The 72,089-nt window shown below is 37.2% G+C and overlaps 1 protein-coding gene and 1 non-coding gene across 8 annotated transcripts; both read right to left on the bottom strand.

Moving 5' to 3' along the window:
- Positions 1–447: 447 nt before the first annotated feature.
- Positions 448–16,831, bottom strand: FRG1 (FSHD region gene 1). Of its 7 annotated transcripts, XM_072950423.1 has the most exons (10): positions 16,514–16,831; positions 16,351–16,421; positions 14,735–14,894; positions 9,508–9,633; positions 8,654–8,711; positions 8,212–8,326; positions 5,825–5,929; positions 2,220–2,311; positions 1,578–1,692; positions 448–554 (listed from the first exon to the last, which is right to left on the bottom strand). In XM_072950423.1, the coding sequence occupies exons 3-10, from the start codon at positions 14,823–14,825 to the stop codon at positions 534–536; spliced, it is 723 nt and encodes a 240-aa protein (XP_072806524.1). In that variant the 5' UTR covers positions 14,826–14,894; positions 16,351–16,421; positions 16,514–16,831; the 3' UTR covers positions 448–533. The 7 variants fall into 7 exon arrangements, with proteins under 7 accessions (XP_072806524.1, XP_072806522.1, XP_072806527.1 ...); XM_072950421.1 differs by having other exon boundaries at positions 448–1,692; XM_072950426.1 differs by having other exon boundaries at positions 448–1,692; positions 14,735–14,798; positions 16,514–16,829.
- Positions 16,832–42,146: 25,315 nt separating this feature from the next.
- LOC140689619 (U6 spliceosomal RNA) lies at positions 42,147–42,253 on the bottom strand. The gene has a single exon (XR_012064660.1). It is a non-coding gene; the product is annotated as a U6 spliceosomal RNA (small nuclear RNA).
- Between the last annotated feature and the right edge of the window lie 29,836 nt (positions 42,254–72,089).

Here is a 72,089-nt window from a genome sequence, read left to right on the forward strand (position 1 = left end):
CGGAATGCCAAGTTAGGGCCAGATTAGAGCGGGAGCTCCTTTTTAAGGTCAATGCTGGTAGCTTAGCTACCTTGCTGTAGACGGGCCACGTAACTCTAGAGTTGGTGACAGATGGAATATAAACGCTGAGAACTAGACAGGGTGTGGCATCACCTGTTTCTTAGAGTAGCATCTCATGCTTTATGACAGGAAGTCCAGAAAAAAATTCTGTGGCACTTTAAGTTGTGCTTCATTTCCATGTGAAATACTGCAATTAACTAAAAAAGTACATCCATGGAATATGTTAGGTTTGTGGTCTTGGAAGCTCTGGAATTTCTTTCTGTTAAAAAAAAAAACCTTTCTTGAAAAACATCTCAAATTTCGATTATACATGTTTACCGATGAACTCAATTAAACTTGATTAAATCTAGCTACTGGTTCAGCAGTAATTCCATAACAGTACAATAATTCTGTAAAAACACTTCCACTGATTTTTTTTTTATTCAGAAGAAAAAGAAGACAGAAACAAAAGTTGCGGTCATTTGCAGTATCTATCAGCTTTCAATTTGGCTCTCCTGTTTAAACAAAACAAATAATAAAAGTTAATCTACATGAAATATGTCATATAGTCAACTGCTGCTAAACATAAACTCATGCTTAGAAATTGTGTTTTCAATTTTGGTTATTATATTACCACACTGCTTATAGTAAAATATTTTAATTAAAATTTTACTTTTCAATTTTATGTTTCATACTAAATGGATTTTACTCTTACAAAAATCTTTTCCTAATCTTTAATACATGTTGCCTAAGAGCTTTTTTAATCCATCATAAGCAATTTTAATTGCCTCTGAATTTAAGCATGCCCTAAACGTTTATTTAGTAAGGTGGCAATGCTGTATTTTCATAAGTGATAAAAGTTATAGGACATAGACTGTATTCTTCTTTTGAGTCTACATCCTGACTATTTTTTATATTTCATTCTTGATTTCTTAAAAATAGGCACATGCTAATTTTTCTCAGCTGGAAAAAATTACTGCATTATTTCTGACTTTAGGTAACCCACTTGATCAGCTGGCTGATAGCAAATATAAGATAAAGCATTGTCTTTTATTAAGTAGTGTAAAAACACATCTTAAGGCTAATTTTGCAACATATGACTTGAATGAGTGGCAGGAGATTACCAAATTCTCTTTTGATCTGGCACTTACTTGATTTATACTTGTAAGCTCATAGCTAAACCTCTCTAACCCTATTTTTGTTGTAAATCTAGGACATTACTTACCTAAACAGGAACAGTAATAAGTAATAGTAATAATGTACTAAGACAAATATCCTGCACACTTCTGAATGCAGCTTAATAAAAGTGCTTCAATTTTATTTCAGTTGAATCTGAATTTCTCACAACAAAAATAAGAACTTGGCATCCGGCTATTTTCAGGTACTCTTTCTTCGTGATCTTTTCCCCGACTTATAATGTCCTTTTTAGGTAATATTACAACATTCAAAAATTTAAAATTACAGTAATTAAGAAAAGAACATGGGTTTATATACACCACTTCTATTGGCTACTGAAAACAGTACGAATAAAAATATACCTCCCTGTCCAGAAATGTTTCATGCAAAAATCCATCTTTCCGGGCCTTTTTAAGAATTTTACTGTCTTCTTTACTTATTTTAAGTTTGTGGTCTTGGAAGCTCTGGAATTTCTTTCTGTTAGGAAGAAAATATCTTTCCTGAAAAGCATCTCAAACTTTGGCTATACCATACTCACTGATGGGCTTACAGATATTTTACAGGTTTTTCATTTATTTAAAAAAAAAAAACGAATTGTATTTCTTAAATAACATATAGCTTTCCAACTACAAAAATGACCTTCATACCACACCATCAATAGGGCAGTTGTTTGGGAAGCCCTACAGACGCAACATTCGGGAATGTTGACTGGAGTCTCTTGTATCCCAGCTGTGGGAAAGCATTTGGTTAGCATCATGTACTGATAATTAGAGCCACTCCATTGAGTAGGGAGAACAGACCAACCCAGGTGACTTGAGCTTTGAAAGCTAACAGGATAACTAGGAAAACTGAAGCCTTAAGAGAAGGCTTCTTCTGCTTAGTGCTCTGTCCTAGAATCTACATTATGCTGCCTCGTTTTGTCCTTCAGGTATTTTATTTTAGTTGCATTGAGAAGCACTTCTCACTGCCAAATCTATAGTTTCAAAAAGAAAAAAAATACATACACATAATTGATTTCACACTGCTTAACATTTCCTTTGTCTTCTTCTGGAATATCATCTTTTTTCTTAGTCTCTCTTTCAGCACAGGATCTAATCTGGATTTTGGAGATGAGACCCCAACAGGTTATACATTTATCGTCCCCCTTCTCCACTTTACTTACTACACAATAGCATTCTAGGTGATTCCTTACATGAAAGAAGGAAACAATTAACTGAACAATTAGATTCAGAAAAAGACAGGTTCTAGATAAGTGTTTTTATTTATAACTGTAATTTATCTAAATAATTGTTATTACATATTTCTCTAAAGAGCCCTTACATCAGAAACACTAAAGAAAAAATTTGAAAAGCATTTTACAGGTCAGATCCCACTAAGTAAATTAGGCAAAGTTTAACGTTATTTGGCCTCAAAAGAAATACAATAGGATCAAATTATCCTGCTATTTAGTGTTCATTTTATAACACTGAATGTTTAAGAATAATAGCTGTTTTACTTTGCATAGGATGTACCAAATACATTAAAACTTTTAACATAATACAATGTTTTTACCTAATTGGAACCCACCCCTTTTAAATCCTCCTTATATCCTCAAAAGTTTTGACAGATATTTACTATCATATGGCATAAATTAACTGACACAGACACAGCAACTCGGACCAACTGAGTGTGGCAAGAAGGGGATAGGAATAGAATTCAGGGCTGTGGAACTGGCAGTTTGCAACCCAAAGGACCCACATCTCCAAAGTGATCTCTGTGGCTCAGAGCATAAGAAAGATTGCTTAGATTGCTTAGAAAGTGGTGACCAATAAAGCATATGCCAGTAATATGTGTGGTTAGAGGGGTCCTAAAAGACCTGGGGAAATTCCTGACTAGGTCTGTGACACAATACTGCTTTTAGCAGGAGGGAATGTATTCTGGTAGATAAAGCCATGCCATAAAGGTGGATGTTGACACAGACTAGCAGAGCCTGCAGTGCAAAAGGCAAGGTAGAAAGACTTCAGGATTATCAGAGCTCCCAGGTACCTGACTAACAAAACAGACCCAGGGAAATCTGACAGGTACTTCATATGAAAATGGTTATAATTAATGATAAATTAGCATAGTGTTTTTTTCCTATAGATGTGCAAAGTACAGCACATATCTGCACTGTTTGTCTTCAGTAATCATGCTTTTATAATGTAATCCAGATAAAAAATAATTTAAACATGATAAAATAAAATTAAATAAATAAAATTAAAAATAGATGAGTCAGAAATCCATCAGCATTTTTCTTACGACCTGCTTCCTGAGAAGCGGTGTGATGTGGAATGTAATTTCTATAGTCAGTTGGGCCTGGGTACACACTGTCTCTGCCTTATCGAGCTATGTGACTTTCATGAAGTGACTGATCCAAACAGTGAGGATGTAAGGAGGGTAAAAGGCTGTTTCCTGTTCTGTAAAGTTAATAATAACCACCTCACCAGAATATTATGAAGATTAAAGACAACAATGCATATGCTACATTCAGCAGAGTACCTGCAGCTACTTGCTTTAGTTTTGTTCATGTAATTGAAAAATATTATGACTGACACTTCAAATTACAACAAAAGAATATCTAGGTTTTATACTTAAATTATTTGAGACTTTGGCAGTGAAAATGATTTCTGAGAAAACTATGAAAATATACAGAAATTTCTAATTCCTAAGCTGTCTAGAATGGCATTTCTTTCTCCATTAATCAACTACAAATGATAAATAAAGTTACTGGTATTAGCATTCTTGTTTAGAAAGATTAGCAATATTTTTCAAAGTAAAAAGAATCCTGTAAGAGTAAAAATAAGTATTTTGAAAATCGAGAACATTTTAAAAATAAAATCAAATACATGACACGGAATTTAACATAAAGCATATTCAGATACTTGATGCTTTTAAATTATGCTGATAGTAGAGAAAATGTAATGTGAATTTTTATGCTTTATTTGTAAAAATTAAGCCCCCCCCCCATTTATTTGAGCCTTCCACTCTGGCCCTCACTGATGTATTACACACAGTGAATTTGGATCAGACTAGCTGTAATGACTTGCCAACAGAGACAAATTAGGCAAAGTTCAGAATGCTCAGTACTGGGATGGAATGCCAAGAAAAAGGAAAACAATGCATCAACAAGGGTAGTTATTCTTTAGACTCATCTTGCTGTTCTGTTTTTCATTAAAGATTTGGTGATTTTAGTAAGGCTAAATAATTAAGCCTTAAAGGCCTTCATCAAAGTCCAGTTACTATAACTACCTGATTATCTACTTTACAGTTTTATTTAATAGGACTTTCACCTTGATATGAAGATGCCTGTACAACTCTTACAATGAAATAAAGAAAAGGATTAGGGAAGTTAAGTCTGGGAGAAAGAAATTTCTAGTTTATTGTAGATACTGACAGACATATGCAGAACAGATAAACAAGATTATACTGTATAGCACAGGGAAAGATATACAAGATCTTGTGGTAGCTCACAGAGAAAAAAAAATGTGACAATGAACATATGGTATGTTCATGTATAATTGAAAAATTGTGCTCTACACTGGAATTTGACACAACATTGTAAATGACTATAACACAATAAAAAATGTTAAAAAAAATTAAAACACACACACACGTTTTAGGTGCTTTGTGTTTCTGTTCATGTAAGGAAGACTTACTTATTCATTAAGAGATCCAGAATTTGAGGGCTAAGGCTCTGAAAGTTCTGCTATGACGTTTATATATTTTATATAGTGACTAGCAACATGGATGCTCAAGTATTAAACTCATAACCTTCTCATACATGCCAGTGGGAGTTTAAATTAGTATAACTCCTAGGGAGGACAATTTGGCAGTATCTAACAATTACAAATGCATGTACCCTTGACCCTGTAATCCTGCCTCTGGAAGTTTATCCTCACATATACTTGCACACCTACAAAATGAGGTGTATTCAAAGTTAAGTCCTGCAGCACTGTTTATAAGGATAAGAGACTGAAATCATCTAAATTTCGATTTATAAGGAACTGATTAAATTATGGAGCACACCTAAAATGGAGTCTTATATAGCTATTAAAAAGAGAGAAAACTTTCTAAATAATGATAACAAAAAATCTCTAGCATACAATGTAAAGGAAAAAATATCAAGGTCTAAAAGAGTATGTACAGCAGGCTAACTTCAGGAGAGTAGAAAATTACAAAAACTCATTTTTTATATAGGAACTCAAGAAGGCTACAGAAAGATGGGAGACATGCTTTACATGCTTGTATTTAAACAATTTTGAACCATGTGAACAGATCATTTATTTAAAAAATTATAACTTAAAAGGCAGGCAAGAAAGAAAGAAGACACAGGCCTAAGAAGCATGTGGAACTAACTACTCAGAAAAAGACACTAATAAATGGAGAGAATAACAAGGTAGCTCTTAGATGTATTTCTCTACCACATGGTGCAAACAGTCAGTTACGGGATTTATAATTAAAGTTTATTTGGAGACAGTATAAAAAGCTATGAATTTAAACCTTTAAAGTGATAATAAGTGATGCAACATTTAAGAGATGTAGTCACATCATATGTGCCATGTATTATTCCATAGAAAAATGTCATGATTACCTTTATCATTTCTTCTTCTCCTGCTGTTTTACTTTTTGCTTCTGTATCACCTGCTTCATTGCATCTAATAAAGCAGCTATTTGAGGCCAGTAGAGCCATTTTCCCCTAAATAAAACAAAATAATAACAAAAAAACGAGTTATAAGAATATCTGCAAAAGATTCTCGAGACTAAATTATTTTTCCCCCTGATTATAGAAGTAATCAGGAAAAAGAATTTGAAGACAACCTGGGGAAAAAAATACAGAAAACTAAAATCACATATAATCTTACTACTCAAAGATAACTACATTAAATATTTTTAGTATATTCTAGTTATAGGACTAAATTCTAATTAGATGGAATAGAATTATTTCATTTGGCCTCAAAGATCTATTGAGGATGTAATGGATTTAGTTCAGTTAAAAAAAAAAGCTATAAAGACAAAACAATTGTAATATATAATATTTTACTCAAATAGTAGTGTTTTAAGTAAAATTTCTCCATAATTGGAAAATATAAAAATACATAATATAAAAGCTAGCCTTTGATGTCTTTTAATTTACTGCTCAGAACTTTTAAGAATCAATATCTGAGGGACTTTTGGGAAGAAATAGTCAAACTTAGTTGTTTAATGCTCAATGTATTGTATTGACTCTAATAAACAAAACTGTGAAAACTAGTTTTCCTATGTATCTAAACCTAGATTATAAATTTGATTAATTAAATTTCCTTAACAAACATAAGATTTAATTATAACTTGTATATGGTTGATTCTTTTGGAAAACTCTGAATAACTTAAACATCAGACACTATATTTATAAATCTAATCATTACAAAATGTATTAGTAACCTATCATATCCAGTTACAAAAGTGCTAATAACATAGAATTGATTTAATTTCTTATTCAAGGTGGCAAGGACTGGGTTTTCTGTCTTCTGGATGACTTCTGGTAAACCTGTATGTGGCTACATAGTCCAAGGTGATTTAAATCTATGCTGCTGATCTTTTGGCTGGGACCCTTTTTGTAATAGTTTTTACTTATTATATCAGGGAGTTTTAAGTTTCTTTTTCATTTAAATATAACATTTTTAAACTTAGTGTCTTTCCCAAAAATAAGTGAAATGAATGTCCCTAAAGTTCTGTGTGAGTCGAAGTATCTGACTCATTATACTGGCCTTATGATATGCTGGCCTCTTCTGTTGATATAATTTTTATTATAAGTATCTCATTATATTTGTAGAATCATCTAGAAGGGGCTGTAACCCCTCCTGGTTGCAGTGGTTTATGAAATCAGTCTAGTGGGTCCTGACCAGTACTGGGGGGAAGGGGAAAGACACAGCAAAAGAAGTTAAAGAATATAAAATATCAGAGTGTTCAACACATAGATAAGTAAGTATTGTTAAGCACAACTCTTGCTTCTGTTATACATATGTGTGTACCGGGCTGCAGTATGAAATGTTTTTCTCATTGGATTAGGCAAAAAGGCCTGAATAGACATTTTTCCAAAAGACATACAAATGGCCAATGAGTACATGAAAAGATGTTCATCACTAGCCATTAAGGTAATTAAAATCAGAACCATAGTGAGATACCACCTCATGCCATCATCAAAAAGACAAGAGATAACAAATCCTGGCAGGGGTGTGGAGAAAAGGGAATCTTTGTACACTCTCTGGCATTGCAAACTTGTACGGCCACTATGAAAAGTAGTATGGAGGATCCTAAAAATTAAAAATAGAACTAGCAGTGATTCAGCTATTCCATCTCTGGGATTATATCCAAAGTAAACAAAAACACTAACTCAAAAAGATACCTGTTCATGGCAGTATTATTTACAGTAGCCAAAATATAGAAGCAACCTTAGTGTGGATCAACAGATGAAAAGATAAAGAAGTTGTATATACATACATACACACACACATGGGAATACTATTCAGCCATTAAAAATGAGGACATCCTGCCATTTGTGGCAACGTGGATGGACCCTGAGGACATTATGCTAAGTGAAATTAAGTCAGACAGAGAAAAACTGATCTCACTTATAGGTGGAATCTAAATCACACACGTTGTTTGCCCATTTTTAAACTGGATTATTTGGCTTTTCTTGCTACTGAGTTGTATGAGTTCTTCCTACATTTTGGATATTAACCCCTTATCAGATATATGGTTTGCAGATACTTTTTCGCAGTCTGTAGCTTATTTTTTCACTTTGTTGATTTTTTTTTTTTGCTGTGCTGTACTATTTTTTGAGATCTTTTTAAGGTTATGAATTCATGTGGAGTTTTCCCAATTTAATGATTTATATTATTGCATTCTACATTTTTTTTTAGAATATATGCTCTCATTGACTGTTAGAGACTTTCTCTTATATTGACAAGAAGCTTTTAAAGACAAAATAGTACTTACATCTTGAAACACTGGTTCCCATTGTTCTCTTGGTCCAATTGCATCTGAACGCCCAACAACAAGTCCATCTGAATTTATACCAAGATATTTTCCATAGCCAGATTTCAGAGCAATTCTTCAGATTAATAAAACAGATAAATGTTAAAAACTGAAAGAAAATTAAATGTGCAACATAAAAAAATGTGTGTGTATAAAAATTCAGATTAACCATAGTTCATGTGTTCAAAAGCCATGTGTGGCTAGTGGCTACCACATTGGACACTGTAGTTCTATACATACAATTTAAAATTCTATTTCCTTTAAATAGTGTTATATAATACCTTATATTATATAGGAAACATTTTCCAAATTCATTATTCTTCAAATACACTACTTTTAATGGATATATAATATTTTAAGTAATGCATTATAATGTGTTAATTATAGTTCAATTCAAGCTTACCTGGAATCAGACAATTTGACAGCTGTAAACTGCTCTGGAGGACTAGGACCCTCATCAACTATAGGAGAAAAAATCATTTTAAAATAAATTTGACGTTTCTTATAAATACACATATAAAGATATTCTTTAGCTTTAAAAAAGTAGCTTTTTCTCTTTTAAAATCAAATATAAGATTATGACATATTTGTAATACAGTATTCACAGTATCAAGAGCTACTTTATCTCCTAGATAACTAAAGTGCTAGTTTTACATACTTAATAAGATAGGTCAGCATGATTCTTATTTATTTGGTCACTTCCAACACATTATCTGTGTTTTAAAATGCAGTCAGCACATAGACAAATAAGCACTTAATATTTAAAAAACTAAATGCTTTAATTTATTCAAGGGATGGCCATTCAGACCAGAAGCTTCTGCTTTTGAATCTTTCAATTACTTTTATCTCATTAGTGCTTCTTCTGTTGGGCTAAAAGTAATGAGAGAACCTCAAAGTACTAACTATGCTCCAGGTTAGTTTTGGCAAAAAGTCTAAAGAACAAAGGAATTCAAACCTTTGCTCAAACAGGTTTCCTTTTTCTTTCCACTTATTATTTCAATGACTCGTATTGTTTTTGATTCCCATAGATACTCTTCTGGAACTATACAGAATGTTTTCAAATGCTTACACTGGAGAGGGAGTTGGCAATCACTGGTAAATAGTGAGGAAGGAAAAAAGTGGAAGAGTCAAAATAAATGGATTCTTTCCTTTGGAATATATTTGAGATTAGTCAGAATGTGGCGTAAGTGAATGAATATCATAAGATATATACTTTAAGTGGCCTTTTCCATTCCATTGCTTCTACCAGACACAAACCTTCTTTATGTGGCGCTCCCAGTGTAAAAAGTCCATTGTCAAGTGCATGTATGTAGGTTCCTTTATCCATTTCAATAGCTATGGTTCCTGAAATTTCACCAAAGTTTGTTACTGTCCACCAGATTCCTAAAAAATAAAATCAGTAATTTAAATTTATATTTTGGATTTGATAGAAGGTCCTTAGTTGTTGCTGTTGTTGTAACTTACTTAAAATTTGTTTAGTTTGCATTTGTAATAATACAGGGAGATCTCATATACCCTTTACTCACTTTCTCCCAATGGTAACATCTTGCATAACTGTAGTACAGTATCAAGACCAGGAAACTGACACTGATACAATTCATGAAACTTATTCAGCTTTCATCAGTTTTACATGCACTCATTTGTATGTTTGTATGTGTGTGTGTAGATGTAGGTGACTACCACCATAGTCAAGATTAGGGTCTTTTAAAATATAAAACAGCAGAACACGGGAAGGCACAGAATGATTTACAGAGAACAGTCTCTCATTTCAGACTCCAGCCATCCATGACTGCTTTCCAAAGGCAATGACTATAACCTGTTTCTTATGTATCCTTCCAGATTATAATTACAATTGCCAAGACTGATGTCAAGGAGCATATTGCCTATATTTTCCTTCTAGGTTTCAGACCTTACATTTAAGTCTAATTCATTTTGAGTTGATTTTTGTGTATGGTACAAGATAGCGGTCCACTTTCATTCTTTTGCATGTGGCTGTCCAGTTTTCCCAACATCATTTATTGAAGAGGATGTCCCTTCTTTACTGTATATTCCTAGCTCCTCTATTGTAAATTAATTGACTATATATGCATGCGTTTATTTCTGGGCTCTCTATTGTGTTCCATTGATCTATGTATCTCTGTGTTTATGCCAATACCACCACTGTTTTGATTACTATAGCTTTATAATATAATTTAAATCAGGAAGTGTGATGCCTCCAGCCTTATTCTTCTTTCTGTATATTGCTTTATTTGGGATATTTTGTGGTTCCATACAAATCTTACAATTGTTTGTTCTACTTCTATGAAAAATGCCATTGGAATTTTGATAGGCGTTGCACTGAATGTGTAGATTGCTTTGGGGTAGTAAGACATTTTAATAATATTAATTCTTCCAATTCACTAGTATGGAGTATCTTTTCTGTGTGTCTTCTTCAATTTCTGTCATTAATGTCTTACAGTTTTCAGTGTACAGGTCTTTCACCTCCTTGGTTAAATTTATTCCTAGGTATTTTATTCTTATTGATGCAGTTGTAAATGGGATTATTTTCTTAATTTCACTTTCTGGTGGTTCAGTATTAATGTATAGCAATGCAACAGATTTCTGTATATTCATTTTGTATTCTGCAACTTTATTGAACTCGTCAATCAGTTCTAACAGTTTTTTGGTGGACTCTTTAGGGTTTTCTATATATAATATCATGTCACCTGTAAATAGTGACATTTTTACTTCTTTTCTCATTTGGACATCTTTTATTTCTTTTCTTTGCCTCATTGCTCTGCCTAGGACTTCTAACACTATGCTGAATAAAAGTGGCAAGTGTAGGCATCCTTGTCTTGTTCCCCATCTTAGCGGAAAAGCTTTCAGCTTTTCACTGTTAAGTATGAACTTAAACTGTATCTAATTTTTGTTGGGTCTGATAATAATATATTATTATATTTTAAAAGAGTTCTTTCTCTCTTCTTCCTTCTGTTTCATAACTAATAAAAATTAGTAGAAATTTTAGCTTACTTTCAGATCCTTGCATGGAATCAACAGAACAGCTTCACAAAATTAAAAAAGATTTCCCCCCTCCCCCAAAATATATTGTTATTTGTGTAGGAACCTTGGGAAACTGTGAATGTATGAGAAGGTGGGAGGACAAGGAGAAGAGGACAGAGTGACTTCCTTTTCTAGCCAAGACAGAGTGATCAGTATTGGACTTGCCCTCCCACTGTGAACAACTAGGAAACTGGACAGAGTATGTGAGAAAACCACTCTCTGGTACTGGAACACAGGTTGACAGGATTATGACTGTTGACAAAAGGGAAACACATGAGGTGAACATCACATTCATGTTAGCCTTCTGCCGAATGGCAGCGTCTCAACCACCGTGCAGGGAAGTGAAGCCCAAGAAGAGCAAGGCAGTCTCACTGAGCTCAGATCTGGCGTCCTGATGTGATCAGAATCTGCTGAGTAAGGTTCTAGACAGGAGGGAACTGCACAGGGGCTGGGGCCCCAGAAGTATACGTGGGGACTCTCTGCAGGGCCTTGGCTGTGGGCTGGGCAGTATGTGTGCTGGGAAGACTTCACAAGGCCAAGCAGTGGGGCTGTGGCTGCTGAGAGCAGACTGAAGACGCCAGAGATCATGAGAGCTGGGAGACACTGGTGTGGAGAGAGCGCAGAGTACCCTGGACATTTGGTTGAGGCCCCTTGAGGACCCCTTCCTAGAATAAGGGCCACAATCTACATCTAAGGGCAAAACCAAATACCTCTAATCATTAAAGATAAAAAACAAACAAAAAACAAGTCTGATAGGAGCAAAAGGCTCTTCAAATGATTTAACTAGACTTCAAGATAATGACTACTGTCAGAAAAATGGACATTTCATTAAACTGAAAGGAAGACATTAAAGTCCTAAATGTGCATGTACCTCATAACAAAGCTTCAATATACTTTAAACAGAAAATAAGATGTAAACAAATCCAGAATAATAGTTAGATATGCTTTAACACAATCCTCTAATAAATGGTAGTATTAGTAAAGTCAGTAAAGACACAGAAGATCTGAAAGTCTACTCTGTCCACCAAATGACTTAACTGACATTTAGAGAGCAGCAAATCAATGCCTGCAGAATACACGTTCTTTTCAAGTGTAGATGGAAGTTCACCAAGAAAGTAACGTATGTTCTCTGACCATAGGAATTAGTAACAGTGAGATATCCACAGTATCTCCAAGCAAAGGAAATTAAATAGCACCCTTTTGAATAACCCATGGGTCAAAAAAAAAAAAAAACCCCAAAAGATAAAACCAATGGACCAAGGAAGAAATCACAAGGGAAACAAACTACTTTGAACCGAATGAAAATGAAAATAAGACATCAAAATCTGGAATATAGGTAAAGTGTTGTGAAGGATATCTAAATGTCCACCTTAAGGAGCTATAAAATAAGAGCAAAGTAAATTGAAAGTAAGTTAAAGGAAGGAAATGATAAAAACAGGAAAGAAATGAAATAGAAAATGAAAACCAATAGAGAATAAATGATATCAAAAGATGGGTCTTAAAAAGATTAACAAACTGGTAAACCTTTAGCTAGACTGATTGGTGCAGGAAAAAAACCCCAAAACACAAGTTATCAATATGAGGCATGAATGACAAGATTGCAATACAGATTCTATAGACATCATGAGGGGAATAAGAGGATATTCTGCACATTATGCCAATAAATTCAACAGCTTAGATGAAATGAAAATTTTCTAAAGAGACATAAATTACCAAAACTGACACAAAAGAAAATCTGAAAATATATCTTAAAGAAATTTAATTTGTAATTAAAAATATTCCCACAAAAAACAACAAGCCAACACAAAAACCTAGGCTCAGATTATTTCACTGGTGAAATATGTTGAAGAAGAAATAATACCAATCTTAAATAGCTATTTCCAAAAGTAAGGGAGGAGAGAGTACTTCCCAGCTCATTTTACGAGGCCAGTATTACCCTGATACCAAAACCAAATAAAGACATTACAAGAAAAGGATACACAAGTTCAATGTCCTCATCAACACAGATGCAGAAATTCTTAAAACTATTAGGAATCAAATCCAGCAATATACAAAGAATAACACATTGCAACCAAGTGGGGTTTATCTTAGGAATGTGAGGTTGGTTTAAAAGTTGAAAATGAATCAAATGTAATTCATTGGTGTACTAAAAGAAGAAAGCCATATAATCATCTCTACAGATGCAGGAAAAAAAGTTAGAATTAGACACTTTTATGATTAAAAATTCCTGAAAAAAATGTTTAAAAGGAAACTTCTACATTTTGATAAAGGGTATCTGTGAAAATCCTACAACTAACATCATACTATATGGTGGACTATTGAAAGCTTTCTGCTTAAGACTGGGAACAAGGCCATTAAGTCCACTCTTAACGCTTTGATTAACATGGTAGAAGTCCTGGTAGTGCAATAAGGTAATAAAAAGAAATAAAAAAACAAAGATTGGAAAGGAAGAAGTAAAACTATTTGCAGTAAATATGACTGCAGATTTCTTAGTTTTTTATATAAACAAACAAAAATACTAAAACTAATGAATTTACTTGTATCTCAGACTACAGAGTCCATATACAAAAATCAATTATACATCTATGTTTTAACAGCATATACATCTATGTTTTAACAGCAAACAATTGGAAAATAAGATTTAAAAATTCTCTTTACAAGTAATGTAAAATTATAAAATAATTTATAATTTTAAAAAGATGTGTATAATGAAAACTGCAAATTATTGAGAGTCAATGTTATTAAGAGGTTGATTCTCCCCAAATGACCTACATTCAATACAGTTCACCCAGACAATCCAAGATGATTTACTGTGGAAGGTAATATATTGATTGTAAAATTTGTATGGAAATGCAAGGATCTAGAAGGGTCAAAGCAAGACTCACACCACTTGATTTCAAGACTTTATGAAATGACAGTAAACAAGACGAATATATCAAAAGAATAGAGAAATCGATAGGACAGAGTCCAGAAACAGACCAACACATATAAAGTCAATTGATTTTTGACAAAGATACCAAAGCACTTTAATGAAGAAAGAAAGTCTATTCTACAGCGATGTTGGAACAACTGGATTGCAATATGAAAAAAAAATTTGTAACCTATATTTGGTTAAATAATATTTATCTATATCAGCCCTTTAAAATGATGTATCAGAATCGCTGGATTATTACAAAGTCTAATGATGGTACCTTTTAAATCAGAGAGCTGTGTGTCCTCTCTCCTATGCTTTGTTCTAATAATGAAAAAGACATCAGTGACATCCATTGTGCTAGAGCATAAAAGCAATCTACAACTGTAAGTAATAGTTGGACTCTTTAAGACAAATAGCGGTTAGTTATAAATTCCTTCCACTTTCTTTTCACTGATTATCCCTAACTAGGAAAATATTTTTAAAGGGATCTCAACTAATGTTCTCAGAATAAAGTACGGGGAACTGACTCACCAACAATATCAAGTTGAGTTTCTTCATCTTCGTCTCTTTTTCTCTTCTTCTCTTTGCTCTTTTTCTTCTTACCACAGGAGATAATTTTCATAGATGAGTTTAGATATGTTGATTTGCATGTTAAATATCATAAGATGGAATCTTAGAACAATCTTTGAAGCTGAACATTGATATACAAATTGATTTAAAGTTATATACACTCTAACTTCTAATACTGAGAAGTCACTTCTGATCCTGTACGTACTGTGTTACAGTTAAGAGAACAGACCCTGGAGCCAGACTGCCTTTTAAAATCCTGATTCTGTCATTTCTTAGCTCTGTGATTTTTGGAAAATTTACTTCACCCCCTTTTAGTTAGTTTCCTCACCTATACAACGAGGATAATAATTAAATCCAACTCTTAAGGTTATTGTGAAGATTAAGAGTTAATGTGTAACTTGATATGCTGCTGCTGAGAATGTAAAATGGTGTAGCTGCTTTGGAAAATAGTTTTGGGTTCCTCAAAAAGCTAAACAGTTACTATATCACCTTACAACTCTCCTCTTAGGTATATACCCAAAGAAATGAAAACATATGTCCTCACAGAAGCTTGTATAAGAATAGTGATAGAATTATTCTGCTGCCAAAAAATGCAAACAACCCAAATGCTTATCAACTGATGAACAGATAAACCGTATGTTATATCTATACAACAGAATATTATTCACCCATAAAAGGAATGAGTAGTGACTGATACATGCTACAACATCGATGAACCCTGAGAATGTTATCCTAAGAACGTCGTATATTATATATTCTGTTTATATAAAATATTTAGAATAGGCAAACTGAAACAAAACAGAGGGTTAGTGGTTGTCAGGGACTAGAGGAAGGGCAAAATGGGAAGTGACTGCTAATGATTACGGGGTTTCCTTTTGAGATGATGAGAATGTTCAGCAAGTCAACAGTGGTGAACTTTGTGAATATAGTAAAAACGACTGAATTCCACCTTAAAGGGATGAATTTTATAGTATATGTGCTATACCTCAATAATAATAAAAAAACCTCAAGAATGATTTTTTAAAAAGTTAATATGCAAAGTGGTTAGAACAGTCCTTGGCACATAGAAAGTGCTACGTACGTGTTAATTATGTTGACAGTTACAATGATTATAAGACACACTTGTTTGCATTTTCATCATAAGCTTTCAGAAGCTAACTCTCCCCTCCATCCTATAAATTCAGACAGTAACAGTTTCAGATGTATTCAGGATAAATTCTTCATGATGCCAGACCCCTAGGCAGAGTTCTCAAGGGTAGTGGCTTCAGCTTGCTCCTTGAGGCTTTCTAACTCACCTAAAAGTTCCAAAACCTCTATCATTGAGACCAGGATGAACTGCTCAACACTTGTATTAATAATCAAACCCGAGCAAATTTATCAGTTAAAAAAGAGGTGGAGATATTAGTGGGCAGATTCCTTTTCTTGAAAGATCTAATAATCATAAAACGCCACTTCCTTGCATTTGGCTCTACTTATTTACTGTCGATGTTATCTTATTTAATCCTCATAAGCCTTTTAAAGTATCATTAACCCCTCCCAATACATTAATAAATGGAAGCTGAAAGGTATTAACGAACCTGCCACAAATCATAAAATTAGTATTTGGTGGAGTCCAGGCTCGAGCTTATATCCTTTTCAAAATCCACATCTGCATTAAAAATTGATTAAAAATTTTAAGGGGGAGGGAGACAATGTTGAAAATAATTATCCCTAATAAAGGAAGTTATTGTTGTAACCTACGCATTCAGATTAACACATATCCACCAAGCGGAGGACTTGTGCCTCCTGGGCTGCTGGTCCGCCCAGCTCTGCGGCCTGTCCTTGCACGGACCCCGGGAACCGAGTCGCAGCTTCTGTCCATTCCGGCAAGAGGCCGGGCTGGGAGCCTGAACCCGAGCGCAGGGCCGGGCGAGGGACGCAAAAAACTGAGGGCTGACTCCTTCAGATGTAAGCAGCAGCGGAGCGGACCTGACTCTCCCGGATCCCTGGCTTTTTTTCACGCAAGGATCCCCCCCCGTCCCAAGTAGAGCCCGACTTCCTGTTTACAGCCTGGGGCTACGGCAGCCGCAGAGGGCCTAACCAGAGCGGCGTTCTTTTGCCGCGTCAGGAGAACTGAAGGGGCTCGTCGGAAGGAGGAAAGCAGAGGAGACGCGCCCTCTGCTGAGCAGGCGGATCTCACAGCCGAGCTTGGCCTGGTGAGTCACTGGAGAGAACCACCTGCCGGGTCTGGGGAGGAGACGATAATATGGTTAGAGGGTGGAATGACTTAGCCAGCCCTCCAGGTTCTTCGCAGCGGACTGGTCCTGACGGTCCCCCGCAGCGGGGGCGAGGCGACGGCGTTACCTGACCTTGGACGACTCCACAAGCCAGCTCAAGTCCATAAACGTTTATTGTGTTATTTTAACTAGGGAGACTCTAGTAATGGAGAAGAAATGTCATAGTAAGTCCAAGCTCATTCTGCTTGCCCTGGGAGAAGCCAATAAATCAAGAGAGGAGGTGTTGGGACGAGGAATAATGAATTTATTTGTAAAGCCAGCTGACGGAGAAAATAGCCAACTAATGTCCTAGAGGACCATCTCCCGAGTTTGAATTGAGGTGTAAAGTACTGGTTCTAGCCAGACTCGGAAGGGGTGGTGTTGATTTCTTACTGCCTGCAGCCATTCACAGGTGGGCCTGGTCAGGGTGTTTCCTGTGAGCTAAACAAAGGTAATTTAGCTTAACACTCTTTACCTGGGAGGCAGGATCCCTAGAAATGGGCCTTAGGTATAATTTAAGTTTATAGGCAACACCCCTTTAGTGATTAACAAAGAAAGGTTAAAGTGAAAGAAACAGATCTAATATAGAGCCAGATTTGTTCTTCCCTATTACAGCATCAAATAGGGAATAATAATAAAAGACAATGACGTATCAGCATCTGGGCAGATTTCACTAGTCCTGTAGGAATTTGAGTGGAGTTGGGGTGGGAGGGTGGTAGTGAAAACTATTGTAGAGAGGTCTTTCTGTACAGGGTGGATCTTGAGAGGGATTTTGACAGCTTCAGTCACCTGAATATCTCTCCTGCCTGCTCCAGTCTCTTCAATAGTTTTATAACCCACCTCACTGATTCCATTCTATACCCCTTCCAAACCATCTTCTATAGTGCTGAGTGATCGTTCTAAAAAATGGCTGATCATTGTTCCCTTTTACCAAAAATCTATTAAATGCTGCTTTTTGCCTTCGGGAGGAAACATCCTAATATAACTTAATCGACTGATGACTGTCCTCTGATTCTTCACCACTGAACCCTTGCCACCTGTTTCAGTCACACAAGATGACTGGAAATGTTTGAATGCTCTGTGTTTGTTTCTGCTGCCTAAAATGCTTCCCTGTCTTCTTATCTACCCTCTTCATGTGGCCCCCATTTTTCAGCCTTTGAGACAAACTCAGGCCTCACTTCCTCCAAAAAGCCATCTTTGAATGACTTCCTGTATTTCCCCAACTATCCTTCATTTCTCGTCCTATTGCTTAATTGTGTGCTTTTTAAGGGCAGGAACCATAGCTTATTTCACCTACATCTTACCTAATGCCTGCTTCACAGTAGACCCTGTGTAAGTGTCTGCTAAATTATTATTAAGATTCTGAAGCCTGGTGTGGGATAATAAACAGTGGAACAGTTAGAGTGTGACGACTAGATGGAAGGGGTTGTGGTAGAAAAAAAGAAGGAGAAAATTGGGTGGGTAAAGAATAGCAGGCCTTGGGAAGTCAGTTTCTTATTTATCAGACATCTCAGCAAAGATACCATGCTTGGTGATAAGAGGATACAAAAGATGCTTCCACCCAGGGCCTGATCTTAAGGGCCTTTATCTAAGTCACGTGCAGTGAGAGGCAGTATAGCATATAGTTAAGGGTGGAGCTTCTGGAGAGAGACTGCTTGGGTGGACAGACCTTGCTGTCTTTATAAGTTAGATGACTTTATCAGTTATTTAACCTCTCAATAACTATGTTTTTTTTCAGCTACAAGGGTTCCCTTTTCTCCATATCCTTATCTTGTCTTCTTGATAATCGTCATTCTAACAGGTGTGAGGTGATACTGCATTGTGGTTTTTTTGGGGGGTGGGGTGGGAATTAGGTTTATTTGTTTATTTTAATGAAGATGCTGGGGATTGAACCCAGGACCTCATGCATGCTAAGTGTGCACTCTACTACTGAGCTATACCCTCCCCCCATCTCATTGTGGTTTTGATTTTCGTTTCCCTGATGGTTAGTGACATTGAGCATCATTTCATGTACCTGTTAGCCATTTATATGTCTCCTTTGGAAGAATATCCATTCATTTCCTTTGTTTATTTTTAATTATTTGTGGGGTTTTTTTTTTTGGCTATTGAATGAGTTTCTTATATACTTGGAATATTAATCCCTTATCAGATATATGATTTGCAAATATTGTCTCCAACTCTATAGATTGCCTTTTAATTTTATTGATTGTGTCTTTTGCTGTGCAGAAGCTTTTTAGTTTGTTGTAGTCCCATTTAGGTATTTTGCTTTTGTCGCTTGTGCTTTTGGTGTCATATCCAAAAAATTATCACCAAGATGAATGTCTAGAAACTTTTTCTCTCTGTTTTCTTTTAGGAGTTTTATGTTTTCAGGTCTTATGTTTGAGTCTTAAATCATTGCCAAGAGAAATACTTAACGTTTCAGGAGTGTTATGAAGTCTATCATGAGCATATCTTCTAAGGACCTAAACTGGGACATTCTGGACTGTACTCTATGGATTTACCACTGCAGCATGTTACATTGACGAATATACACAGAACATATATCACATAGAGTACAAGATGACAGGACTTCAGTTGGGATATATGACATTCTATCACATTCTATCATTTTCTCACTTATCAAAGCCTCAAAGCATTTTCTTTTTCTTTTTCTTTTCCTACTGGCACATTTCCAAGCAAAGCCCTATTTACTTGTGCCTGAAAAGAGAACATTTACAAAAATGTCTTAGAGAGAGGGGATGTGAAGGAAGTAGTTTCAAATAGGCTAATGACATGAAGGGAACTCTTCATAAAAGATGTTAATAAATCATGCCCACAATCTGGAGAACTTACCCCTACGAAGGAGTCCTAGAGTAGGGAAATAGCTTCTCGATTTTGCAACACAGGTTGGATGAGGAGAATAGGAGATCATTGATCAAGCATTGTCTTTAAGAAATAGAGTGGGTGGAAGCTACTTCAGAGAGTATGCTTCAGAGCATCAGTTCTCAAACTTTGGTGTCAGGACTCACTTATACTCTTAAAAATTATTGAGGGCCCTAAAGAGCTTTTGCTTATGTGGATTATACCCATCTATATTTACCATATTAAAAATTAAAACTGAGAAATTTTAACAAATTATTAGAAAATAGACCTATTGTGTTCATGTAAATAACATACTTTATTAAAACTGATGATGAGAAGAGTGGCATCATTTTATATTTTTGCATATGTCTTTAGTGTCTGGCTTAATAAAAGAGATCTTGGTCTCTTATTTGCTTCCACGTTCAATTTCTTGTGATATCACATGCTGGCCAGGTAGCTTCCAGTGTATACTCAGGAGAGAATAGGGGTGGGAGAAGGAAATAACACCTAAGTATTATTACGGAAAGGGTTTTGACCTTGCAGCCTTCCTGAAAGGAACTCAAGACCTCCCAGGGTCACATGTGCACAGGGTAGAGGGTAAGTGCAGGTGAGAAAGCAGCTGTTTTGGGAGGTGAGGGGTTTGGGAGTGTGGAGATAAAGGTCGTGCTCTTCTTTCTTTTCCTTTCTGCTCTTGTTGCTGGAATTTACTTTTAGATTATTATATTGCCATAAATTAGGAATTATGTGAATAGATATCATTGATACTGCCTAATTAAAGACGTTTTTTGTCTGTCTTCTAAGTTTTTGGTACATTCAAAGAAGTCTTCTGTCTCATTTTTTCCCCACCTGAATTTGGAATTTGATAAGCATTCTTGTAGCTATATTTAGATGATTTGTCTCCCTGAATACATTTTGGGATTATTTATAGATCTCTATAAGCAATGCTATTCTGTCCTTTAAATACAAATATGACACTATGTCTCTTGTAGAAAGGGCTACAACAAACCTAAAAAAAATGGTATTTTTAATATAACCTGATACTTGAGCAAAATGTATCCACTTTCTTGGTTGTCCACAAGGTGCTGCTGTTTCCCTTCTAATAACACAGGGCAGCTTATTCCAAGAACACAAGGTACTCTTAAAAAATTATCATAGTTCTTATTCCATAATTATTAAGTTTTCAGGGTGCAATTAGGTTTGTCCCATAGAAGAACTGTGTAGAGTTTTTCTTGAAAAACATAACTTTTAGCAATGAGTTCAAAGTTTGGCACTGTCAGAGTGAAGATTTTTCTTCTTTCTTTATGATTTCATTTATAATAATTATATTTTTTAGTGATACTGATGGTTTCATAAAAATATCATTATATTATATATCCAATGACTGTGAAATCATCTGCCTTGAAGCATAGTGAAATCATTAATCAGCAAACTGGGTCTGAAATGGGACCATTTTAAGAAAGCTATTTACACTGTAATTTGCAAGTTGTGTTCTTTTTTTGAAATTAAAACATTTCTAAAATGTACTAACTATGATTGTTTAAAAAAAAGTAATGGTTCTTTTTATGGTAAGGAAGTAAATTGAACCCTCTGTGCTGGAAAGTGCAGAAAACAAATCAGCATTCTTTATAAATAGATTTTACTGCTGGTTTAGAAATTACCTTATGTGCTTTTAGATGATGGAAAAATGAAATCAGCTTCTGTTTGCACTGGGCATGCAGCATATTTGCTGTGACCCTTTCAAAAGGATTATGGAATGTTGGGAGGTCAGGAATCTTGAAGAGGAGAATTCTAAGAAGTGGCAAAATGAGAAAATGAAAAATAAAGCAAGCCTGGTTGTTTAATATGCATACTGATAGAGTTGAGGGAAAACCCTAGATTGGGAGCCAGCAGATCATGTACTGACTTTGACTGTCTTTGGTGGCCCCAGCAGGCCTGGTATTCAGTGAAGACCAAGGCTGACTGGGAGTCAGGCTGACTGGCATTGGAACAAGGAGAGAAGCCACTGGCCAGGGGTAATGGCCAAATGTTCAGTGTTCAGTGCTCAAAGCTAAGCAGGGCGTTAATGTACATCCTGAGGGCAGAGCTGACACCAGAATCTCGACTTTGCAGCTGAATCTGAGACCTTAGTCTGATGGGCAGGATTAAGTAGTCTCAGAGGCCCAACAGACGTTTGTTAAAAACAAAGCATACTTGATTATTCTCTGAAGATTTATTCCTTCTTACCCTATTACAGAATTTTTACACAATTACATACAGAAGACTTTAAACAGCTTAATCTACAGTAGGAGGCTTTATAACATTGCAGGTAAAAGCATGTGCTTTGAAATCATACAGTAGAATTTATGAACAAACGCACACAAAACCCTATTGTTGGCTACTCTTAACTGTTTGAATTTTGCTGAGGTACTAAATTTGAGAGACTTGCCCAAGGTCACAGAATTATAAGTGATATAGCTGGGGTTTGAATCTAAGTCTACCCAAATCCGGGACCTGTTTACTGCTCTCCTACAATGCTTTTTAAGCTCCTGAGAATGCTAACATTCTTTCTTTTGAAATCTGACTTCTTTCCAAGTAGCAGCTTTATTAATCTGTGTAAAGGGCACCATAATGCAGACAAAAAAATTCTTTAAAACCTTTAATGTTTTGGTGAGATGAGGAAGAGTTCTATGGTATTGTCAGTGGGTAAGCATCATCTGAAGGCTCTCCGTATACCAGCTCTGTAAGAAGTAGAGACATTTCTGTTAGCCTGTGGAGGACAGAGAGCCCACAGCTTGTATCATACCTTCCCTTTTACTTCATCTCCAAGGAGATGGACTTCTATGGCTGGTCAAGTTTCGGGATCTCTTATGAGCCTCAGCTAGAGGTAGAACTTTCCTAACTCTAGGTTAAGATTTATGGGCAAGCTAGAGAGCTAAGGTGGTTTGTGACTACTCCTTTTGGGAGAAAGTCTAATCATTTCTTTTTTTGGAACCACCTTTGTTCCCCCAAATGCTGGGTAAGACATGCCTGCATTCTAATTCTTTGACAGCAGAGGATATCTGTTCTCTTCCACCAAACCCACAACCAAAACCAAATAAAACATAAGACAAATCCTAGACAAGCTTCCCTGGCATCCTTGAGCCCGCGCTCTTTCTGGCTGCTTCCCTGGTCCTCCTCTCCAGACAAGGGTTCTATCCCTTAGAAGGCAGTGGCCAGATCTAAGACTTGGGTCAGGGCTTCGGGAGAAGTAGGCGGGAGGGGTCTCTGGCTTGCTTTGGCATTAGACCGAGTTAGTAACAGAGTCCTTTCCTGCTTTAAGCTCAGCTCAGTAGACCTCTCTCTGTGTTTGGGGAAAATCTCCAGGTAGTAATAAAGTGTTATTTTCCTGTGCTTTGTTGTCTGTACATATATATCTTTCTTAGGGACATTGTGAGATTTTTTTTTCCCCTGGCCAAACACCATCTTAATCACTTCCATTATAGCAAATTGCATTTCCCCTGTGGAATTGAAATCTAAGTGGAGACTCAGCAAAGAAGTATAGTGAGAGAATTATGTTATGAGGTAAATCCTTTATTGTCTTCTTAGGGACCTTGTTTTCCCCCATATTAATCAAGTTCCAGACTTGCATAAAAGTGATGTTTTGGTCTGAGGCAAACTTCCTGAGTGGTTAGAAGTAAATTTGACCACTACTCTTAGGACTGCTGGGAACTATCTCTTGTCTCAATCAAAATTCCACTATTTGGAGACGTGAACATAGAAAGCTATTAATATTTATTGAGTACTGCTTTGTGCTCAGCACTATGTGAAGCACTGGATGTATTAAATAATTTTGAATGTCTTCACATTCAACCTTTGCAATAATACTCCCATTTTAGAGTTGATAAAACCGATGGTCAGATGGACCTAGAGATTATCATACTACATAAAGTAAGTCAGACAGAGAAAAACAAATATAATATCACTTACATGTGGAATCTAAAATATGATACAACTGAACTTACTTATAAAACAGAAGCAGACTCACAGATATAGAAAACAAACTTATATAAAAGGGGGGTGGGAGGGATAAATTAGAAGTTTGGGATTAGCAGATACAAACTACTATATATAAAATAGATAAACAAGGTCCTACTGTATAGCACAGGGAACTATAGTCAACATCTTGTAATAACCTACAGTGAAAAAGAATATGAAAAAGAATATATACGTATAAATGAATCACTTTTCTATACACCACAATCTAACAACATTGTAAATCAACTATATTTCAATTAAAAATAAACAAACCCCTGAGGGTCAGTGAGACTAAGAATCTTGCAGCTAGAAAGAGATGGCGCTGAGATTTGCAGCAGTTCAAACTCTGGACCACCACATTTCTGCGGTCTCTTCACTAGAGTGTTCTTTCTTTGATTCCTCAAAGTCATTAGTCTTTAGGAATTAATCTTCAACTGTAGGTTTCACAGGGAGGAGCTGCTACTTTAAGCTTTGTGGCTGAAAGTGCAGATTTGGGATTTGGGGGAGAGGTGCAGGGGAGGGTTTTGTTGAGAAACTTCATGTAATTTGTGGGGCTGTGAAATACTGCCTCCAAATTCTCTGTCCTATTGGTTTTTCAAATGTCATGTGAGTCTTTTGGGTTAAATTGAGGAAAATTTCTATGAAAAGTTAAAAAAAAAAGGACTGAGAGAGATAAAAAGCTGATTCAGAGCTCATGCTTAGGTCTCAGAGTTTTGTTCATCCTAAACAGGCCTTGGTTCAATCTGAAGAAGGCAGAACTGAGTTTGGAAATCTAGCAAACCCATCTGTGTGCAGTGTTCACTAAACCATGAGTGAACATTCACTTGACAGATTTACTCAAGTTAGTTTGTATGGTCCAAAGGCAAACAGACACAGGACTACTCAGTTTTGATGGGGACAAAAGAGAAGTCTGGGAACAGTGAACCTGGGCAGGGGATGGAGGAGGGTGGCACCAGGAGTCCAGGGAACTGGCCCCCTCTGAGTTGGCAGAAGATCACAAAACCCAGCTCTGCTTTCTTCGGATGCTGCCCACGCCTGTTGGAGTTAACAGAGCTCTGAGAAGGACCGCTCCACGGTCTGAGCATGGGTCCCAAGCTGCCTTCCCTCATCAATATCTGGGCTCGTAGCCATGCAGTTGGGGGCAGTTTGCCCGGCTTTCTTGATCTACACCAGCAAACTTGCTTTTGAAGTGGTTTGGAAAGCTCCAAAAGAGACGTGCTTCATGGTATTGGTATTGCTGCCAAAGAGAAAAGATTCTGCTTTTCATCAGCGGTGTACTTCAGCAGTCCGTATCTCTCTAGAACCTACTGCCGATGGCCCTCTTGTGCTGACACACAGATGGTGTAGTTGAGGGGCGAGAACAGCCAAGGGTCTCCTGTTCCTCTCAACTCCAGGCTGGGCTAGAAACAAGCTTATGGTTGTTCCGATGCTTGAATGCAGGTAAGCTTGAGATATGTGGCAATTCTTATGACGTGAGGCTGGACATTCTTTACAGTTTCCCCAAGCACAGGAATTGGCAGGGTTTGAAAAAGAATCACCGGCAGGAAGTTCATTTTCTTTATTGCTACCTCCCCAGCCATAAAGCTAAAAGCTTTTTACCTAAATCATGTTTGCTATCTCATGGGAGTGGGAGATCATTTCCTTCAGAGTTTTGCTCCAGTTGGAGTTTAGTCCTAGGGATTTGATAGTTTTAGTAGTCCGTTTGAATTTGAAAAGCTTTTCTAATTGATGTTTCTTATATTCTCTCCCTCCCCCAAAAGGCTTCTGATTTTGGGTCATTTGTGTTTTCTCCCTTTCCCTGCCAAATCTCAGATCGCTGAAAGTGAAATCCTTTCATCTTGAACTTCATCATCTTTCAAGTAATTAGAACTTCACTCACCTATTGTGCGAGGTTTAATTTCACCCCTTCAAAATAACCTTCCTTTGTTTGAGTTTTCTCTAACTGTTTGATCCAGAGCTATTTAATTCTTGCAAATAAGCAGAAAAGGGAACCTCTCCTTGCTTCTGGTAATTTGTGTGACAAAACATTTTGAGGCGCCGACCCCCTGATTTGTTGTACTTTGTTGATGAATAAAAATCTTACTAAGAATTTTCTAGTTTACAAGATTTAAAACTAGAATAACTGATGTATCTAATTCAGTCTGCATTTCAGCGTGAAATAATGCCAGGAGCCTTGTTATCTAAAGCTGACAGTGGGACTAGCCCACTGTGTGACCTCAGGCAAACCACTTCATCTTTTTGCCCCTTCTTTCTTCGTATGTAAAACATAGATAACTTTGTCTGCCTCACTTAATTCATAGGGTGGCTGTACTAGATCATGGAAAACCAAGTTTATCGAAAAGCATAAAGCTCTACGATTAGATACAACGTTGCCTGTAATTTATAAGCTTCTGCATTCCTGCGACCATAGAGGAAATAACTCCCCTTCTGGTAAAAGGGTCCTCTACAGGATTTCTACAGGGTCCCTATGTCTCTTCTTTTCCTGGCTTTTCAGGGATTCTGTTCATCACTTTTCCATTTCTCACCTGCATCTTCAGTCTCTCTCCTTGATGTTTTCTGTCAGCATTTAATATAAATCTTTTCTTTAAAAAATTCTGTCTTCCACCTTAGAGAGACCCCTTCCCTTGACTTTGTATGCCTTTCTAGCTACCAGGGCATCTCTTCTCTCCCTTCATGGCCAGATTTTCCTCCAGAATATTCCATGTTTGCTAGCTCCTCTTCCTCAATTTCACTCTTTACCTTGGCCAGCTGGCTCTCACTTTTACCAAGTCCGTTAAACCACTTTTGCTAGGGTGGCTGCATTAGCTTGTTAGGGCAGCCATAACATAGTATCATAGACCAGCTGGTGTAAACAACAGAAATTTATTTTCTCACAGTTCTGGAGGCTGGAAACCCAAACTCAAGAAGTTGGCAAGTTTGGTTTCTTCTGAGGCATCTTCTCGCTGTGTCCTCATGTGGTCACCCCTCTCTTTGTGTCCTAATCTCCTCTTCTTATAAGGACACCAGTCATATTAATTAGGGTCTACCTGCATGACCTCATTTAGCCTTAATTACCTTTTAAAAGTCCCAGTCTCCAAATATACTCACATTCTGAGGGTTGGGACTTCAACATGTGAATTTTGGGTGAACACAGCTGAGCCCATCAAAGTCTCCAGTAGCCTTCCTATTTTTAAGTCCAATGGGATTGCAGGAATATTTTTATTTTTGGGGTCAATCAGAAGCTGTTGACTTTAGAATTTTACCTAAGGCTGACCTTTCAAAAGTTTTGGATTCCACAGAGGAGCATGTGAAATCTATGACTAGTTTGATTTGATTTGAGCAAATAGAAAATTGCAAGAAGTTTTGTTTGCTTTAACAGATTTAACAGTAACAGAGTCTACTCCAAAAAACCACTTTATGTAGTTGTTTTGTTTTGATTTGCCACATTATGACACCATAGGATAAATGCACAGCAGTGGTGAGTCCCAATCACTTTGGATTTTCCAATATTTCATTGATCCATGGTTATGCATTGTAGGAAATCTGGCTAGAACACCTATTATTTAATGTAGTTTGATTCTAGTTGTCTTGCAAGTCAATTGTTCAGTGTTTTGTTGCAAACACTGGATGTTGCATTGTTGACTGATTGGTTTGTAGTTCCTGGAACCTTCTATAAATTCTGTCAGAAGCCTCGAAATAACATTATTGCAGATCTCTAGCACTTTACAAAGGACATGCAATGAGTCTTCAATCAATAAACTAAGCTATGGTTTGTGACTGAGTGATGAAAGAAAACACACTAATTAAAAGTAAACACCTTCGTTACTTACCTCTGAAAGCATTTCTAAGGTGTCATATGTGTATGCTTTACTTGTGAAATATTTTGTTGCTTCTATTGCCAAGTATTTCAGGATTTTATGGTGCCAAAAGTATTTTATTAATTTAACTAGACAATTTGCTGGAGTTATTCAACAAACTAAAAGTGCTGCCAGAGCTGTCATTTTAAAGTATAATCCCACGTGATCCTTGAGCGTTACAGCTGCTCCTTGTTTAATAGTAGAGCTGATGAGTACTTAATTTGAGAGGAAATCTGGGTGCAAGTGTAGTGCTATTTAGACTTAATGAAGGACACATTTGACACCTGTTGCGTGATCTATAGGTAAAGAAAGAAATTAAAATCAGCGCTATGTCAAGTCTTCATAGTTTAAAACTTCACAGAGTATTTCTGGACATCGAGGGAGGAAGTTTAGTAGAAATCTAAGAGAATGAGAGAGAGACAAACATTTGTTCATTGCTTTCTATGGGGTACTCATCACATCCACCCTTTGAGAGAGGGGTTCTTTGTTCCATTTTACCCAAATAAAAAAACTGAGCTTCAGATACATGATTTTTCCCCCCGGTTACACATTAAAATCATAGAAGTGGAATTAAAAAAAACATGTTGTACACTCGTTAGGATGGCTATTATTAAAAAAAATGGAAAATAACATGTGTTGGCAAGGATGTGGCAAACCTGGGACCCTCATGCGTGGCTGGTGGGAATGTAAAGTGGTGCAGCTGCTGTGGAAAACAGTATGCCATTCCTCAAAAATTTAAACATAGAATTGCCATATGAGCCAGTGATTCCACTCATAGTTGGTAATATAACCAAAATAATTGAAAGCAGGGATTCAAAGAGATACTTGTACATCCACGTTCATAGTTGTATTATACACAATATTCAAAAGGTGGAAATAACACAAAAGTCCATTGATAGATAAAGGAGTAAACAAAAAGTGGTATATACATATAATGGAATTTATTCAGCCATAAAAAGGAATGACATTCTGATACTCACTACAACATGGATGAACCTTGAAAACATATGCTAAGTGAAGCACTATTTACAATAGCCAAGACATGGAAGCAACCTAAATGTCCCATCAACAGATGATTGGATAAAGAAGTTGTGGTATATATATACAATGGAATACTACTCAGCTATAAAAAAGAATGAAATAATGCCATTTGCTGCAACATGGATAGACCTAGAGATTATCGTACTAAATGAAGTCAGACAGAGAAAGACAAATATTGTATGATATCACTTATATGTGGAATTTTAAAAAAGACACAAGTGAACTTATCTATAAAATAGACACAGACTCACAGACATAGAAAACAAACATACGATTACCAAAGGGGGAAAGGGGAGGAGAGGGATAAACTAGGAGTTTGGGATTACAATATACACATTACTATATATAAAATAGATAAACAACAAGGACCTACTCTATAGCACAGGGAACTATATTTAATATCTTATAATAACCTACAGTGATAAAGAATATGAAAAGAGTGCTTCTTTTTAACTTAAACTTCTTTTAATCACTAGGCAAGCAGGTGAAGAGAAATTAGATTCCAGATTCTCACATCTGTCAAACTCAAGTATCTTCTCATTGATTCTTATCAAGGCTTTTCTTATATATTTTGCCACCAGTTGACTACTAAACTGCTTGGCCAATGGAATATAGTGTGGAATTGGTAGATGGGGATCAAATGTGCAATGCCCTGCTGGGGCTGATAATTAAATATTCAGAAATTTTGTGAGCTGGTTGTTAAACTCTTGGTAGCTTGAAATCGACCACTGTGGGAATATTTACACCATGGAAATTCAAGCTTCAGTGCCCGACTCCACCCTCAGTGTTTTACCAGCACACCACTTTTATTTTTCTTGTAAATATTCAGAATTCCTGTAAATATTCATAGCTCCTCCTATACTCCCTGTCTCATTGAGAATAAGCTAAAATGCCTACAATGTCCAATAAAGCCCTCAATGCGCTGACCCACCCCACTCTCTGACCCACTTCCTCCTGTTCACCTCCCTCCCAGTGTTGCTTTGCTTCTCCACATGGAGAGGCATGTTTTTGTTCAGTCAGGACATTTGCCCTGCTATTTGCCTTTTTCCTGAATTTACTCTTCCCCCAGATATCTGCAGACCTGGTTCCTCACCTCCTTTGAGTCTTTGCTCAAATGCCATCCTCTCAGTGAGATCATCCATGCTATATACAATATACTATATTTCTTACTACTGCTGTAATCAATCAGCACAAACTCAGTGGCTTAGAAGAACAGACATTCTCTCTCTGCAAGAATCCTGTTTCTTTACCTTTCCCAGGTTCTAGAGGATGCTCACATTCTGTATCTCATGGCCTTCCTTCCGGCCAGCAATTGTATCATTCCAACCTCTGTCTTCGTATCTCCTGCCTCTGACTCTCCTACCTGACTCTTTGCCTTATAAGGACCCTTGGGATTACTTTGGGTCCACCTGGATAACGCATGATACCCTCCCCATCTCATGAGCCTTTACTTAATCACATCTACAAAGTCCCTTTTGCCATATAAGGACATGGGCATGTTTGGAGGCCATTATTTTGTATACTACATCCTCCTCAACCATCCTATTTGACCTTGTACCTACTAACTGTCAGCATTACTAATCTCTCTTCCTTGCTGAATTTTTCTCTGTACACGTTATCATCTTCTAGAATATTATGTATTTTATGTATTTATTTTGTTGGTGGTCTGTCTTCATCTACTAGAATGTAATCTGGATGAGGGTAGATATTTTTATTTTATGTCATTGCTACAGTTTCATTGCTTATAACAATGCACAGCTCATAGTGAGAATCATATCTATATCTATCTGTATACACATACACACACATATATATATAATGTGTATATACACATAAATGTATTTGTTTAAATGAATTAAGTGGAGGAGTTTGGTAAAAGAAACTGATGTGACATGTGGGGTTCCCCAGTGATGGGAAAGGGCCATGTGGTAGAGCTTCTGGAGGGAACTGAAAAGCTCCAGAGATCTCCCAAGGCAGAATTGCTTTGTCTACATTGAAATACTTGCCCACATTCTGGTTTCTCATCTTTTCTCTCATGCTTGTTTTTGCTCTTTCTTTGAAATATTCTCAAAAATTTTGTGTTAGTTTCTGACTCTAGATTATAAACTGAAGCAGAGAAACCATTTTCCCCTCTTAGTTCTGTAACCCTTCTACTCTGTTTGCACAGTGCTAGATATCGGATATGTAGGTTCCTAGTGTTTACTTCTCTGATTTTTGACCTTTTATTTCATATAAATCAATTTGAAGGGAGAAAGGGGCTAATGCTCTCAATTGTCTGGGGTTTTTTTTCTTTTTTTAAGGGGGTTGGAGGGACCTGTGAGGCCTTTACTTTTAGAAGAAAATTTCTTGGTGTGGGCAGTGTAGCTTTCCTCGTTTGGGCACAGTGATAAGAAAGTTGGAATTTGCAATCTAGAACGTACCTTCAGAAGTGGTCTTTCCATGTGAGACTTCTATGATTGATATTCTGATTTGTGTGAAACAATAGATTTAGATGTCTAAATCTAAATCATCACAGCCACAAACTTCATTCACTGTGCCACAACTTTTCTATTAACTCTGGATAAAGATAGGGTGATGGTATAAGAGATAAATTTTACTTCAAAAAATTCTACTTGTTTATGTGAAGAATAGAAGGAGTTACTTTCCAATAATCTATATTTTAAGATGTCAAGATATTTTTCTTGATACTTGTCTTAATCTGTTTGGGCTACTATAACAGAAATACCATAAATTGGGTGGCTTATAACCAAATATTTATTTCTCACATTTCTGGAGGCTGGGAAGTCCAAGATCATGGTTCTGGCAGATTCAGTGTCTGGTGGGGGACCTGATTCCTCACAGAAGTCATCTCACTGTAACCTCACATTGTGGGAGGGGTGAGAAACTTGTGTGGGGCTTCCTTCATAAGGGCACTAATTCCATTCATGAGGGCTCCACGTTTCAAAGGCCCCACCTCAAAGTGCCATCATGTTAGGGATTAGGTTTTCAACATACGAATTTTGGTGGAGCCGAGGGACGCAAACATTCAGGCCATAACAATATCTTTGGAGAAAATAGGATTCTTATTAGAATACTCAGCTCCAAGGTGAGAATAGATATTTTGATACGTGTGTTGCTATTGTCTGAAACTTAGAATCATGGATTAAAAGAGATCTTACTGCAGTCTACCCACAGGTTAGCAAATACACAGAAGTGTCAACATGAAAGCTTCACTGAGTGTTTCTTGTAGTTATATTTACTTTTTCCAGAGCAAAATTAATATATGATAAGCAGTGGAATGTTTTCTGTTGCCGTCTTGGATATGATGACAAGAACCTTCTTTAGAAAAGCAATAGTGAGTTGTGAGGACACTATAACATTCTTTGCCTTCAAGGCATTATAAACAACTTGAATCAATCCAGTATCAAACACAAGCAAACAGTAAAATGAAAACCATTTATCTGAAACAGCAGGTTGGAAACTTCAGTGGTACACTTTGAAGTCATCTCACTAATGCTGCCAAAGCTTTGCTCCACCAGAGCAGGGCATGAATTTTGCATTGCCCCAATAATCAAGGTCTTTAGAGTTTCATGGTGTTTTCTGTCTAACAGAACTAATATGTTGAGCATTGTTGACATTCTGCTTATGGTTGCCAAGAATAATATAAAAACACTTGCTTTGAATGATATTATATAAACACATTGAAAGAAATAAGTTGGCTGTAGGAACTAAAGTTGAACAATGTGCTTTCTATAAAGTCGTTTAAGGTGGGAGGGGGCAACTTTTCAAACTGATTTTAGATAACAAATACAGACATTTATTGGATTTGTCTGGAAAAAAGTAAGGAAAACCCCCGAATTATCTGTTTGGGTTGACTTCTGTTAGACTTAACCCTGTCTGCCCCATCCACCCCTCACCACCCCTTCTTTAGATTTTTTTTTTTCTTTTTAGATTCTTTTTCTTACTCTGACTTTGTATATAGAGAAGAAACTCAAATGAGTCTCAAGTAGTAATCCTGGAAATTTATCAACTTATTCCCATGATGCTACCATTGCTCATAAAACATTCTGAAGATTCTTCTATTGAATTGGTCTTCAGAGCTAGTGATAAGGCCTGTGATGAAGTCAGTCTTACTGGTTTAAGATGTGTGTTAGGGTCACACATAGTGGAACTAACATGGACTTTGAAGTCTTGTAACTATTCAGAATCCAGGCTCTATTTTCAGTAGAGATGTGAAGTCTTGAACAGGTTATTTAAAGTCCTGAGCCTCAGTTTTCGGGTACAACACCACATACCTTGTAGGGTTGTTGTATGAATTAAATGTGGTCATGTGTATAAATGCAGTGCAGTGTCTTCTTTCCCTGCTTCTCTCTTCCCTGCCCCTGATTTCTCATCAAGCCTTACTGTGAGATCTGACTTCTTTTATTTTTTTTAAACATTTTTGATTGAGTTATATTTTACAATATTGTGTCAAATTCCAGTGTAGAGCACAATTTTTCAGTTATATATGAACATACATATATTCATTGTCACATTTTTTTTTTGCTGTGAGCTACCATAAGATCTTGTATGTATTTCCCTGTGCTATACAGTATAATCTTGTTTATCTATTCTACATTTTGAAATCCCAGTCTGTTCCTTCCCACCCCCCATGCCCTTGGCAACCTCAAGTTTGTATTCTATGTCTATGAGTCTGTTTCTGTTTTATATTTATGTTTTGTTTTTATTTTTTAGATTCCACATATGAGCGATCTCATATGGTATTTTTCTTTCTCTTTCTGGCTTACTTTACTTAGAATGACATTCTCCGGGGACATCCATGTTGCTGTAAATGGCGTTATGTTGTCGATTTTTATGGCTGAATAGTATTCCATTGTATAAATATACCACATCTTCTTTATCCAGTCATCTATTGATGAACATTTAGGCTGTTTCCATGTCTTGGCTATTGTAAATAGTGCTGCTATGAGCATTGGGGTGCAGGTATCATTTTAAAGTAGAGTTCCTTCTGGATGCAAGCCCAGGAGTGGGATTCCTGGGTCATATGGTAAGTCTATTCCTAGTCTTTTGAGGAATCTCCATACTATTAGGTCTGATTTCTTAAAAGTTAGATACACAACCAAGCTTGATGCTTTCTAGAAAATGAGGAATTAGGCTTGGGTGTTAGGAAACTAGGGAGTGGTATCTGTGATGCTGGAAGCCCTTGGAAGTCCTAGGAGAAAAGTGAGGCAAGTCAGGAGAATGGGAAGTGGTGCTCTTAAAGGCCCCCTTGGCAGTCACTAGTCACGGCATTATTAGCACTGAGTTATTTGGACCTTGTGGTAGTGGCAGATATAAAAGATGGATGACAGTTATTGCATTGTCAAGAGTCCAGTAACTTTAAGTCCAGTTTAACCCTTGCCAAATTCATGGCAATTAAAGTTCCTCCTACATTTCTGTTCAGGTCTCTGTACCATCGTTTCTCATCTGTAAGTCATCTTCTTTGGCAAATGGAAGTCTTAGTGCACCTGGAGCAGATAGGGACCCAAACCTCTTCCTCTTCATTGTCTATGGTGTGGGCTGCCAAGGTCAGGATAGAGCCTGGTTATAGCAGTTTGGCAATCATCTCCCTCATTTTGGAATAAATACACCCTTATACAGTTTCATCTCCCATTGACTTTATTTATTTAACTTGTTCATTTATTCAACACATTTATTTGTGGAGCAGTTGGCCTAGGAAGGAGAAGGGACCATTCTTTAGCCATCAAGGGGGAAAGAAGAGAGAATGTACAGAGATATATGCTTGATTTTGTATGACTTTTGATAATTTCTAAAATAAAACAAGATCTAACCTGGAAAGACATGACCTACTATCACTGAAAATATTAAAACATCCAAAATGTTAATTCCAGAAGGACTTCCAAAATATTTTAAAAAATGATTAGCCATGTTGGAATGACTATGTAGCATTCTAAGGTTTTATGGTGTTCAACCAATATTAGTTAGTGTCTTCTGTGTGCCTGGTGCACGACAGTTGTAGTGGGAGTCACAAAATGAATGGGAAAGTCCCTGAGCACAGGCACTTAGTTACCATCTAAGTGTAGATACGTCAGATAAAGGACCTCGTGATCTGGGCGAGAAGACGCGGTCAGCAAGTGTATCTGGTGAGAGGAACGGAGAGAGTGTCATGGAGAAGGTGCTATTTGAGTTAGTCCTGAAGAATGAGTAGGGTTTTATGAGGCAGATATGAGAGGCCTTTTGTTAGCTACATGTCCTGCCTTGGTACTTGTTAGAAACTTCTGTTTCATTTGCTCTTTAGGGATAAGTTCTTGGGAAACTCACATTTTGTATCTCAGAATAAGAAGAGAGGATCGATTCTTTTTGTGCAGTGTTTCTCACAGCATTTCTTTGTGTTGCCAAGCTTACTTGTAGCGCTGAAGCTTGTCAGAGTTCTCATAACGAATGCATAAGTGAACTAAATTACAACCCTTCACCTCTGTCACCCGAGCCTTATGCTACCCTAATGCTTCCGGGGGGGGGATGGTCTGCCTTCTATGATTTATTTATAGAACAAGTGATAACCAGTAACAATTCCCAAGTTTAAGCCTATAGCAGGGGTCAGAAATTGTTTAAATTTTGTGATTTGCACTAATAAATGCAGTCTTCCGGAACTGTTGTTTTCTAACATGCATGAATGTACCAGACCAGGTGCAGAGTTCTCTTAAATGTAGGGGGGAGGTTAATGGAAGTGCTTTATAAAGTAAGCATAAATAATGTAAAGTTATTATTATAGATATGCTTTACTAAATATTGGATAATTTTAGAAAGTACAGAGATTTTAATTGTGAAATTATTCTAAAGCATGTGGAAGAATTTTGGAATAATTTTTCTCTTTGGAACACCATGATTGGTTTTTAAACTCCCTTGATTAATACTTTTAGTATACTGTGGATTAACAATTGAGTGTATTAGTGTCTTTGTGATGTAGTAAGATTTTTGTATAGATTTTTAATCTATCAAGGAAAAGTTTAGATAAATAAATAGAATCACATTTGTCTCATAGCTCATCATTCTGAAGGACTGATTTAAGACCATAGGAAATCTGACTCACCTTTTCCAAAGAAGCAATTAATTTTTTTGTATTTTTAAATCCAAATTCATCCTGCCTACTTTTGATTAGTTGTAACAGTATGTTATCATAAACCATAAAAGAAAAATTCTTCTTTTTCTTTTTTAGCCAGAAGAAAAATGTGAAATGTTTTGCTTTTTTGAGCTTGCTTTCTGTACCTCAACATCAGAAAACATTCTTGACACTTCTGTAATGTTCAGCTTCAATTTTTTTTGGCTTAAACAAAATGAAATTTTGTTTCATTGGAATCAAAATGAGTTATCTGAACTTTCTCCTCCTCCTGTCCAAAATGGAACCCAGTTCATCCTTCTACACCCTCCCTGGGACTATTTCTTTTATTCCTGTAGTCTCTGTTGTATCCACCTTGGTGTTCAGCTGGGAGTGCCCTTACTCCGCACCCTCTCCTGAACTCCTCCTTTCTGGTTTCTGTTTATTCCGCCTTCCAAAAATCTCTTAAGTTCATTTTGTTTCCATTTCCACAGCCACTATGTAGTTTAGGCCCTTATCATTTATTGTAAGAGATTCCTCCTGGTCTCCCTGCTTCTGCCCTTTCCTAATTTATAATCTTTCTAAAATGTGATATGATGTGATGTGATGTGATGTGATGTGATGTGATGTGATGTGATGTGATGTGATGATGTCATCACTCCCTTGCTAAGAAACTCTGCACGGGTCCTTGACACATAGAATCAAGTGCTAACTCTTTGATTTGTTTAGACAGTCCTCCTGTGTTCTGGCTCCCAGTTAGTTTCTCAGCCTCGGAAAAGCACCTCATTCTCCAAAGTAATCAAGTAGCTTGCACCGTCCTGTCTCCTGTTGCAGACCTCCATCCCTTCCCCTCTACCCCTAGTCTGTCTCCCCCTTGTTCAAACTGATTGATTGACTGCTGCCTGACTGTTTTATTGAACTTTGAATCTTATACCTGTTGTGTTTTCTGGTATTTGCATACTCCTGGTTTTTGTCTTTCTATCTGACTTCATCTGCCACTTGTCCTGCCTCTGGCTTATCTGCCTGATTCTGGTTGGTTGTGTTACTTACAAACTTCATATCTACTTGTTCTCTCAGTTATTTTTTAGCCTCCTCAGACCAGGCTTCTTGCCTTTCTTCATCCAAGCCTCTGCTTAGTATTACCCTATTATCAGAGGAGTCTTTCCTGACCACTTCATTTAAAATGGTACCCCCACCATTCTCTTTTCCCTTATTTTACTTTATTCTTCTTCATGGCACCTCTTACAACCTGAGATATTTTATAAACACATTTAAAAATTTCTTTCCTGGTTGCTCCTCCTGTCCCTTATGTAAACCCCATGAGATCAGGGACTTAATTTTGTTTATTGCTGTATCTTCAGTTCTAAAAATAGTACTTGGCATATGGTAGGCACGCAGGTAAGTATTGCATGCATGAATGGGCATACTAGAGGTACAGTGAAACTATTTTGAAGGTTGTCTCAGTAGGCTAGGTGCTGAATATTTATTTGTGAAAAACAAACAAACAAATGATAGGTAGCCCAGATCCTTTTCAAAAGTTTTTCCTCAATCTTTCGGCTATCTTAGTACCCCCAAGTCTCTCGGTTTCTTGACTCTTAGTGACTCACTTACTGTGTCTCTGTCCCATTTATTTGATGATTGCCTTCTGCTCTGTGTTAGTGAATTACATTTTATGTGCTGTCCACTCTTTCTAAGAAGACTACAAACTTCTTGAGGCTGGGGACTGGATCCTAAACTTACACTAGGTACAAAATGAGATTTTAACATACAAATTAAACCTGGCTTTATTAGAATCTATTTTAGTCATATTGTCAGTGCCTACAAATGATTAAAGATTAGGCCGTTGTGTGCCTTTGGGTCCAAAAGTTAGAACAAAACAGAATTTAAAGAAGAAATCTGGAAAATAGGGCCCATAGCCCTAGTCTGAGCATTCTTTGTTCTGTGTAGTAAATTCTATATATGACAGTAAACCCTTGGCTTGTTGGAAGGTGATTGTAATAATATCAATACCAACCTTGATATCAACACTTAAATAGGTCCCAGCTGACACACAGTTGGCCAAGAGTGTTGAATATTCCATTTTAAGAGTGTGAATGGAGGTTTAAATATTTTCCACACATTTTCAACACACGTTGGATAACACAGGTCTTTAGTACATGAAGAGCGGATGAGGAAAATGTACCTTAAAATGAAAAAATCTATAATTTTCTTTTATACCACAGAATATCCCCCAATCACACGTAATGCAAGACTTCAGATCTGGCCCGTGGTAGAGTTTGCTTGATGTCTGTTGAAAGACTGTTGCAACGTCCAAGTAAAGGGATTATAAAAATTTCCCCTAAATTTCATTTTGTCTTTTTATTGTCCTGTGTTTTCTGTAGAATTCTAAGAAATGTTATGTTTTCTTAAATATTTACTCTCTGTAGACATCTCTCCAAAGCCATTATTTAGGCAAATCATACAGATCTGATTTTTCAGATCTTTCCAAATAAATTATTCACAGAGCTATTTAATTCCTATTATTTTCTGCCTTCTAAATTTACTTTAATTTCCTGTATTTTTCCTACCAAAAGTCCTGAGAACCGAGCATAACACCGTGATGCTGATTCACTAGGTCCTTTTTGAGATGACCATATCATTTCTCAGTGGGACTAGGTGCCTGTGTTTATACCACCCACACCTCAGTCACTGTTTTTTTTTTTTTAAGCTGTCATCACTCGTAGTAAATCCCGTTTTAGTTTCTTATAACAGTTCTATATCTCTTCTACTATTCTACTTTTACAAGGACCTTCCTTCCATTACAGAAAGGTGTTTTATAACATTCCCTACAGAGATATTACCTTGCTAGGCTAGATCTTATTTTTATAACCTGCCTCCATTTCTAATCTGACCGTATTACTTGGTTTCATTTCTCAGCTCTGAATGTTAACAACACCGCACAGATGGATGTTGTGATTTGCTTACAGAGGTTATCAAGATGCTATTTGCTTCTCCTCCCCAAAGTCATTAATAAAGATGTGGAAAGCCAGTTCAAAAGTAACCCCTGTGTTACAGCATTAGAAATTCTCCCCCTCCCCAAAACAAATTGAATATGCCATTACTTAACCTTTCCTTTTGTTTTCGTTCAGTCAGTTGAATCCCTTTCACTATGCTCATGGCAAAAGGAATGTAGCCCAATTTTGTGAGTTGAATTAGATGAGTCCCTGATCTTTCATCATTTTAAAGTTGGGATTTAGGACATTTTCATTTATGAATTAGTATTAACTACACCAAAAAAGCTTAATGAAACTCACCTGGCACAATTTGTAAGATGATTATTTTTCAGAATTTACTGAAAAAGAGAAGTCCTTTGATTTGTTGTGCTTTGAAGGAGCAGAAAACAGCAACTGGGAAAGGATACTGAAAAGGGTTAAAGTGTGTTAAGGCCTGGTTGAGTGGGGATAATTTTATGTTCATGTTATACTGGTGTTGGCAGTCTAAACTAGACAGCACACAGAAAAGGCGAACAGAAAATGATCATTTAACAACCGAATACCCACCCCAGACACTGGGGTGGCAATGATGAATAAGATGGACACATTTATTACTTTGTAGACATGTTATACTGGGGTTAACTGACAAGTGGAAAGACCATTTCAGTACAGGATGATCACTGCTCTTACCCATGAAGTTCAAGGTGGTATAGGAATCCACTGGGGGAGAACCTACCTTCTTTAGTACTAACTGATGATGGACACTGTTAGTAGTTCCAATGGAACTGGAATGGAATAAAAAAAGTTGGATGAATCAACATAGAATATTTATTTACTTGGGTTAGTTAGCATAGCATAATAATTTAGTTGTATTAGTTCCTATAAAAATAATTTGTAAGACCAAAGGAAGAAGAGCCATGGGAAGTTTTTAGCATTGCTTTTTGAAAACACATATCGCACACTGTATAATTCTCATAAAAATGTGATAAGAACATGCATAAATGCAATGCAATATAAAGCTGTAGAAAGAATGCTGTTGAATATTACTCACTGATTACTCTTCACAGCACAAGTAACTCTAGTACTATAGGTACTTAGTACACATTCATCTAGTTGGCAAATAGAATTAAGGAGAGGCAGAGGGGCAGAATTAGTTGAAACTGCAGTTAAGCATGCCTGTATCAGAGGGCAAACTTTATTTGGGTTATTTCTAATGACTGAGACGGAGGAGCTGTCCAAAGATTGTATCCCATGTGAGGTCCAAGTCAGAGAGTGGTGGGATGAGCCTGCCCCTTCCCTAATAGGAAAACAGGTTTCTTTCACCAGTAAACTTCAAAAAATGCCCTTTAGGTTGGTGCTTGTGGTCAGTCCCAGGATTGGAATCTATCATGCCATCCTGAAGCACTCAAAGATGTCTTTCCCTCCCAGGAAGGGTGCCAGCTGAGACAAACCAGGTAGTGCAACCATCCTGAACTAGCTATCCTGGCCTTGAAACTTGTGGAAATGCCCTTGGTACAGAGACAGTGCAGTCTGCTCTCTGGACCCAGCTTTGCCTGTAGCAGCGGAGCCCTCGAGGTTGTTAGCTTAAGAATCTTAGATGTTGGCTCTAACACACAAACGTCTTTGCTTATGTTCTTAAATTACATTTTTTTCATACCTATTAAGTTTGTTCTGCTTTCCTCATGTTCTCTATTTTAAAATTTGCCATGGTGCCAGAATCTCCTTGGTTCCATAAAGGTGGGATTACCTGGGCGGCTATTTATAACATTCCCCTTCTCCATCCTTGTCTTCTGCTCTGTTTGATAACCCATGTCTTCTACTCTGTACCAATTGGTGGTCTTGACTTCACATTCTTCTGATGTTAGAAGCTCAGAATAGAAAAATTTCTTTTCTTTTAAAACTTCCTCTAGTTGTCAATATCTCCCTAAAAAGTAAGTAAGGACGAGGATAGAATAACAGATTACAGAAGTAGAGAGCGGGAGACAGCAGCAGGGCCAAAAGCAAAGGAGCATATGAACTGTGGTTATCCCCTTTGCTGGGGACGCTAACATTTATCAGTCTTGGGACTTTGGTGGTTTCTGCCATTTTAAAAATGCTCCTGTTCTCTTGCCCTGACAATGATGTGCAGCTAGAATGGTCTGCTGAAAATAAGACTTGATTAAAAAAAATTGCAGTTGTAATCTGGATCCTTCGAGATGGCAGATTATGAAAAATGGACTTGAAAAATGGACGCCTATTACACCTATTGTGAAAAATCACATTTGGGTGATAACTGAATACCTGAAAACCAGGCAAGACTGTGATGTCTTCCATTTACCACAGTGCAGCTGCCTGACAAGTGAAAAATAATAAATTATAAGGGATTCTTGTGGCAGTGGAACTACCTTGACTGTGGTGGTAGATGTGTAAACCTACTCTGGTGATAAAATTGCACCAAACTTGATGAATGCACCCACACACACACAAATGAAGACAAACTGGGGAAATCTGAATAAGATTACTGGATTGTATAATGTTAATTTTCTGGTTGTGATACTGTATTATAGTTTTGCAAAATGTTACCATTGGAACAAACTGGGAAAACTACACAAAGAATCTCTCTCTATTATTTCTTATAACTGCATGTTATAATTATCTCAATAATTATATATTGTATATATAATTATGGATAATTATCTCAATAAACATTTCTGTCAAAAAAAGACAGTAAATCCGTCTGGTTTCAGTATTATAGCACAATGATTTTGCTTCTGGAAAAAATAAATCAGAGCAAATTACTTTAAAACTTAGGGTGTAAGGATATAGTTCCAAAGGAATAACATCTCTGGAAATTTTAGCTAACTAATTAGCTTTTAAGAAGAACGATATCTTAATCTAACAGCTTCTTGTGAGGAGGTTTCATTTAAAGTTTCAGAGTTATATAAGCAATTTGGAAATAGTGTATAAAAATTCGCTTTTGGTGAATTTTTAAATGATGTGATACACATTTTTATATGTGAGGATTTAAATGAAGACAAATAGTGGTCACTATGATATAGTTACTTGATTACTTAGAAAGTAGAATCAGTATTCACTATGTTTCACAGTCTGTAAAAGATGAGTTCTTTCCCTACACATCCAGACTGTGACCTAAACACATAAAATTAAGTAGCAAGTCAAGTAATAAAAACACTAAGTTTACTATTCCAGGTCATTGTTTGCCATTTGAGTGTCTGTGTGTGTGTGTGAGACCTTGGGAAGCCACATACTTAGTCAAACTGTTCCCCTAGTCAAAGCATTCTCTGTACTTTTGAAACAGCTCTGGATTCTATGACCCATTAGTTTGGATATCATTAGCAGAAGGAGTGGTTTTTTTTTTTTTTAAATATGGAACGCTTCACGAATTTGCGTGTCATCCTTGCGCAGGGGCCATGCTAATCTTCTCTGTATCGTTCCAATTTTAGTATATGTGCTGCCGAAGCGAGCACGAGTGTTTGTTTTTTAAGGAGGGTAAAAGCATCAAAAAATCTACCAAGTCAAGTCTGGTAAATAAAATGGTACATAAGCTTGAATCATATTCTCTTGAGTCAAAAACAAGGGGTTACTGAAAAGCAATGCATTTGCTTTTTTGTATGTGGTTTATTTATTGGTTCTGAAAAAAGCAAGAACTGTTTACAGTTTAAAGGCATATGCCTTTAGGACACTCATTTATGTGTGTATGTTTGTCATAAAGTCAGTGTTATGACTCTGTGGGCAAATCTTATACATAATATGGTTTGACACACTTGGTGTGTACCAATTAACCAAGACATATTTGTTGAATACCTACTGTATTCCAAATGATGAAGGAACTAAAAAAAAGAATATTGGATATATTTTCTACCCAATGAGACAACCCCGTTCCATCTGTTTTATTTACTCCCTATGCTTACTTATTAATGGACAGAACTGCCACTCTTGATTCATTTTATTGAGAGATTGGTGATTACTGCATCCTGGACTGTGTATCCAAAGTGGAGCACCTAGCAGTGTGCAAAACTGGATCCTTGAGGACCAGAGCTTCTGAGTGTGAGGAATCCTTGGTGACACTAAGCAGAAGGCATCCTGTGAACTCCTAGGATGAGCTGATAAGGAGTTTGGGATAACATTTGCTCTGGACATTCCAGGGAGATTTCTGTGTTCACAGTAAGAGCTGAGATGTGCTTCTTGAGTCCTTTACCATGGGAGGCTATGCTCTCCTATTTCTCCTCTGAGGTTGCCCAGGCAAATGCTGTGCTTCCCTATAGTTCAATGGCAGTTCTAATCCAAGGTCAAGAAATCAGGGAATTCCCCAGGTGTTAATGTGTTGTGCTTGAGAATGAACCTTTAGACTCCGTGTAAATAGGAATTAAATCTTAGTTACATAAGGCCCTGTGAATTACTCAAAGGCTGCACTCTGGGCTCACTGACTGTGGGCTGTGATCGAGTTACTGAATATCCATATTGCTTCCCCATTCAGCTTTGTTTCTGAATGTTGATGTCTTTGATCAAGGATGCAAAGTGATTTTAATCTTCTTGCTTAAGTGTTGAAGAATGACTTCTTTGCCATCTCAAGTGAGTTACTCAAAAATTTAATTTAATGACCTGCTGAGGTCTATAGACTACAAAAATAAACATTCTATCAATATGAAAACAATGTATAGAAAAAAATATCCTAGTGAGGAGGGTATGGCTCTAGTGGTAGAGCATATAGCTAGCATACACAAGGTCCTGGGTTCAATCCCCATGGACCTCCTTCAAAAATAAACAAATAAATAAACCCAATTGCCTCCCCACCGAAAAAAAAGAAGTGGTAAAAAAAAATCCTAACAAATATTTGGGTTACAGGTATCACAAAAGAAAGGCTTACTTTTAGAGGGAGAGGATACATAATATAGACAACTAGGTGTGTTAAAAAAAAAAGAGAGAGAGAGAAGGGAATCCTCTCAAAAGGGAGAATTGGAATAAATTGTATTTTTGAATTTTCATGTTTCTTTATCTCAAGGTTTTGTGGGATCCAGTTCCATGATAAGATTTTTCCTAGTCTTCTCCTGGTAGGCCTTGTAATTAGGGAAAATCTAAAAAGTGGGTCGTCCCTTGCTGCATTTGTGTTGAGTAACCTTATTTTTTGATTCAGTCAGCATGAATATAAGACATATTCAAATCAAGCTTATACAATAAAATATTCTTTCTTTCAAATTTGCCTCTGTAGCCTCCGTCCCTCATCAGATGTCAAGACTAATTCAGTCACAGTGGATACAAGGCTTATTCTTTACATAAGAAAGAGAGCACTGTTGTCCTACAAGTGAATAGAAACTGCTGAAAGATGGGGCCCCAGGACTGCGCTTTTATCTCGAGTTCCTGGGAGAGTCAAGGTGCTCTAAGAGATATTATCCATTCTCTTTCCAGATATTTTAAAGATCCCTAGGCCTCCCATGTGCTGGAAGGCGAGAGAGGATTTAAAGTCTTTCTGAGAATGATTCCTCACGTTACTGTGGTTTTCTGTTACTAATACAATACTTAACTTTCCCAGCATCTGTGACAGTTTTTTTTTCCTCCAAGGCAATGAACACAGGTAACTTCTCTTAAGAAACAGAATAGCTGAGTATAACTGCAAATTGTTTACACTTAGGTTCGAGTGGTTCAAATTATTCATCCTCTGATATGCTTTTTGTTTTTCTAAGAAAAGTGCAGCTATAAGTTTATGAAGACTAAGGAAATTCAGCTTTGGAGAAGGATTGGAACATTTCAGCTGCTATAGCCTTTGTTACTATCTATTATTTATAAACAGGAACTCTGATTTTCTCTCCTGGGTCTATCTATTGTAAAGGGTGCAACAATGTCTCCTTGCTGCAGAAGCAGGAATGAATCCCTTTTGGCACTAGAAGCCTGCTAAAATGTGGTATGTATGTTCCACGAGGAAAGAGATTTTTTGCCTCTTTTGTTTGATGTCCTGTCCTGACAACTAGAATAGTGCTTGGTACAGAGTGGACACTCAGTAAATACTTAATGGAATGAGCGATGGAATCCTTAAGAAAAACTGTGGGTTGTCAGTTTATTGGAGCTTGATCTCTAATGACCTTCACATGGGAGAAAAATATTATCTGTTAGGTGCACTGATGCATTTTCTCCCCCTTTGTCTTAGGAAAAGCTTGCCTCCCATTTTCTAGGCTTGATACCTGAGGCAGAACTCTGTGGCCTAGGTCACCAAACTCTGCAGCTTTTCAGGGGGCCACAGTTGAGAATTGGGAAGGTCTTGGAGTTTGCATCAACCTTGTAGAGAAATGCCAGTCAGCAGAGAGTCTGTTCCCAGGGCCACATGGCTGGCTGGGGTGGGTGCTGGCCAGATGTAGAAGCCTTTCCCAAACTCATCAAATGCATACCATAGACCTGGTTAATAAAGTATAAACCAGCAACCAATGATTATATTTTAGAGTTCTTATTTCATCACGAAAAAACTCAGTATGTGAAGATAGGTTGGAATGTGTAAAGAAAAGCTAAGAAAGCAGATTTCTGATAAGACCAGCATGTGACTTGTATAACAGCTCTGAATTACAGTCTGAAGGATTGAATGTTGACAGGTCCTTCTTTCTTATTGGTGATTGCTAGGATTTTATTTCCCCTTGTAACAGGTCATTTCTGAGCCAATCTCAGGATGAGAAAATGCTTTGAAGAATTATGCATGATGTGGGGTGTATCTTCCTTGTTATCATTGGGGGTTCCACTGTTTACAGGGTAGATGGAGATGATGCCCTTGTCTTTAGACATAATAGCTTTTGACAGACAGTCCAAAATAATTCCTTTTTTAGCCACGCAGTTGTCGTAAGTCTGCTTAGTTGGTCATCCAAGTGATGACATTTAAGATATAGCTGATACACCATTTATCTTAAGGAAACATTTTAAAATTAATTCGTCAGACCTGTGCAATATTTTATCTTTTCAGTTTAATACTATCCAAATGTGCTTTTGGTTGCTTTTGTGAAGCAAAAACACATGTGTGTTTCTTCATAGATCAATCAGTTAGCTTTGAAAACATAGTACATTTCAAGTACGTAACAAAGGCCTCAAAACACAATTTTTAAAGCAGCAATGAGGAGCTGAGTTTGCTTCAGTTTTGGATTTTTAATAGACTTCACTGTTACGTAGTGAAGACAGAAATATGCCATAGAAGTCACTGGCTAAGAGCCAAGACTTTTTCTCTTGTATTATTTTAGATCCTATCGTCTCTTTCTGATGCTCAGAAGGAAACGTACACATTCATACTGTTGGGTAAAGTCATTAGAAAACATAATTTCCGTAAACCTACTCTTTTGACTCTTTAGGTAAATATGATGGCATATGAACTTGAAATTTCAAATTATGACCTTGTTAGAAATTTTCATGTACTACCAATGAAGGTATTATTATGCTTGTGTTCTTTGATTTATCATAAAATTACGTGAGACCTTCATATTTGTTGAAGTATAGTGTATGTCAATGTAACTTAAAAGTTATTTCAAAATGCACATCAAATCCATCATTTATTCTGTCAGTTTTATCTCTGAATAATTCTTATGTTTCTTCATTTATTTACACTCCAGCTCCTGTCACCCCAGTCCAGATCACCATCATCTGCATCTCTTTATTATCTGAACTACTGGAATAGAATTCCCTCCCAAATGCCCTGGCATGGTTAATGACACAGGAAAGCACTTTTTGTGTTTTTTATGTAAAAATGTAGAGTCCTAATTGAATATTCAAATCAATAGCAATGGAAACACACCAACATGTTAACACTGATAGAATTAGGGGTGTAACATTTTTCTCATAGTTTTTAATACTTTCTAAATGTTCTACAACAAGCATGAATTACTTTTAAAATATTTTACTGAGGTTCATTCTCATTTTAAAGATTTCAAGCAGTACAGAATGGTTAAGATGAGAATATATATCACCCTTACAACTTTGAAATAATAATCATCAGATTAGGTGAACACCAGATACCAAATCTGACTTTTTCCACATACATACTCACAGACACACAGACACACAGACATAAACAGGAAACAGGACAACTAGCCAAATAGTTAGACAAACAGGCAAAAAATAAAATTTTATAAATTCAGGATCAAACTATAGATTTTTTTAATGAAGTCTTACACTTTATATTACTTTAGTAATTTGTATCCCCTCAAATTAAGCCTTGTTAAAAATGCAAGTTGTCAGATACTGAAACAGAAACAACACGTAACTGTAGCTTTTTACATTATACAGTTAAATACAGGCTGCATCAAGCTATGTTTCAGTTCTTCCCTTCTCCCTCTGTTCCTACGGCCCCATTATGTGTGTGATTTCAGAAGAAACATAGCTAACATACTAGTGCTTTAAAGTCAATATAGCTTATTGGGGAGGAAATGGAAAGTGTCCTTTCCACTTTGATGAATTCTCTGTAGAAACATGTCAGCCTTTTTCTTCTCAATTTTCTTGGACAATTTCTATATTTACTCACCAACCAGTGGGCTAGATCATTTCTTACCAAACACACTGAACAATTTGTGCAACTCTTCTGAGGGAAAAAAAAGAGTAAAAAAAGAATAAAATCTGAGTCTTCAAACTATAAAGACTAGACAAAATAAGTGGAATTTGCAGTTTAAAGATTTCTGGATTCAATGGTCTATGAGTAATCAAACTGGATATACACCAAGAACCAGTTAATGGGACAGTCAACTTGCCCAGTACCACCTTCCCCACTGGAAAGCTGAAAACACTTTTGTCTCACATGGCAGTGTGCTGATGTTAGCTAGAGCCAAGTCTTTGCTAGTAGACAGAGCTGAGTTTGAAAGTTCTTTTTCTGCAAGTTAGTGTTAGGTGTGACTCTGAGTATGTCACATATGTCACAATCTAGTTCCCCACTCTGTAATACAGAAATAATAAAATCTCACTCAGAGTCATAATTTTACATGAGAGTCTACCTTACAGTAGGTACTTGATAAGAGCTCATTCCCTTTTCTACCTTTTGTCATCTAATTTAGTGGTTTTTGGGGGGGGTAAGGATTTGTATATTTCAAATATGTTGCTTATAAATAAGTTATTGTTAAATTAAAAATCAGATCTAAAGTTTTATTTTTAAATTAGTGATTTTGATGCATTTATATTTTTTATGGTTTCCTTTATAATCAGATTTATTTTCATCATCTGATTTTGTGCTTTGTATTTTTCCTACTTTTACTATGCTTTCCTTTTTTCTTCCTTCTTTTTTTTTTTTTTTTTTTTTGGACTCAATTTTGATTTAAAAAATTTCTCCTTTCTCCTCTGTTGGTTTGGAAGTTGTAACCTTTTTTCCTCTTCATTGCATGGTTGTTCTTGATCTCAACGAAATCCCAAATTAATCTCTGTTCTCCTCCCTGGCAGTGCAGTACCCTAATTCTGATCAGTCTTCTGTCTTACATAGTATTCTTGTACATTGTTTAGATTTCACCTTTTTGTCCCATATATTTACATCATTGTTATTCTATATATTCAGTGTCTGTTTATATTTACCAATTTCTTTATCATCATTTCTTTCATCCCAGACCTTTTCCTGGAATTATTTCACTTCTGACTGATGTATTTCCTTTAGCGATTCTTTTAGTGAGGATCTGATGATATGAAAAACAGATTTTTTGTTTCCCTAAAATGCATTTATTTTGCCCTGATTATTAAATGATGATTTGGCTGAATAACCAAGTTGAGGTGAACATTATTTTCTTTCAGCAATTTGATGATAGTGTTTCATTGTGTTTTGGATTCATTGTTGCTCTTGAAAAAATTTTGTTTTTTGGGTAACTGATATTCCATTGTAGGTAGACTTTTTCCCTCTATTTTTGAGATCTTTCCTTTTTTTTTTTTTTTTTGATGTTCTGCATTTTCACTATGTGCCTGTACCTAGGTTAAAAAAAATTATTGTCCATTCTGCTTGGGAATATTCAGCTTTCCTTGTTTTCTCTATTCTCCCCTTCCAGATCCTAAATAAGACTTGGTTAAAACTTAGCATGTTACTCTTCATGTAACTTGACCACTCATATTCTGCGTTTCCTCATGTCTCTGGGCTTCATTCCAGATAATTTCTTTATAAGTCACTATTACCTCAACTCTGTGTAATTGTTTATCTGATCTATTGAATTTTTAACCTTAGTGACTTTTCATTTGAGAGGTTTTATTTGGTTCTTTTTCAAATACCCTGATTTTTAAAAATAGCATTTTGTTCCTAATTTGTGATTTCAATTTCCTTTTTTCGATAATTAAAAATACTTATTTTATATCCTATATTTTTAATATATGAAGTCCTTGATGGTTTAATTCTGCTGTTGGTTGTTTCTGCTAGCTCTTAAATATAGTTTTTCGTATTTTGGATCGAACTCATGTGTAAATGCCTGGGCTTTATGTGAAGGAATCTTACAAAGTCTAAGCTGACTGTGCATCCCTCTGCAGAGAACTGGTGTTTGGGTTGCTTGGGCTTTCCAAGGTGTAACCAACCAGGGCTGCTTAAAATCGTTTAATTTAAACCCAAACTTTGGAGTATGTCAACCCTGTGGTTATTGTCATGGAAAACTTCTATTTTTTTTTTCACCCTGCGTCCAGACCAAGAATGGTATTTTCCTTTGTTATCTCTTTTGGTCAGTAGATGCACATACTTTTAAAATTGACTGTGTGGACCCTGGCTTTATTTGTAGAGTTTAATTTTAACTACTTCTTTAGACTGATATCATGCCTTGCCTACTGTTTCCTCTACAGCAGATAAAGCTCAAGCCCCTAGACCTAGAGGTTGTAGCAGATGCCTGATTACACCCCGACTGCAGTGATGCTTGCCACTCTGGATTTAAGTCCTCATTTCATTTTTTTGGCCTTTGAAAATTTCTACCTCCATAAAAGTTTTATATTATTATTTCTAATTCTGTTAAAAATTTAAAAGAATTTTAAAATAGTCTTTGGTATCTCTATATGTTTTATCTGATGAGACTTTTCCAGAACATTTAGTCTACTTTATATAATGAAAAGTGGAACACACAATACCCTCTTAATTGGTTTCCTCTTTCTGCTTTAGCCTCTGTCCAAATCCATTCTCTACCTAATAGTCAATGTCATGTTAAAATGCAAATATGGTCGTCACTTCTTTGGTAAAAATCCTTCAGTAGCTTTCTTATGCAGGTTGAAGCTTCCTGGTGTGGTGTGACTGTGACCTTACTTGGAAATAGGGTGTTTGCAAATGCAATCAATGTAAAATGAGACCATACTGGATTAGAGTGGGCCCTAATCCATGGACTGGTGTCTTCCATAAGAGGGAGAGTTGAAGACAGAGACAGACATACGGAGAGTAGTCATGTGGTGATCTGAGTTATGTTGCCCAAGCTGAGGAAGGCCAAGGATGGCTGGCAACCACCAGAAGCCAGAAGAGGCATATAGGATAGTTTCTCCCCATGAGGCTCCAAGTAGGAACCACACATGCTCTCAGCCTGATTTCAGACCTCTGGCCTCCAGAACTGCAAGAGAATAAATTTCTGCTGTTTTAAGCCACCAACTTCATGATGGTTATGGTCTCCCTAGGAAACTAATATACCAGTAAACAGGTGGGCCAGTGAAAACTAGTAACAGCAGACCGGAGGAGACTGAACACAAGTGTTTCCAGAGGTGAGGCCTGGAAACAAGCTGCCTGACATTACGGGACAGACACTCCTCCTCTTATAATAAGTATGAAATAAAAGACCCTTAGCAGGGTCTGTTAGGCCCTTTTAATCTTTCCTGCTTCACTTTTCTAGCTTCATGTTGCTTCTGCGGCTTTCACTGGCCTGTTATGGTTCCTTGAATAAGCCAAGCTCTTGTTTGACTCGAGCATTTTGTATGTTCTGATCTCTCTGCCTAGGAAACCCTTTCTTCTCTGTTTTGCTTGGGTAACTTCTATTCATCCTTCATGTCTGGTAAAATGTCACTCCTCGAAGACCTCTTCCATAATATTTCCCCCTCATCAGCCATCGGAATTAGGTCTCTTAGTTGTATCTTCTCATGCACCTTTCTCCCCTTCCTAGCATTTATCACTGATTGTGACTAGAATATGTACATTATTTGTATGGTTGTTTTCTTAATGTCTGTCTTCTGCATTAGACCATATGCTCCATAAGGCAGCAGCTGTATCAATTTTACTCTCCTCTGTTTCCCTGGCTACCAGCATAGTGATGGGTGTGCAATTAATATTTTTGAATGAATGAAAGCACATTTTAAAGCTTATAATAAGATGGATGGACACAAAGAGAAAAATATCTTTTTCAAATTGCTTTTATGAGGGCCAGAGTATTAGGTGAATTGTTTCAATCATTTTTACTTATGTAGCTATTCTGATGGGTTACTTATAAACGTCATTAAAAGAGCAACCACTCTTCATTCACTCAGAGATGTATTTTGAAATATATTTGAAAAGCCATATATTAGTATAATTAGTATTTTTCACTGGTTGCTTATAATAGGTACCATTTAGATGTTTAAACTAAGTTGGTTCAGTGTTCCAACCCAGTACTCTGTTTATACCAAGATCACAGAAACACTCAGTGAAGATAGTATAAAACATGTACTTTCTTTTAAAAATTCACATAAACTTGTCATTTTGTGCTTAATTACAGGTAATATTTAAGATCACCTGGCACCTTCTATATAGCAATTCTCAAAATTCTTTCTAGACTGTGGCTTATGAGGCCCATGTCACGGAATTCTCCACCTGCCTTGGTTTGGCAGAAGGCCAGCTTACTGACCCTTACAGCAGGCTGTGAACTCACCTTTTAAATGATACATATTTCCTGAGTGTTTTCTTTGTACTTGTGCCCTGAGACAGTTAAATTATGGAGGGCACAATTCTATACATTGAAATATATCACAAGTAAGTGTGGCCCTAGGACCTAAGGAATTCTTAGAAAATATAACAGAAGGTTCAACGAGGATGGTCAGTCCCAGCTACTCCATTAAAGAACAATCCACTCTTAACTAGCCTCAGGTAGTAAGTAAATTTTGAGACTGTTGAAGAAAGTAAGCAAGCTCATAAGAGCACCACATACGGAAATTCCTCTCTGCTGAAATGCCCCCTTGATCTATTCCAGCCCTTTAACCTGACATATAGGCCTAATTGTGTCACATTGTTGTCCAACTTCTGGTAATGTTATTAAGGCCTAAATTTTCATTGTGAAAAATTGATGATTGCTTTTAATATAGAAATGATGATAATGGTTTGGTTGTATCTTAAAAATGTGCTACTGAAAGACAGCAGAGGCATAGATCTACTGTTAGATTTACTAATGGATGTGGTAGCCGTGTATATGGTAGCAGGAAGTAGCTGTTCAGAACTCCTTCCAGATAAGCAGGTGTGATTTTGTTGCATCTTCTTCTCTAGAGAGGTCCTCTTTGATGCGATGGTCAAATGAGACTCGGAAATAATGAGTCCATTGGTGTGAGTCCACATCGGACCTGAACGGGCCTGGGTCCCTTCTGTATCTATAGGAACTTTAAGAGTCCAGGTGATGCCTGAAATCCTTTGGTGGTTTTGACATATAGACTCATAGGCTTTTAAAGTTAGAAGTGCTCTTTCCTTAAGTGTTGCTCACCCCTTTCCCTTCATTTAAGAGATGAGGCCTAAAGAGGTTCCTTTTTTAGCCTGAAACAGTGCCTCTAGTTAAGGGTGACCCAGCATTAGAACCCACGTCTCCCAATGATCAGTGAGCTCACTGCTTTTGCACTGAACTATGCTACATCTGAAAGGTGTCTTGTCCCCACCATAAATGGCTATGGCTTGGACAAAATTGATGCATTTAAAATAAAAAGATGAACACAACAAAAACTTTCTTCTGCCTAGAGACAGATGGGTCCTGTTAGTGCTATTTGATTTAGGATGCTTTGGGCTTGTCTGGGAAGTCGAGTCCATCATCCCCTAACAGGAGCAAGACCTCCTGAGATGCGTCTTTAAGGGGTACCATTGGTCAGGTCTACCAGCCTGCCTGCCAGAGCTTTATTGCCATTGGTCTAGATATCCTTAATAGGAATTCTTACTCCAGATCTTAAAAGGCAATAGAAGGATTGTTTGAGAATGAATGGACTTAACACATATAAGGAGAACTACATATACTTTTTTAAAATACAGGAAACATAAATTTGTAATGAACCCACTACATATACTTATACATTATGGATATGGTACTAACTTTGAGCCCCTCTTTTTTTGGAATTCATGAAAATCAGATCCAGAACTGGTAAAGAGAGTTTGTCATCTAGATTATGTGTTACAGGATGACCTTCTCTTTGTCCCGTGTTGGGCTATAGAGGATTGCCTATATGTATCCCAGTGTTGAATACCAATTGTAGAGATTTTATGGCTTTCTGAAAGCTTTCAAAGTTTATATTTAAATAAAGACAGCTTCTTTTTATCAACTTAATGGAGATATAATTTATATATAATAAAAGCTGTACATTTTAGAGGTAGTTTTGATGTGTTTTGATAAGCATATGTGACATAACCAACATGAAGAACATTTATGTCACCCCAAAAGTTCCCTCTTGCCCCTCCTCGATCATCTCTTCGCCTCAGAAAACCACTGATTTACTTTCTGTCACTATGGATTAGCTTTACTTATTCTTAAGCTTCATATACATGGAATCATACAATATGTACACATTTGTGTCTGGCTTCTTTAACTCAGTATAAAATAATTGCATATTTTATAAAATATTTCTAAAGATAAGGTGATTTCATTCAATATATCACACAAACTATCAGTTGACCATTTTATCTTGAAAATACCTCGAGCAAGGCTCTCCACTTGGTCTCCTGTCTGAACACCTTGCGACAGAGTCTGCTGCAGCTCTATGGGTTGTTGATTGTAGTGAGACGTTCAGAGGTCAAGGTCAACACTGAACTGAAAAAGAATTCCCCACCAGAAAATGTTCTATCATTTCCTATATATAATAGTTAAATACTACCATGGCTGTGACTCTCTGAACTTTTTTTTTTTTTTTTTTGATTTCCAGTTTCTTTCAGATGACTCCCTGAACTTTTAATGCTCCACTGTTTCATGGCTATTTGTAATGCTGGAAGCAACCAGGTCTCTTTTTCCAACTTGGTTACTTTGGGTCTGCCTAGGGAGATCCCTGGTAAAAACTGCAAAGCAGGAGAAATCGGTCTGTGGTGCTTTTCCAATGACCCTGCTTGTTTAGTCTCTGTCCCGTGTGATCTGCATCAATCTTTCATACTCTAGCCATCTCCCACTGTCATTCCCACCTAGGACTGTCTTCCACAACTTTCCCTGCTAGCAGAGCCTTCCTTTTCAGGATCTTATTCACCCGGCACTGCTCTCAGCTAGCTCCCATTTCAGCAAGATGGGCTGATGAAATGTGTCTTAAGTTATGGGATGCCAGCCCTGTGCCCAGCACTACTAGGAGCTACAAGGGAGTAAGATATGATTCTTATTCTCAGCGAGTCCAGAGTGTGGTGGGGGATGTTCAGACAACAATTCTAATCCCCGATCTTTTCTCTTCTTCTTAAGGGTCCCTGCAGTGTATTTGGGAAAGTGAGGAGATTTGGCCATTGCTCCTCCAAGTTGTGTTTCTCACCACGTGGTTGTGGGGCACTGTTCACTTCGTTCGTTGTGGCCTGGAATCCAAGGATATGAACCCTCTCGCAGCCATCGTGATACCACTGCATGAAAGGGAAGTGGGGGAGTTATGTATAAATAAGGGGTCAGTCTCTCTTCTCCTAATGGACCCTAGAGTCCTGTTTTCTCCCCACATTCAAAGTTACACGGAAAAACCAAGGAACCTGCAGTGCACATAGAAAGATTTAAAAAAAAAATCTCCTGATTATTAGTTCTTTTACTATCCAAGAAAGTAGTGCCCAATTAAATTTGTGTGTTCCTCCTACTATTAGTCAAAATGGTCTATTAAGAAAAATAGCTTGCTAAGAAGAGGTCTTTCTAAGACCATGGGACATTAAATTTCTGAGCTAATTGTATGAAAAGTCTGTTTCAAAATTAAATTTTTTAAATAATTTTCTCCCAGAAGTAGGGTTTTAAAAGTGCAGTTTTGGAAATTGTAAAAACGATATATTAAAAAAAATTTAAGTATACTCCTGTTATTTCTGGGGCCTCCAAATTAATGTAACACTATCATTGTCAACCAAAATAGGAGAGAGTTAAGGAGCACTGCACAGAGCCATAGTTCAAGTGATTTGAAATTACCTTGATATGATTTTAAGCTTCTGGAATAGGGAGAAATTTAGAACTTAAGAATATATAAGGATATATTAACCTTTTCTCAGAGGTTATGTAGCAGATAAGAAGAGCTCTAAAAAAATTTCTGGCTCTAATGCACTGTATTCAGACAAATACCACCTCCAAAAAAGGCATTTGAATGAATAGATAGCCCAGGAAATTAAGGTTGAAAATGAACACTGCTGGAAATGATGAGTTTGGAAAATGAATGTGTTTTCACTGAGAAGTGAAGTGGAGGAAAAAGGAAAAGGGAATATGATTTATGAAGATTTTGTGATCTGGTACTAAACAAGGTGCACTAGCAAGGGTGATTCGGCCTCCAGATAGGTACTGTCATATTGTGATTTACAGCTGGGGACCTGGGAGTGGATAAAGGATGCTATTTGCATTGATCGTGTAGTCTTATTTCATCAGAATTCAGGTCTTTTAAAATAAATGGAAGGCATTGGATAACATTTGTATAGGAAATTGCAGAGAATTGATTACAAGTGATAAAATAAAAAGATGTGGAAAATGAACTGGTGAAAAAGATTAAAAAACTTTAATTGCATGTGAAAGTAAAAGTGGCTTATTCAGCTCTGGATCTGGGCTCTATTTTCTTATGGTTTGACAGGCAATTTAAACCACAGAATTAAACAGTAAAGGATATGGCTTTAAAAACAAATGAATTTAAAGAGCTACAATTTTTTAAATAAATCTCAGAAGAAATCCAAACTTCTAATAACAAACTTTGCTGTTCCAGTGTTCTTTTTATTTAGCAAAAGCTTTTGTTTGCAAGAGTTTGTAGTGAGTGACCAACATGGATTTATTCTAAGATTTTGCCACTGAAGAACAGCTTTAATGAAATAATCAAAGACTTTATTTTAGCCCCAGATCTACCCTCACGAAGTTGTTCAAGTGATTGTCACTCACAAAACCTACTTTGGGATTAAAAAAAATTTTATTTGGTATTAGCATTTTTTATCTGTTTTGTTTTGTTTTTTATAAATGCTGACTATTTTTCTTGCCTATGTCCCCTCTCCCAGAGGCAAATGAAAGATGGGTTTCTGGGGATTTTTCACAGTGATCACCAAAAAAGCTCCTATATTTAAGGGTCAGGAATGTGATTTTGCCCTAGACCTAGACCTAAGTCAGGGCTGACTTAGTGGGCACCTCCCAGTACATGTGCTCGGAAAAGTCCAACACTTGATTTAAAGGTCTGCTGTCAAGGTCTTGAAATTCTTAATAATTTTGAACAAGGATCCTGCATTTTCATTTTGCACCAGGTCTCACAAATTATAGTGCCACTCCTGCTGATAGTAATATGATAGCTGACATTTATTGCATTCTTACTATGTACCAGGCATTGTTTTAAATTTCTCATATATATCAGCGCATTTAATATTTATAAGAACCCTCTGAGTTAGGTGTTATGGTTCCCATATCACAGAGGAGAAACTGAACCCAGAGAGGCTAAACAGGTAATATTAGTCAGCAGTGGAGCAGAGATTCTGGCCCAAATTGCCTGTGTAGAGTGGGTGCCCCTAAACACTAACCCTACTGCATCTGCTCCACATGTTTTCTCTTCCAGTCCTCATAAAAATTCTCATTGCCTGTGGTGTGCTGAAACAGGCAACACCGATGGAACCCTGCGTAAAGTTTGCTTGCTGGGAATGCATGTGACGGATGCAACTTTGTGACCTGAAGAAGCCAAGCATAATTTGTTAATTTTGTCTGCGTGATCTAGCTGTTACCGTGGGCAGGATTCTGAGGGAATGGAAGAAAGAAGGGAAATGAGTGAGGGAAAGAAGTTTAAAAAACAAAAACAAAAAAACAGTGAGGGCATGGACTACAGACACGCAGGGGCCCAGGCAGCCAGCTTAGGAGGACTTGGGCAGGCTGCTAGAGAGAGTAAAACATGAAGAAGTGCAATCTGTGTTGCGTGTTTGGCAATTTAATTATGGTGGATGTTGGAGACAAACGTATATGGTTTTAGATTGTTTTAGGGGGACTGAGTGAGAACAACGTTTTTCTGATTTGCAGGTAGCTGGTGGGCGAGTGGCTGGAGGTGGCTAATGGAGACCAACTGCTGGGAAATGCAGTGAGATGCCTTCTTGCAGCTGAGGCTGGGCAGGGGATTTGCAGGCTAACTGGTTTCAGGCTACCCAATGGGACCCTCTTGCTGCCCCTCAGATCACACTATCCAGGAAGTGGCACCTAGTAGGCACTCAGTTAATATGTGAGCAATGAATGATGAATCTAGCCATTACCCACAGTGCTAGTGTTTAAGGCAGGCCCAGTGTTGAACAGGTTTTCTGACTGACTGGATCTACCAAGTTAACACTTCGTCATCCTTCTCCACCCCAGCCCTAATGTAATTCTTGGTGCACCCAGAAGGGCAGGGAGCAGGACCATTTATGTCTTGTTGGGTGTTGTTTTTCCAGTGCCCAGCCCAGTGCCTGGCACACACTAGGAGCTTAAATATTTCTTGAATAAATGATTGAATGTTGTTAATGTGGGATAAAAATCAAAGTCTATCTTTGAGGTCCTTGGTTCCAAATTTCCCTCCTAGGCTAACTGTAGTGACCCAGTGCACTGCGGTTTGATATCCTGAAGCAGCCTGTTCACTACTGATAGACTCAGATGGAGGCTCCTTGCTCTGAGTTAGCTAGAATGCTAACGGCTAATAAATTGGATGGATCCATTTGCTTTGAAGGGGAGTCAGCTATGATGAGGCTCTGAAGTATTTACCTTCCAGACAATGTCCTCCTTGGAAGATTTTTTTTTTTCTTTAATACCATCAAATGTAGAATTCAAAGAACTGACAGCCATGTGATTGTAGTTATTTATATTAGATGTCTGTGCCATGCCTCAAATTTCCATTTTGAAGCTGGCTCCATAATATACATCACAGCACTCCTAAATCTGCATTTATAACAAGGCAATTCTGGATATGTGCCTTCTTTCTAGAGATTTTACCATCATCTCATCTTTTTTTTTTTTTCCAACCAGACCTGAATTTTTGATTCGAGAGGTTGAGGACTATTACTCATGTCATCTTTTCTTATTTTCATAGACAACTTCAGGGATATCCCATCACTAGATTGACCTAGTAATATTCTAGTGATAGAATATCTAGTGGGCCATCCTATCTAAATATTTTATCATTAAGAATGGCTCACTACTCATTTCTGGTAAAAAGGTGTTCTTTTAGCTTTCAGATATTGATCTGAAAGGCTCACAGGATACATTAAATAAAAGGAAGTAAAGTATTCTCAAATGCTAGGCATTTTTGAATCTCAGTTATGTAAAAACTGAAGAAATTGCATGAGATTTAATTTGTTTAAACATCTGCACACTCTGAAAATTCAGATATTTGGACCATGCGCTCTGTGTGAGCAGGGACTCTGACCATTTTGTTTATAGCTCACACCTGCCGTTAGCACTGTGCCTGGAATATTCTAGGAACTCAGCCTTTGTTGACTTCTTGTCAGTGTTCTGAAATCATTTTTATGTTAAAAAGCGTTGATCTTGATTTTTGAAGATAATAAAAATTATAAATGGATAATTAATAAACTGATATATTATTATCCACTTCCTACTGTGTGTACTTGGAGTGATGGATTATTCCCCTAGGTATTGTGAGCAGGGCTGCTGGATGCATCGAAGAAAGGTGAGAGGATAGAACTGAGAGGATAAGGATTGCTCTCACCTTTGGTTACCCACCTTTTCCCTGTTGAATATGGGGCTAGTGGAAGGTCTAGGGAGACGGCATTTCCAAGGGGAACATGTAGGATAACAGGGCACGTTCCGTTTAGGTGTGGTGTGACTTGTCTACCATCTAGTTATTTATCTCCTTCTCTGCTTAAGCAGCAGGGGAGAGTTGTCTGAAAGAACATCTTAGGAATGTAACGCAAACAAAGGATGTACATCTGGTCCACATGGGGATGTTCTCTGCAGATTAGTTTGGCAGATGGGAGTGCTTTGGAAAAACAGAATCCCGAGTCCTAGGAAATCATTTTCTCTTTCTGTAAGAAACCTTGAGAGGCTGTACACTTACCTCCCTGTTATTCAGTGGTATAATTCTAGGTGTCTATTAGAGGTTTAAAACCGATCAGGTGCAAAATATCCATATGGTTTCAGGGCACCAGGGAGCAAGGCACCCGCAGCTTCTATCAGTTCTAACAGTGTTGGCATCTGCTGTCTCTATAGGTAGCAGAGACTTTTACAAGCAGTCCTTCACTTCTTCAAGCATGCTAGAAAGGTAGAAATCCTTAAGAGAAATTCTAGATTTAGGGCGAGTTTGAAATTATGTTATAAATCGCTTCTGCTAACTCCTTGTTGCCCGTGAGCCAGACTTTGAAATGGAACACACTTCACAGATTGGGCTTTCCCATCATTTCTTGCAGGGTAGCAGCTGTCCTATTTCCTCTAATAAGGTAATAAGCCTGAAAATGCAACGTAAACCTTCAGGGTATGCGATTAGAGAGGCTTGCCAATGTAGACTGAATGCCTGGGAGCAATGTGACAACTCCTCCCCTCAATCATACAGCTCCTTTTCTGTGGTAAAGGGGGCTCTGGCCAATTCTGTTGTTTTTATTTGGAGGAAAGAAACCAGCAGATAGGGGTGTGAGGAATGTTGACTTCCAAGAACAGAACCAGACTACTGCGAACCATTTTAGAATCTGCAGGAATGTCATACTAAAATACTTATTTCTGACCACACAGAGCAAATTCTAGAATGGAATTATAGAAGAGTTCTATACAGTCAACTATCTGTATCTATGGGTTCCACATCTGTGGATTCAGCCAACCTTGGATTCAAACCAAACAAGGATTGAAACTATGTGGGAAAAAAAGATTTCAGGAAGTTCTGAGAAGCAAAACTTAAATTTGCCGCATGCTGGCAACTATTTGCATCATATTTACACTGTATTTACAACTATTTGCATAGTGTTTATATTCTATTAGGTATTATAAGTAATCTAGAGATGATATAAAGTATGTGGGAGAATGTGCATAGGTTACATGCAAATACTATGCCATTTTACATGAGGGACTTGAGAATCCTTGGGTTTTGGCATCTGAACCAATCCCTCGCATTTACCAAGGGGTGAGGTACAACTGTACTTGAAAACCAGATGGACTCGCTGCTTTTGTCTACTGGGATGGGGAAGGAATTCAGCCCTGAGAGCTTCTAAAAAGAGCAAAAATAAGGGAGGAGAAATGGCTCTAAGAGGAACTTGACTTTCCTTGGGCTCCTGACTTCTTTTCACATTCAGTGGTCATGAAGAGCCAGATATTCTGCAGATTACAAGTGACTGCTGGCTCTTCTCACTTGCACCCCAGCAAACTTCATAGACAACCCAGGGTAGAAGATCTTTTGTGACTATGATTGCCAGGGAGGTTTGTCTTTAGTTAATGGGTATGGTAAAAACAATTTGCACAATATGATAAGAATAGTAATATTCAGTTAGCAAGAGCTCCCTTTGTGTCAGGTAATGTTCTAAGTGCTTTAAAAAGAGGAGGTACCCCTTTTATAGCTTACTCTTGTCACGTGAGGGGGTAGGTATCATCGCTTTCATTTTATTTTATTTTATTTTATTTTACCATTTTTTATTGATTTATAATCATTTTACAATGTTGTGTCAAATTCCAGTGTAGAGCACAATTTTTGAGTTATACATGAACATGTATATATTCATTGTCACATTTTTTTCTCTGTGAGCTACCATAAGATCTTGTGTATATTTCCCAGTGCTATACAGTATATGCTTTCATTTTAAAAATGAAAAAGTGGAGGCTTAGGGAGGTTGAGTATCTGGTCTAGGATCAAACATCTAGTAAGCTAGTAAGTGGTAGAACTGTGGTTTAAACTTAGATCAGTCTCACTCCAGAGCTCGTGCTTCTAACCACTGCCTCCAAGATGAAAATAAAAATGGGAAAGTACTACATGATATTTATACAGTATAGTGGTTTCAATCTGAGGGAAAATATTCCTCAGTGATTCCAATTTTTCCGTCTCTCTTCCCTGCCATGACCCTTTGAGAACTACTGGTATTACACTTTATAGAGTTATAAAGGGCTTTCTTGTATATTTTCTCATTCACAAATTAGGACTTTTCCAGCTTTTCTATCCCTGCAGCTCTCTTACTTCTTTTAATGATTGAATAAGTTCTAAAATACAATGTAAATTGGAAGGGCATATAGAGCAGATAAAATACAGGGCAGCCAGTTAAATTTGAATTTCAAGTAAATAATGAATAATTCAAAAAATTTTTACATATGTACTAAATATTGAATGGGATATACTTATACTAAAATACTATTGCTTGTTTTTCAAAATTCAAATTTATCTAGGCATTCTGTATTTTTATTTGCTATATCCAGCAGCCCTAAATTAAATCAAGAGACTTGTGTACCAATAATGAAACTTAGGTTTGCTGTTTCCCGCCACTTTCTCAGCAGCCAAGGGAAAACTCATATGCAATGGGTAAAAAAGAAACTTTGGGGCAGCAATATTGAGTGCTTAGATTTACTTGCCTCATATAATTAGCCTTTTCATCAAAACTTGCTAATATCAAAAATAGTGTTTTCAGTCATTGATATTTTATGTAGCATGGAAATGATTAGAAGATTTATAAGGGTCATGTTCTCTTCATCAATAGTTCAGTTGAAGCTTTACCAAGGCAAGAGCCTCAATGCAAGACTTGTTTAATATTTTCCTGTTTTTCCTTTTACCTGAATGTACTGCAGGGCTCTTGAGGTTGGGAAAGAAGTCCTTCTATCAGTAGGGACATGAACGTGTTCAATTGGAAGCTGGCATTTGGAGAGCTAAGGTTGTCCCTTTATCCCCTGATCCTCAGTGGTTGACCAGAGACAGCTCCTAATTGCTTTGACTCTGATTCAGAAAAGCTGCCTCTTTTAAATGGAATGAAACCATCAGTGCCTCCGCAATGCCTGTCTTTCTGGGCAAAGGAAGCTGCTTTGGTAATAATGTCTCAGCAGAAATCATGGTGGTAGTAGCAGTGGTGGTGATGGCAGTGGTGGTGTGTGTGTCTGGAGGGGTGAACGAAATGGATGTGTGTTTCTTTTCTAGTGTGACTTTGACAGAAAAACTACTTGATTCTGGACATTTACTTGAAGAATATTTTAGAAATATATCTGTTTGTTGAGCACTACATATTTTAAGCAACAAACCAACTTGTAAAACTGCACTGCAGCAACATTTATTAAAAAAAAAAGTTGCACATGGTATAGTGGTGAACCATTAGTGGGACTTTGTGAAATGAAAGATATAAGGGAAAGCTTTATTTTCTGACAGTATTTATAGGTTTTTAAAGCCTTGATTGCCATTGCTTTCTTTCTGAGTTGCCTTCCCTCTGATTGATGATGTGTCCCAGATTTGGTTACTTTCCCCCACATGTTAATTTCAGATGTTTTTCACTGGGTGAATATGGATTGATAATACACAGGAAAGTAAAAACACACAGGAGAATTTCAATATAGAATGAAAAGAAATTCTGTTGTAAGTGATCTGAGAGCTCAGTTCTTTTACCCACTCTCTGTTTTATTTAACAACTCCCAGCCTATTAAGACTTTGCTTCACTCAACGATTTCATGTTAATCATCTTTTGTCTTATAGCCCCTTATTTTCCTGCTGCAATCAATATCCCATCAACTTCACCGGCCATCTACTCTGTGATCTATGAGATGGCGCTGGTACAGGGCTGAATTTATACCAGAGCAATTTGCTTTAAATGTTACCAGCATTTTATCCAAAACATTTCTTCCAGTTTATTCTCATTATTTTACTACTTCTCACAAAGTTGCCTCCCTGCTTTTAGAGAACAGGGAGTGATAAATAACATGTAAAATGCCTATACAGAGGATATAGAAGTCAGGCTCAGAAACACAGAAGTTAAGTCCATAAAATGATGTAGGTTAAGTGTTGGCTCTGTGTTCACACTGCATGTCTGCGGTAACACAAACTTGACAGATTCATTTCCACCTTGCTGGCAAAACTGGATCTTTTCAGTGATACTATTTTAAAGCGTTTTTGGATCCTACTGATATATTCACATTGCCTTGACTCAAGCAAAATCGATTTTGGCACCCTGTAGATGCATCGTACTGCTAATCTCAGATCCCTTTCCTTCCCTACGCTTGCCTGCATTTGGCTGGTGGCAGCTGTCCTTTACATCATTAGTATAAACCCAAGTCGCACACCACAGGGGGCTCTGAGTTCTTTGTAAAGATTAATTTAGAAATTAAAAGTGCATTATCCTCCTCTAAGAATACATTATCCAGACTGTGATGCCAGCATTTTAAATAAAATAAATGATTAAGTTACCTCACTTAATCTTATCATCAAATGTAATTTTTTCTTTATCATTGAGAAGTGGGCAATTAATTCATTCTTGATGTCTGCTAAGATGTTTTATCTCACAAAAGAATTTTTTTTAATTTAAGTATAGTCAGTTACAATGTGTAAGTTTCTGGTGTACAGCACAATGTCCCAGGCATGCATATACATACATATATTTGTTTTCATATTCTTTTTCACTGAAGATTATTATAAGATATTGAACATAGTTCCCTGTGCTATACAGAAGAAGTTTGTTTTTTTTTAATCTGTTTTTACATATAGTGGGTAACATTTGCAAATCTCAAACTCCCAAATTTATCCCTTCCCCATTCCCTTTCCCCGGTAACCATAAGATTGTTTACTGTGTCTGCGAGTCTGTTTCTGTTTTGTAGATGAGTTCATTAGTGTCCTCTTTTTTCTTTTTTTTTTTGGATTCCACATTACCATATGATGTCACTCATATGTGGAATCTAAAAAAAAAAAAGAATTTTAATGGTAGTGATGACACCTTATACTTTTCAATGATTATTATATTTGTTTTAGAAGATACTACTTTCTTCTTAAATCTCAAATCTAATTCCCAGTGTCTACATGAGGCAAATACATGTTAATTTGTTCCAAGATATCTTTTTTGCATTCTGTTTTGAGTATATCATAAAATATAGCAAAAAAGCAAATTCAGTATGTGTGTAAATTCTCTTCCTTGCCGAAATTGCTTAGATATGGCCCTTTTAGAGGCAGTTCCAACAGCGGCTTATTTTAGAGGCCTGATTCTAAGAATTAATTCTTGATCTGATATCCTTTTGGGACTGTTTGAGGAAAATGGGAAAATGATTAAAAAATAAAATGAGTGCACAAAGTCAGACTTATTTTAAAGAGAGTAAGACATATGAGGATTAAACAAGATAGAGTCCTTGTCAATATACATAATGTCCTGTTATGTTGTTGAAAATTATTTAAGAGTATGTTACTTATACTTTTACTGATGTCTTCTAAGTTCTCTCTCTCTCTCTCTATATATATATATATAATTTTTTTTTCTGTAACTCTTTTTACATTTTGTCTCTATATAATAAATTCCCTTTTGTAGTTGCTGTCACCACCTTGACTCTGGAATTCTGAGATCACCTTTTACAGCTTATTGTGTCTGGTGGTCCCAAGCAGATGTTGCCTGACGTAGTAAATGACATCGAATTTTTTGTGGGGCATCTGAGCACTCGAGGTGACCAGCATGGCCATACTGGGGGATAATCCCTTTCACCAGAAGAGAAGGTTGCTTCGTAAGAGGTTTTCTTTTTCCCTGGTGCATCAAATGGAACTAAGCCAGGCCCAGCCCACAGGGTCCCTGCCACACTAATTCAGTTCTGATCTTGCACCAACCTGTGTTCTCACAGACTTATGCTGAGAATGACTACCATCTGCAAATGAATGTATTTGCTGAGGATTCTTCCCTCAGTAATAAGAAATGGAGAAAGTTAGAAGCATTTATTAGGCAGCAATGACTCAAAGGCAGTGTCATGCATTTATGGGAAAACTCTTGTAAATCTAAGGAAAAGTGATTTGCTCACAGTGGGAAGAGATTTAACACATATTTAGAAACAACTTTCCCTCCTTTTCTGCTTTGCCTTTTGTATTTTAAAGGAGGTTATTACCTGCTCTGAAGTATTATTAATGTGTTTATTTTTACCAGCAAAAAGTAATTTTAGTCATGTAATGAAATGCCACCATTTGCTAACAATGTCTGCCTTTGAAGTAATAACTCTTTCCTTGCAGGCACAAATTATGTTATGGATGTGATACTGTGCTATATACGTGTGAGTTTTTGACATGCTAATTTATATTGACTGGCAGATGAGAAAACCTTAGAGGAAAGACAAGACTGGAACTTGGACAACTAAAACGTGTAAGGGTGATGGATTCAAAGATCAGTTTTCTGGAAATAATTATTTTTAAAATATGTATTTAAATGTGAGTTAGCAGACCATGGTTCTTCTTTAGGGTTTATGAATGCAGAATGCCAGGACTGCCAAAAAAATGAGGTTAAGGATCAGGTGATTTGGGAGTTTGGACTGAACCGGATTCCACTCTGAACCCAGCAAGAAAGGACAGAGTATCCCAGGAAATGGTTATTAGCAGGGCTTCCAGGTGTCGGGCTAATTTCCGCAGGTGGTCCCCCATGTTCCTCCTTTCTCTGCATGTGCTTGCCGCTCTTCATATCAAAAGACAAAAAATCAATCCCCTCTGCTTGAATCCAAGCTGGCCTTGTGACTGCTTTGACCCACAGAATGTGGTGAAAATGGCACTCTGGTACCTCTAAGCCCAAACCTTAAGAAGCTTCCACTTTCTTCCTCTTGGTGTACTTGCCCTTGAAACCCTCACTCTTAGAAACCAGTTGCCATGCTGTGTAAAGCCCAAGCTGCATGGGGAGGCTGAGGAGAAGAGAATCAAAATGCTCTGGTATTGCTGCAGATGAACTCACAGCATCAATGCCACTCATATGAGTGAGCCATTTTGGATACTCCAACCCTGAGCCGCAGATGAACTGTAGTCCCAGCTGCTATCATATGTGACAGAAAACCCGACCCACTGAACCCAACAACCTACAGAGTCATGAAAGACTCTGCCCCAAAGGGTACCTTCTTCTATTCCCAGAGGGGCCCTTGTATGTTGGGCATGGCCCTGAATATTGGAGTGAACCAGTCACCGGATAAGTATTCTGTATACCTGCAATTTTCCTGCCCGCAGAGAACTCATGCCTCTATAGTCTTCATCCTGTAGTAAAGTAGATTTTGCATTTTAAATGGATGGTTGGAGTGTGCTGGGCTGATGCTAATCTAGGGGAGATATGATGCCAGGAAGGCTCTTGAGGGTGAGGTTATAAGGTTGGAGAGAGGCACTTCCCCAGTTCCTGGAGGACGATTTTGGTTGGAAAGTGACCGTGGGTAAACACTGGCTTTTATTTGAGAAAGTCTCATGAGATTTTGTCACAGACTTCTAAAGGAACCTTGATCACTTAAGCAGAGATATAGTGCTTTCATGTTCTAATCCATGTGGCAGAGAAACGTAAGCTTTGTCCAAGAGCTGTTTACATATTTATGCTTTGTGTATTTTACTTTTTATGTGTATGTTATATTTTAGCTTTTTTGACATTATGTTTTAGCTTTTCCCCCCCTGATCAAATCAAGGCTCATGCTTTTATATATAAATCTGTGGTTTGTTTTTTAAATGTTTAATTTCCCCTTTAACTTTAATTTTTTTGGCTTCTTGTTAAAGATTATGTAAAAGCATTGTGAAGTTTATCTTATTTGTCCATGGAACAGTCTGATTTTTTTTCAGAAAGTGTAGGTCATGATAAAGACCAAAAAAAAAAAAAAAAAAGAAAGTATACAATTTATGTAAGAAGAGAAGATTTAAAACTATTTGAAAATAGTTTCAAGCTTATAGAAATGTTTTATGAATAGTACATAGGACATCTGATAACCTTTATCCAGATTAGCCTATTGTTTACATTTTGTTCCATTGCCTTCTCATTTGTTTTCTTTTCCCCCACTCTGTGTATGTGTGTGTGTTGTGTGTATTTTAAATCATTTTTTCTCTTTTTCTGTCTTACACTTTTTTGAGAGTAAATTGCATTCATCAAGGCCCTAAAATCTTTGGTGTATATTTCTTAAGAGTAAGGATAATCTCTTAAAGACAGTAGTTGTCAACTTTATTATATTTAATATTGCTACAGTGAGTTTATCTCATCTACTATTCATATTCCAATTTTGTCCATTGACCCAATAATGTCCTTCATAGCCCCCCTTTTCCCTCAAGTACATGATCCAATTTAGGAACAGGCTGTCATGTGTCTTTAGTCATGGAACATTTCCACAGCCTATTTTTGCCTTTTATGACATTTTGAAGAATACAGTCCTTTTTTAAAGAAGAGAATATTTCTCATTTTGGGTTTGCCCAATGGTTCCTCATGGTTCCATTAAGGTATGCATTCCAGGTCAGAACTGATGTGTGTCCTTCTCTAGACATGATGGCCAACTGCCCCCAATGTTGATGTTAATTTTGATCACCTGGTAAAGATATTCTCCAGTTTATCCCTATAATGTTTTTCCCTCACATTTGCAACTAATAAGCTGTCTGGGGAGACCACTGCACATGGAAATTTCCCTTGAGATTTGGCATCTCTTGGTGACTCATGTCTGAATTAAAGTTTAATAAGATGGCTGCAAAATGATGATTTTCTACATTCACCACTTCTTCCACATTTACCAGTCAACACTCAGCATTCTACCATAAGCAGGACACCTTTTTCCTTCCCACTAATTAAAAAAAATCTATTTATTATTTGTTTGGATTCATTAACTCTATGTTTTCGATGGTCTGTAATTCATTACTGTCTTTAATATTTTAGTGTTTAAATGATCCCAGATTAAGCCCATAAAAGCATCTTCCAGCTGCCTCCTGTGTCCTTGTGATATCCCCATTTTTAAAGCACATTCTTATTTTCTGACATAGAAGATATTCTTGGCTCATTTTGTATCCACTCTACCCTAGCCCTAAAATCAGCCATTTCTTTAAGGAGCCCTGGTTTCTTTTAGTGGGGGATGGTATTAGAGGCAAAGATCTCTGGGCACTAGTATGAGAGGAGAGTAACTTTTGTTTAAACTAGACTTAGAATACCTTTAACTCCAAATTTTGTTTAAACGCTATGGCCAAAATGATGTCTATCTAACTTTAAAAAAGACAAATGACTAATTTTCTGCCTTACATTGAAAATTATATATAAATTCAAGTGACTGCATCAGAATGAGGTGCATATTTGAGGACATCAACTAGATAATTAAACCCTCAAATAATCAACTAGATCATTAAATCAACTAGATAATTAAACCTATCTGCTCTTAAGGACGCATTATCATTTTCTTCTCTCTAGAATCTTTTATTATTAGCACTTAAAGTGAAAAATGTAATATAATTAATACAGTTGCTCTATTCAAAGAACACAAACTATATTACTGAGTACAGATAAAATTTTGGCTGCATTCTTTCTTGATGTTTTAGAAATACTCAGGAGTTTGGTATGAATTCCTGTAATTTCATCGTGTGAAAATGATTTGTTTGTTTTTATGCTATTTGGAAAATTCTGAAATTCAGAGCATTTGGTATGTTATGAAAAAAAGTGAAGAAAGCCTTAAGGTCCAATGCTAATGAGAATGTAACAGTTCAGGATCAGAGTGTAAAAAATTAGGACCATAAGAAATCAGAATTAGAGAACGAATGTATGTATGTTCCTCTGTGACTGAAGTATTGTGCCGTACACCAGAAATTGACACAACGCAACACTGTAAACTGGCTGTACTTCAATTTAAAAAAAAGTGTGTGTGTGTGTGTGTGTGTGTGTGTGTATATATATATATGTATATATATATATATATACATATATATATAGAAATCAGAATTAGAATCAAATCAAGATTGAGTGTATGCCTGGGGGACATGTCATAAAACACCATGGCACAACACACTTATCAGTGATACCACGATATTGAATGGAATATGTAATAGCATCTCCCATTTCTGAAGAGCAGTTATACAATGTGGCTGAGAGCAGCTGAGTGTGTGTTTTATGTGTTGTGTGTGTGTGTGTTTGTGTGTTGTTTGCATGTGTGTATCTACATGTGTGGGGGAGTTATGATAGAGGGAAGGAATTTGCCAAGTTTTCCTGTGTTTGTGTGTGAGGATGAAGTGGATTTGCCATGTTTTCTTTTGTTATCTTGTACTTTCTACCTGTAGTGGGGATAATATTTGGAAATCTACCACTCTGCTTTTCTTTTTTTGTTCAGAGAAAATATTTTGCTTCAGCGTGCATTAAGATTATTACAGAAGCAATGTTTTACTTTTGATATCCAAAACAGGGTTTCTGAATCTACCATAAGCCCTCCAAACCAGGGATTGGAGAGATAGAATGGGTTTTCTAAATTTATTTTAAGATTCCATTAAGATTTCCGTGATTTGACTTGATCAAAAGTTTTACTATAAGCTGTGGGGCAGAGAGAATCAGAATATCACGTCAGAGAAGTTCCTGCTGTAGAAAAAGTGAACCTTTGCCTCATAGCCTGGGGATCGCAGCAGGGGAGGGAGAGGGAGGCAGGACAAACAGGAAGTGAGGCACAGGTGTCATGGCTCCCGGCCTGGGGTGAAATGTCACAGAAGAGCCTTTAGCTAGTTGGAGGGGAAAGCTAAAGGCAGAGGGGCTTTTCTCTTGCTTGCTATTTGAACTTTGATAGGAAGACCGAAGTGCCAGGGTAACCCCTAATAACATGGGGCTGCCACCACAGAGTCAAAGCAGCATGGTTGGGCAGAGGGAGCTGGAGCCAGCACTCTGGGTCCCTGTTTGCCATAAGGGGAAAGTAGATGGCCACTGGCTCTGTTGATAGCCAGGGCCTTGCTTCCAGGGGTCACCAATGTAAGTGGAGTAACCCTACTGCAAAGGCCATTAACAGTCCTTCAGGAGACAGATGGTGGCCACGGATGAGACTGAGGGGGTGGGAGAAGAATCAGCAGCCCTACCAGGCACTGACCAAAAGAGAACAAACCACAACCTCTCCAGGCGTATCTTAGCAGAAGCCATGTCAAGGGACCAGGGAACATGTCAGGCTGGTGGCTTTACAGCAGAAATCGGCAAAGATCCAAAGGGCCCGTGTGGACCCAAAGCTGCTTCCTTAAACTGCACATTCCCATCTCCACCAGCCACCACTGTGGATACTTGAAAGAATGAATATGTACTCCCAAAAGACAGACTCAGTTGCTGAGAGCTGTTACTTGAACTGTAAGAGACTGAGACACCACAAAATGGCACGTTGAAAGCGTTTCTCTGCAACTCCCCCTTGGTAACCCAGGATGATGGAGGTTTGAGAGAAAGATTCAATTAATCATAGAAAATGAAAATGCCGCATTTTCTTTGCTTGAGTAGAAATGTATATGACTTTTGATTCCATGACACACTCTTTGTCTGAGGGAGGGCAGAGATCATTCCAGAATCCTGGCAGGCGGTTTTTCTGACTGGACAAACCCTCTCCACTTGCTCTTATGGCTGCTCCCACTAATTTTGCAAGCCTGCAAATTGAACTGCTATGCCTGTTGCCCACGCTGTGTTATGAGACTCCACAGAGTCCTGTGTATATATTTTGAGTTTTCCTGGGTAAGTTGTCCATAGTATTCAGTTATGTGTGAAATAGATTTGGTCCCAAACCATTTGAACTCAGGAGAATTAACTGTAATTGATTCTGGGAGATAAAATATGTTTCCCCAGGAGTTGATGATTTTGAAAGGGTAGTTTTTCTTTGGGGCCAGATAGACATGAATCATCAAATAGGTGTACAATGCAGTATCTTTGTTTCTGACCACAGAATCCAGATGTAAGGCTCTGGCTAGTGGCTCCAGGTTTCTGGTCAGTCTCACTGGGTTAATAGTAATTACTAACATTTGGCTGGAGCTTTAAAGTGTTCACAGTGCCTTCATGTGCATATTTCACGTTACATGCTGCTGCTGCTGGTGCTTGATTTGTGTCTTTACTTTCTGACCCACATACCCTGCTACAGGGTTTTGTCTCTTTTTAAGAATTTCTTCATGAAGTTGATTCAGTTACTCAAAGCTGTTTTAGAATAAGATGAAAATAAATAAGTAGAGAAACCCTTAGCCTTCCCTGCTCTCAGGGATCCAAGTTCCCTGTTTGTGGTTATAGAAAATAAACTTTTGTTGGTACGGGGAGGTGTTTTTCCTCTAGTTTGACCAGTTGCGTTCTTTTCTGTGACATGAAAATGAAGGCAAATATTATTGTTCTGATTAAAGATGTAAATATCCATAAGCACAGAAGAGAGTAAATGACATATTTGAGGTCACTCTTCAAGAACGAGCAGTTAAGACTCTGGGGTTCACCTTACTTTTTCAAATTGCCGGGAAGGATGTCTTTGAAAGCCTTGTAATCCATAGACATTCTAAAAAGGGCTCAGTCTTAGTTGCTGGCCTTTATTTCCATAGGTAGCTAAAAATGATCAGAATTGGAAAGAGTCACAGTAATCAAATCTATTTTTAGAAGCACATTAGCATGTGGTTTTGCAAACTTCCATTTCATTCCTATAAAAACTGGCAAGCGCTGTCATAAAAATACTGTCAAGATAGACTGCTTCTTCATGAGACCCAGAACTAAGCCAGAGGGATACCAGGCACCCTAGACCTACTTATAGCTGCTGCCTCGGAAACCCTACTCTGTAATTCGGTAAGTGTTTTAAAAAATTCAGCTAAATGGCTACCACATGGTGGAAAATTAGCAATCTGGGACTGAAACTTTTGTGTGGTATTAAATCCACATATGGAAAAAATTAAATATCATCCTCAATGCCCTCCATGTGTTCAGTTGTATTAAATTAAATGCTTAAAAAGTGTGACATTGTTTAACTTTTATAAGGTTTGTCACATCTAGTAAAATTATTACTGTTCCTTTGAAAAGCTTCGTGCAGGTACCTTCTGAGCGGACATCAGTCTGGCTGTCCTGTAATATACAAGTAAGTTGTGACTGGATATAGCACGAGGCAGTCCACTGAACTCCAGCCAGGGCGACTTGAACAGCACAGAATGCAGTCACTGGCGACAGGCAATGCTGCGGGAGGTTAGCCCATGGTAATCTTCTTTTCTATAGAAAGGATT

This window comes from Vicugna pacos, chromosome 26, assembly GCF_048564905.1.
Source record: "Vicugna pacos chromosome 26, VicPac4, whole genome shotgun sequence".
In the NCBI taxonomy this organism is placed as follows: Eukaryota; Metazoa; Chordata; class Mammalia; order Artiodactyla; family Camelidae; genus Vicugna; species Vicugna pacos.

Coding starts and splice junctions, on each gene's coding strand:
- FRG1 (XM_072950421.1), bottom strand. CDS start 14,825: ATGAAAATTATCTCCTGTGGTAAGAAGAAAAAGAGCAAAGAGAAGAAG. Junction 8,712..9,507: donor GGGAGCGCCACATAAAGAAG/GTTTGTGTCTGG, acceptor TTTCTCCTATAG/TTGATGAGGGTCCTAGTCCT. Junction 2,312..5,824: donor GAGAAGAAGAAATGATAAAG/GTAATCATGACA, acceptor TCCAAAATCCAG/ATTAGATCCTGTGCTGAAAG.